We start from the raw sequence: 70,556 nt of genomic DNA, 5'->3' as shown, positions 1-70,556 counted from the left end.
TTTTTGAGCATCTACACAGTGAGTACTTTCTCCCTATGTTGTGAAGAAAATATTAATGAAGTCAATCTGTACTTCATATAGCATATTCGTAATCAAAAAGCATTTGCACAGAAGGCTTATGTGTGTTCGCATGCTTGCACGCGTGATCATGTCCACCTCTGTCACATTCATACCTACATGCATGTCAAGTAAATTCTGCGAGTTTACAGAGAATTCTCACATTATTTCCAGGAAAAAAGTGAAACGTTCGAGTTAGTTTTAAGCGGTAATATACCTGCTGGTATGCACAGTTTTGATAATATCGAATTTGTGTCTTGCAGTAAAAGAAGCAGAGCACTTGGACTGGGGAATGCGACTACGAATAGCCATGGGCATGGCATACTGTCTAGAGTACATGCACCAACTGAAACCACCTATAGTTCAGAAGAACTTGCAATCATCCTCTGTATACCTGACCGAAGACTACGCAGCCAAAATATCCGATTTTACCTTCTTGAGTGAAGTGACAACAGCGAAGATGGGATCCGTTGACAAGAAGCTTCGCGATTCCATGTCCACAGATCCAGAAAGCAATGTCTACAGCTTCGGGATAATATTGTTTGAAATGATCACCGGTAGGATTCCATACTCCGTGGAAAACGGTTCTCTTGAAGACTGGGCGTCACACTATCTGAAAGGAGATAAATCCTTGAGAGAAATAGTGGATCCTACCCTAAACTCTTTCCAAGAAGAAGAGCTAAGCGAACTGTTTCGAGTGATAAAAGACTGCGTCCATCCTGACCGGAAACAAAGACCGACAATGACAGAGATCGCAGGTAGGTTAAAGGAAATCACAGCCATGGGGCCTGACGGAGCCACACCGAAACTATCACCTCTTTGGTGGGCAGAACTTGAAATTATGTCAACAGAAGGAAACTGATCGTGAAACTATTTGATTTTCTTGTCTATTTGTTTATTATTTTGTGTGATATCTAAGTAAGTCAGAGGAATGGTGTTGTAGATAACTGTCAAAGTGAAAATTTTAAGCTTGTTGTATACACGAAAATATACGTCTGAAATCAATAAAGTTTGACTTTCCGAGTGCTGAAAGCCTCCGTTTAACGTTTTCCATGTTCAAGTTTCATCTTCGAGGTCTGAAAATTACGGCAAACCTTTCGAGGGCAACCATCGTTTGCAGATTCTCTGCATGATCTTGACGGCAAAATTAAACAGAAACAGAATAAAAGAAAACCTGAAATATGTTTCAAAAGTTGAGATGTATAGATGTCCTCACAGATTTGTTCATGTACAATGGGATTGTATAGGAGATCCGTTTTCTCATCGATTGGCATCAAACAATTCTCAAGGTAATATGATTGAGAATTTTAAAAATTATAATTTGAAGAAAAAAAAGTGGGAAAATGGAATGCTAATCTTCAGCCTGTGCCCCTATGTGATTCTTTCTTGCATAACCATCTCCAGCTAGAGTGGTCAACAAGGCTGCTTCCGGCTTGCAGTTCAAGTTTAATTGCAATCTATCGACAATGTCATAGACACAAAAGCATTCCGTTCATAGTCTATTTCCCTTGAACCGTACTTCTTATTGCCGGGTGGGTTTGCAGCTGAACAGTCTTCGAGATCATGGTTTCTGGGAGACATTTTCGAACAATGAAGCCCCTGTAATATTCTCTCTTCAACATTAAAGATGAAGTCTCCCACACATTGGACTCGTGAGCAGCATATATACATGCTAATTATCATCTCAATCCCTTGCTCGATTATACAAATCGATAGTGTCTGTGTGGTTGGGGTCCATGCAGAGAGCAGCTTGACAATCTTGGAGAGCAGAGCTTAAATCACCAATTGACTCGTGAAATGCAGCTCGAAGATGAAGCATTTGCAAGTCAGGCTTGAAAGATATGGCCCTCGAAAGCTCTTCTATAGCTTCGGTCTCTCTTTGTTCATCCATCAACACTGTTGTCATGGGACTCCATACATTAGCACAATGTTTTCAGTTTCACAAGTACAAAAACTCTTCCTACTAATCAGAGACTATTAGCAAGCCTAAAACAAAAGAAAAGTTCGTGTACTTGGCAATGCGAGTGCTAAATGAGTGGTAGATGTGTGTTTTACAATAAGAAATTGGATTCTCAACCACTTCTTTGACAACAAAGTGCAGAAAATTGGGGAAATGAGAAATAAAATTAAGGGGTCAGAATGGTTACCTGCTGCCCTGTATCTGTACGGGTATGTCCTCAATGGGTCCAATTGTGATGCCATATTGAGATCATTCTTTGTCATCTTGGGATCACCGTACTCTGAACGTTTCTCGTATGCTGATGCATTACTTTGTGCCTTCTCTATGAGTTTGGTCATCTCATCATATGCAGCTTTTCGTTGATTCTTAAGATGATAAACACGCGCCAACCCTTGATGAGCTCTTGTATGTTTGATGTCAAGAGCACTCACATAGCAGTCCGCAGCCTTGTCCAGCTTACCACAATCTACATATATACTCCCCAAGTTATTTAGTGCCTGAAAATTTTCAGAATAACTTGTCAAACAAGAATGTGAAGGTACAACGGTAAAGAATGCAAGCATAATAATTCTATCAGAATACTCTATTGAACAAGAATGTGAATGTACAATGATGAAGAATGTGAACATAACGAAACAATTCTCACTTGTCCTTTACGAAGACCATCTGAAGGACACTTGAGAGCTTCCTCCAGCAGTTGAATAACATGAGATGATGCTTCTGAGTCCAAGCTAGCGTCTGCCAGTACATACGCTTTAAGGAAAAAAGCTTCAAATGATCTCTGAATGTGAATGGACTTTTCCGCCTTTGTGAGAGCTTCTTCACGATTTCCGGTGTCATATAAAATCCACCCTTCATAGACCAGCCTCTCATGCTCAGAGCCAGAATTATTTCTTGCCAACCGCAAACTGCGCATTGCAGCCTTCTGACAATTTAACCTAATAAAGTTCATAAGTCAGGAAGCTTACATCGGTGAAGTCAAAGTTCTACATTGCCAGCACATTTCGCTTATTATTGAATATTGATAAATCAGCATATAAATTTCATTAATCCAACTACATTTTGATATGAAGTGATTCAAATGTGCGGTAGGTTTTATACTAAATAATAAGAAAAGCTGCTAATTCTACAAATATCGAACATTTCAATCAAATTAGGCTAAAAAATAATTCAGATATCATGACTATGTGATGACATTTTATAAGTAAAAGATAACAGGAAGTGTATTACACAAAGATTGTAGCTGGATAACACAGAAGACGATAGCTACGATCAGAAAAACAAACCGTAGAAGGAGTAAAGATTGCCGAAACTGCAGGACGCTCTTTCGAGGGGTATGTCCCAACATCTGATGTATGATAGCCAGAGATCCAATGTCATCAACAGACGACCATTGATCATATAGTTGCATCCAGCACTCAGCTTCACTCAATTGCTTAACCCGAAGGCTGAGAAGCCCCACCAAGTAATCCCCACTAACCTTTCCATGAAACATCATGTAATTGGGTTCCAAAGTTAATAAAACGCAAATGTCTCTGAGAGCACTTTCATAATCTTCAAGTGCAATGAAGAACCAAGCCCGCAATTCAATACAGTCGGGTGACAACTTAAACCTAACAGCTTTGTCAATCTCCAAAATGGCTGCTCTAATTTGCTTCTCCTCCAAATTTGCAACTGCTCTATATTTATATGGAAATGAAAGAGTGGGATCTAATTCAGTTGCAGTGCTCAAATCCAAAATCTTTTCCTTACCGATGTTGTAGAGGGCGCGTTCCTGGTACATCCACCCTGCTGGTTTATACTCATTGATAATAGAGCTCATCAACGTATATGCCGAATACTGTTGCCCCTGTTTGTACTTCGTCCTTGCAACACCAGCCACTGAATAGACATGACCTGCCTTAGCTGCAGCCAGAAAGCGAAAGTGGGCTTCCTTATACTCTCTTCTCTCAAGCAAAACACAACCCAATTGATGCAACACAAGCATCTTCTGCCACCTCTGCGTTACGCATTCTTCCAACCTCTCTAATAACATTACAGTTGTGTTTGACACCATACTTTCCTCCATTGCCACATGGCTTAAGAAATAATACAATAAGAAACCATACCCTGCCATGGCTAATCCCTCCCTAACCTTGGAGCTACAAAGAAATTTCATCGCCCTTGAATTATGCAGACAACTTGGGAGCTCTCTCAGCAGCACCTGCAAGCAGGCAGCTACAAGAAGATATGCCATATCCTCCAAACCGTATTCAATGAGAACCAATGCATCATCAATGTTGTCGACGGATGAAGCTAAATAAGCATCACAAGAAGACTTCATCTCCTCACAACAGAACCTATTCGCAAACGAAAGCAACTCGACAACAATCTCACGACTAAACAAGTCTAATCTCCTAGTCCTACTATACACTTCCACAGCTCTCATTCCCTTCACAGATATCCCATTTTCTGAAAAATCAATCCTACCCTTTTTCGATTCTTTAAAGGATCCATACAACATAGCTTCAAAAGGGCTAGAAAGCGACGCAATTTTACACCTTCTACAATTAATTTCTTCATCTCCTATACAGAATGAAACATCACTTTCCTCCTCATCTAAACCAACACACTCACTGCCCTTAAAAGCAGGCACACTAACAGCTTTAGCAGCGTCTTTCCCACATTGGCAATGACCCGAAACCAAATTCGGATCAACCCCATTCACCAAAGCAACCTTAGGACACTCCATAACTTGCCCGCCACAATCCATGGCCGCCATCCCCACAAACTCATCCTCCCTCCTCTCGAACCTAAACCACGCTGAGAGCACAACCTTATCGTTCACATCAGCAGCATTCTGTCGAGCAGCTCTCAGAGACCGTCGAAGCAGCTTGGGATCACCAAGACCACTCAACAGAGAGTACTGCTCAACGCACAACAATGACCTTTCAGATTGAGAGGAACACCCTTCCAACCGGCGATACAAGTCGGCCAAGTTTTCGACGAAATCAGAGGGCTTAAGGTGGGGGTCTATGGAGGGCTCAAGGAGGTCAGTTGCTGGGACTCCACAGGGAAGCAGAAGAGCTTCAGCCCCAGAGCCCGAGCTCAAAGTTTTGGGCTTTGAGTTCGACCCAAATGACTTAATCAGACGGGAATTAAACTTAGCTCTCGAAACGCCGCCATGGGTTTTGCCATTGGAGGGTTCGGTGGGATTTACAGCGTGGACTTGTGTGCTTGTGAATCGGTCTAAAAGCTTCAGACCTCGCATATCTAAATGGCAGTAAATCTTCTGCATATATATATATGAACAACAACAAACAAACAGAGAATAAGACTTGTAAAGTTCTGAGCTTTTGCAAAAGCACCACAAACACAGAATAATGTCTGAGTTTTGAGTTTTTACCTCCGGGAAGAGAGAGCTGGTGAAGCAGGCTATAGGCCAATGTGGTGTTTGTTTCCCGAGAAAATAAATGGAAGAAAATGGCTTCTGCTTCTGGGTTTTGCCTTTTCTTTCATGGGTTGTACTCTCTATGCTCTCTCTCTCCCCTCTCTCTCTAAGGACTCTGTCTTTCTCACTCTGCGCTCAAAGGGGTTTTGGTTAACCGGCAAGTTTATGTTGTTTTTTTTTTTTTTTTTTTTTTGGACGAGTGCAAGTTTTTGTTGCTTAGATGGCGAACTCCAAAGCAAAGGATTTTTTTTTTCTGTATATCGGAGTCAGTTCAGCAGCACCCACCGTTGTCAACCACTACAAGGATGCCACGTGGCGCTTCAAGTTGGGAAAATTAGCCTTTCCCAAGTGAAGTTGGTCAACTGGTTAATTTTCTATCTTAGCTTATCATAAGCTGGATTAATGATTAATTTACTACAAAATGTGGATTAAGGACAAATTGAATGTTAAGTAAAGGTCATTTGGCTCACCAAATAGATGATCGATCCTTATAATTAGGCAACTTTTATTTTCTTTTTAGGTAAGAGTAGGCAACTTTTTTTTTGCACTACCATATGAAGTAAATTAGTCATATTAGCTTTCTCAACTTCATTGCGTTATGTACCGTCGTTTTATCACTAGACATTCTTTTCTTTTTGATAAACTAGCTATGAAGATTCGAATTTTGAATCTCTTTCAATATTGCAACAAAAACCACGCTAACTGAAGAAGTAGTTGGTGCAGGAAAAGCATAGACGTTGATATTTGATATAAAAAGCCACATTATTATATTATAAACAATGCACTAATCTTGTGATTGCGTTCAATTAGTGGTTAAATGTCTACATCATGCTCATGCATGCTCCAACAAATTGGTTTTTAATGACCATACATTAGACACCACCCAAACAAATATCCCAACTCTAGATTTTGCATACGCTAATTTTGGATGCCAATTTTACAAGTAACATTTATCTGTATGAATATACATCATTTAGCAAAATAAGAAGCTAATTTTCAATTTTTTTTTTAAGAAAATTATCAATTAATTATCTTATTTCTTTTACAAACGATAACGTTAGTGGATAAATTGTTATTTTTCACATCAGATAACATAAACATAATTATTTTTTGCAACTACAGCAAATCGCCATCTAACTCAATTAATTATCATTTTTATTAAATAATGGGGAACTCAAAGATCAAATTAATAATGGGATTAAGAAGAGATTAGATCTAAAACAATGCGTGTTTCGGCTTTTGATAAATAATTTAAACTTAGGGTTACATCTATTGGTCTTTCTCCCGCCACCGCTTATGCCTTTAAATATTCAATTGCAAATAATTGGAAGTTGTCGAGCATCTCTGCCAACGACATCTCTACAACTTGCATGCTTATCTTAATAAAAATAACGAGGATAAATTATGATTTCTAAATCTAAACTCAATTGGAGTAAGAATTTTTTAACTAAAAATTTATAACCATTGGTTCCTTAACTCATCAAAACGTGCAATTATGCTTCTTTTCGTCAACTCTGTTAGAACTTCCACCAAAACAAGTCACGTGCCACGCACATGAGGTTAAATTAAGGAACAAATATGGAAAACCAAATGACAAAAATTGTAGCAATGGTCCCTTAACTTTAATCCAATTGGAGAAATAACCCCTCAATTTTAATCCAATTGGAGTAATGATCCCTCAACTTTAAACCCATTGAAGCAATAGTCATTCCAGCATGACTTATTTTGACCTAATTCTAATGAAATTGACGAAATAGGTCATAGCTGTACATTTTGATAAGTTAAAGGACCAATGATCATGAGTTTTTCGTTGATGGACCATTGCTCCAATTAAGTTAAAATTGTTGCTACAATTTTCTCAAATAACAAGGGAAGAGAAAATTAATAATATTATTATTACTAATTCACCTCAAAACAAAAATAGTAATAGACCAATCTAATCACGTGCGGATGAAGCTACGTACCTAAAAGACCACGTGTATGCTCTGTAGTCCTTTGTTTCTCAGAAGTTCTTGACGGAATTGGATCCTCTCCTGAGCAGGAGATCAGGATCCTCCTGACACACTAACATGGATCGTTGGATTTTGATCCAACGGCTATAATTATTATAATTTTTAGAGGGACCGTCTATTTGCAGCCGTTGGATCAAAATCCAACGGCCCGTGTTATTGAATCAGGAGGATCCTAATCTCCTGCTCAGAAGAGGATCCAATTCCGTTCTTGATAGAGCAGACTAAATGGCACCATCTTGTGCAAGTGATGCCAAGTGATCCTTTTGTCTGCTAAATAAGTATCTCCTACAATGCATCCAAACAAGCATGGATGCTTGCCCATATCAAATGAAACCGGTACAGTTCCACGCAACTCCTCTTTCAGTCTCTCTCATTGCCGGATAAGGAAGAGGTGCGTGAGCAACTAGCCCTATCACAACTCTTTTAGGAGAATGTTTGGGACATTCCTCATTGTTTGTGTGTAACACGAGAGAATTTTGAGTTTGACAGTCAAACTACATGGCCTATCCTACGACCTATTATTGACACGCCATTAACTATCGACATGTTATTTTTATTATTCACATAATCAATATTGTATCGTGTCAATATACTTCAGTGTAAGTCTAAAGAAGAAGTAAATGACGATGTAGCGACATCTTATTAGATGGCGGGACAAGATACGTAGTCAAGCCGCCTGACCTAATATTTTCCAGTGTAACACATCATCGGGTGACAGGACGATTATGAACAGAGATGTCCAGCCAGCTATACAGTTCCCGTATCAGTAGGCAGCAGCACCACAAAGCACATACAAAATTATCAACTTCATAATCCATCACATAATTTACACGTGAAGCAATATTGCACCCACTCAATAATTAGATTTCTTGCAATTTACTTAATATGATTAAAGTCAATAATTAGAGAGAGAAAAATAAAAGGGAAACAGTATAAAGCAACGCCAGCTCTAGTGAAAGAAAAAAAAAACTGAATTATGCATACATAGCCAAGATAAATGCTAAGCAAAACTCTCAAAAGCCGAACTCTTTGTTATCTCATGTTTTCAGCACAATGTTTTATAATATTGGCACAAAAATTGACATTAAACAATGACATGGTAGAAAGTCTTTAGAGTCCCACTTTGAGAGTCTCCTAAGCATCTTATATAGCCAATGCATTTTCTACTATTTAATTGCGACAAAAGAGACAGATTAATAAAGAAGAGGAGAAATGCTAACGTCAATTCCCATGTCAACATTGTAAAACATTGCCAAAAACACGAGGTGTCAAAGAGTCTATGAAGAGTTTCACTTTTGAGAGAGTCCCTTAGCGTTTATAAGGAAGCAAACCAACTATTCATGATTGATTCATGGTCTCTTTTAAATCCATTCATGATTCCCAAATGTCATCCTCGTCTGCACGAGAAAAACTTTGGTGCGGCGAGGAATAAATCCTCCTATATCTACTCACACTATGTCCCACAAATAGTGAAGTAGGGAGGGGGATATGTCTCGTTTACATGTAACCTAAGGTCATCTCTAACCGAAGGCTGGTCAGATGGCTCGTTTTAACCCTCAGGCTCTTTACGAAATTAATATTTTAATGAACAGTGCATGGCCATATTTCTTACCATGTCCCACCGAGGAGCCAGATGACCATAGGCCAAACATAGCCCTATGAAAAAAAACCATTTTCAACCGAGGGCCAAAAGGTTATAGGGCCAAACATAATTTATTATTTTAATTGAACTACTATGGTTACTTAAATTAAATTACCTCAATAATTTTATGTTATGGATTGTCAATAATTTTTATGTTGTTAAATGTTTTTAAAAATGTTGTTTAAGTTTCATGTTGTTAATTTTTTTTTATTTTGTTTAATGTTACTTAATGTTATTTAATATTGTTTAATGTTGTTTAATGTTACTTAATGTTATTTAATGACTTAGTAAGTTATAGAAGAAAAAAAATAGAAATTTTAAATTTTGTAAAAAAAAAAAAAAAAAAAATCAAATATGACAACACCATGTGGCCCGGCTCGGGCCGGCTGGCTACTTTGGGCCGGTCGGTTGGCACTTTGGCCCTTTTTTGTCCAGTAGGACCCACGAGCCTTTTGGCCTGGCCCTCGGTTGAAGACGGTTTTCAAGCTATTTTCGACCCTCTGACCCTCTAGACCCTTCGGTTGAAGATGGCTTAAGAATCCCACCCTACCCTTTTGTTGCATTAGATCATCTCCAAGTCAGTAGTAGTTCACACATCTTTCATTGTGTTAATAGTTTAGTGAGAACTTTGTGCCCTGGATAGCCACACAGATGCATGAACTACTATTGACTTGGTGATGATCTGATGATCTAATGCAACAAAAGGAATATAATTCTAACAGAAACATACTTTTCTTTTCTTCTATTTACTGGTATGCATCAATCCTAATTACAAAAGAAGTGTGAAACGCAGAGTCGATAACATAATTTCATGATGCAACTGTTAAGTCTGGGGCAGATATGCATGAGAAATATGAAAATTCTAAAAGCAGAACAAGTCAAGAAACCGGCAAAACATACCTGTAGTATTTATACGAAGATCACCAAGAGAACTTTTTGGACATCACAGTTAACCTGCCTCCATGATTCGGCCATGCCAAATTACGACCAAATCTCATACCCACCCATAACTATACAAAACTATCATGTAAAACGCACCAGGAATTAAAGTCCCGGTGCTACAAAATGTTCACAAACAAAACTATACTTGGATTCTCGTAACTTGTTGCCAATGTCCTTTAAAGAGTTTTTATGATCCATAGCTTATATTTCTTTATAAACAGATATAGAAGAGACGGCCCAATCAAATTGGCATCTGAGAGGCGCTTGCAAAGTTTAAGGTAAGTATCTGCACCGCCAGATTGTTGGATCCTTTTCTGTAGTCCCTGCAGCACAGCTGCCCTATCCAAAAACTCCGGGTGCAAACCCAAATCAAGCATTTTTATTACTGTTTCTGCAGCATCATCAAAATGTCCCCCTTTAATGTAACCTCTTAGCAACCACGATAAGCTTTTCTTTTTACCCAGAGAGCTGGAAACATCTGTTCTTGTAAGCAACCGTCTGATGGCATTGGCCTCCTTTTGGGAAGCACAGATGGCTAAAACTATGTCATAGAGGTCAGCATCCGCCTCTTTACCAACAAGTTTCATTTCCCACAACTGCCTCTCGGCCTCAAGGCCACATCCAGAGCAGATATACATAGCCAGGAGCCTCTCATGAACCACCCCATGGAGTGAAGAACTTCCCTCCTCAATCACCCAATTGGACAGTTGTACTCCATCAGCTATAAGATCTGACTGATAATTCTCAACAAGGCCAACATTTTCTGTATCAAATTCAGCTACCAGCCCGGCCCTCGCAAAACCTTTCAACTTCCGCAAAGCTTTCGCAAGTTCATTTAGTTCCTTGACCACAGCTGTCATTGCAATGAGGTAACTGTAGACCTCTGGCTTCAGCCCAGATTCTCTTAGATGAATCACCAACTTCACTGAATCCCTATAGTTACCCTCAACCTGCAGAAACACATTCAATAGTTTCATTCATAACCTTTGGAAACTCTTAAAAAATTTTGAACGTATACGTTACGACAAATGAATACAAACCCAACTAATGCTAACAGTTTTCCTTTCTACTGATTTATGTTATGCTAGCTAACCAGTCGTAACAATAATAATTAACAATTTGTGTAATGAATGGCAATCCCTTGGCTATAATTCACTGACATAACCACGGTTGGTCAATCTGCACATCATCATTTGATACGTATACTCATCATTTGATACGTAATAAAACTAGTTCTATGACGGGGAAAACCGCTAAATTCATCAAAAATGGACGCACCATCCTAATAATTCAGCATGGCAAGGTAAATTCAACTCAAAGACAAACCCACAATCCAAAAATCCTATCACTACCAATGGCATGTGGACAGTTCTAAATGAAATGCATATAAATTCACAAGTACATTTCACAATTGAATAGCATATTATTGAGGACAACAGTAAACAAACATTTACCATCATCTTCCAAGCAAGATAGCCAGTCGGCCCTCCTTTATGCCCATCTGTATCGTCTTCCGCCGAATAAACAATTTCGCGCTTCAACACCTCTTTCACAAAGAAAAACGCCTTTTCCTTCTCACCCATCTCCCAGTACAAAGATATCACCTTCTCCATCATGCTAAAACTCGGCTTCAAACCCACACAATCCGATTCCACAAGAAGGTCCACCACATCCCCAATGCCATGCTCCCCCTCAATCAACTTCTTGACCCAACTACACATTATCGAAACCATGAGCTCCATCGTCTCCTTATCGACCCGATTCTCCTTTCGGAGCCACTCAAACACCTCAAGGGCACACCATGAGTCCCTACCCTCCTGAGAAAAGTACACCAACACAAGCTGCAACTCTCTGGCCGATAACCGGTCGTTCATTTCCTCAAGAACATCGGACGGCTCTCTTGCCATCCGCTCCAATTCCTCAATTGCCTCAAAGAAACCTTCACCCATTTCGCCCTCGTCGTCGCTGGTCACGAACTGGTCCAATTGAACCGAATTGAAAACCCTAAAGTCTCGAACTTGGCTCGATTTCGCAATGACCAAGCTGGGGTTTGGTTGTTTGCAGAATATGGGAAAACCCCTAGCGCAAGATTGAGCCAAAGAACCCTGGAGACCGATAAAACGGTGCCGTTTAACCGCAAAACACAACCGGGTGAGCGAAGCAATCCCCTGAGCAGAGGCCATTTTCTTCAGCCGAATCCCAAAACTTCTCAACCGAGAAAACCCAGTTTCCACTCCGTTTGGTTGCCAAGAAAATCAAAGAAAGCGAAAAGGAAAATATAAGAAATTTTCTGTGAAGCACAACTCACGTCAACCGAGTCAAATATCCGCGAAGTAGAACGTACCCTTGTCTGGAATTGAAGTATGAAGAAAACCCAGAACGACGATTCGAAGTCGTCACCTTTCTTTCTCTCATTCCTAACTTTTCTCGGGAGCCAAACAGGATTTGGGATCTTCAGCTGGAAAAGCTAAATCCCAAGAGTGAATTCCCGAGGAATGTAAAGAAAATGAAAGACATGCGCTTGCCACCACAGTCCTCCGTGATAAAAATAAAAATTGGGAATTTAGGGAGGAGAGCGGGGTTTTGTTTGTGGATTGATTGTGATTTGTGAGGTGCTCCTGCAATGGCCGAGGCTTGCCACCACAGTCCTCCGTGACACTGACAGTGACAACCAAACCTCTGATTTTTCACCGTTGGGTCTGTTGATCACGTGTTCCAAGTCAGTCTACTCGCGGACTCTGGCGCGGAACTGTCACTTGTGAAATGAGAAAAACTAGGTTTTTTTTTTGTGGTATATTTCAATTTTTTTATTTTATTTTTTATTTTTTAATTATAAAACCTGGTTATATTATAAATTATTATGTAAAAATTATTTCTCAAAAAAAAAAAAATCAATTTAAACTCGAGTCTTCTAGTCAAGTAATTAGAGTAAACGAATTGTGATTTAGTTGTTACAGTTATTGACTAAACAATTTTAGTTTTAATTTATTTTTTGTAAAGATGATTCTCTCAAAATATAATAATTTGACCATTTTTAATCATAAACATAAAGTTTTGTGAATTGCTTACAAAGAATTTTTTTGGTTAAGGCCACGAAGTGTCTCCCACTTGAAGGGTGGTATTAATCTCAACTCGAGGTTCGGCTTGCCTCTGACCTCAAAGTGCTCACTTAGTACTACGGTCTAGTAATATTCCTTTTCACTTGTAAGTGAAAAGTCTTAAGTTCGATTCTCTCTAAAGACGAATGTCCATTATTGTTAGCCCATTGTGAGACTAATCCCGTCTCCTCTTAATGTAAATAATAACGTTTGTTAAAAAAACTGTCGCAATTGCTAATCGCCAAAATTTTAAGATACTTTATCAAATAATAAAAGGTTCTAGCCAGCCAGTTTGTTGACCATTTTAGTCGTTCAATTTTTTTTCTTTTGGAAATTTTCATCTTCGGCTTTTCGATTTTTATGCCCACTCATGCCAAATTTTAGTTAAGTTCGTCCAACTAAAAAATTTGTCATTAAACTTTCCAATTTACTCAATGGCCGAATATGTATGGTCCCCTTTTGTGAAGGATTCTTCAAATAATTTTATTTGAGGAATATATTTTAGTGTCCATTACATATCATTTTGTAACGGTTGAAATTATCTATTTTTTAGCACATCATCAATTGTTATTAATAGTTTCATGAAACTTTGAAAGTCTCCCGTCCAACCACGATAAGGTAAAAGAACTTCAAAATAAAATAAGTTATTTGTTACTTTCAACTTTTGGCATAAAAAATTAAACATGTTTATGAATCACGAAAATCTTTTTTCCTTATAAATCATAAAAATACTTACAAAACAAATTGACCATTTATTAAAAAGATATTGCTGTGTTTAATCTATCAAAAGTGTATTTCAACAAAATTACTTGTGGTTTCCAGTGCTTCCGAACGAATCACATAAAGCATTATTTTGAAAATTCAAAAATATGAAGACCACGTCCAACAAATTTTGTTGTTGTTGAGAAAACAAAGTATAAGCAATCAAACAACGTTGTTTGAAACAAAACCAACAAAGATAATTCTGATCGAATCGGTGTTCGTGTGTGGACAAATACGAATCAAATGCATATTGCATAAGCAGGCAATGGTAGCATCCAAGAAATTAATATGCGCGCGCACACATATATCTTAATTAACACAGAACAAAAGTTCCAATATTATTCCATCTAAAATAACCCAAAGTTTAAAGCTTTGGAGTCCAAAAGCAATACATAAAAAGACACCAGAAAAAAGGAGACACAACAAGCAAAACGAACATTTTACTTATTCAAGCCAATCAATAACCTAGATAATCAGTTTCATATGAAGAAATTCTCATGCTACTGTTTCTGCTCATTGAAGTTCATCACATCTTTCATCTCTTGATCCCCATCCTCTGAGTTCATCTTGTTTTTATCTTTCTGCTGCGGCACGGATTGGTCTGACCTCGCAGGTTCCTGCCCAGCCATCGTTGTCAGCCCAACTGGTTGGTTTTGGTTTTGTTGCTCCTCTTGTGCCACAGTGACCTGCTTCAGCTTATTGGCCTCGCTTGAGCTTTCTCCAACTTGTTATATATACAAAAAAGAGAAAGAAAAAGGGGAAAAGTTAATCTAAATGATTTGTCATCAACGGAGAGGGGCTTTTGAACTTAGAACCGCTTCTAATATTGAGAAGAGAATCAACTCTGGACTAAGTAGAGTTGGTACATAGCTAGCCGACTCTTAATTATATACGAAAAGAGAGTGAGTGTTGAAGTTAATTCTTTCATGCATGATTAAGTTGTGGTCTGAACTTTGAAGTGCACATGATATACATTCTGCTGTAAAGGAACGACTACATCCTGCATGTTTGTTTTTAATTTCTTTTAGAAAACCTCGACAGTATGGAGGGAGTTCTTCATATGTACTGCCTAGGTCTCTTCTGGAGCTATTTCCAAATATTATCAGGTAAAGGTTCGTGAATCTATGATGTGCCTATCTTAACTATTTCACTCCTTTCGTCTAAACAGTGATGTGTCCAATGAGTACAGATATCTCCACTCTCGCTACCTCAACTAAAAAAAGTGAACCCGTCAATCTAACGACACAAAAGTATTTACACTAAATGCGAGTCTAGAAAACAAAAAGAAACTGTTGCTACTAGTTTCACTCGGCCATCCTTAATGATAACAGACTAAAAACTGGAAATTATGCGAAGACGTCGTGTTTATGTGGGTACTTATGAACATAGTTTCTTTTATCTTGTCAAAGAAGACCCATCCTTGAAAGCATGGTATGTTTTTGCTTTGTGTATACCTCTTTTTTTTTGTCGAAAATGCCTTCGACGTTGATAATCTTTTGTAAATGCTATTATGTTTTTTCTTACTAAGCTTGTGAGGTTATTACTGTTTTTTTTAACAAACAAGTAAAATTATTCAAAAATTAAAACGTCAACAGCGAAAAAGGTTTAAAGATCAACCCTTACTTAGATATGTAGTCCCCCTAAACATGTAGTATCCTAAACCCCAAATATGTAGTATAGCATGAGTATAATTAGTTAATATATCCGTACTTAGATACCAATCGATAAGGTGATGCGTGTGACATATATTATTTATAACACATAATATGCTACCATATATATCTAGATATTATTCCAAGTTATTGAAATCTGTTAATGCCTGTAGTAGACCAAGGAAAATGTACAAAGAGGAGAGATTAATTACAAAAATTTCAGATGAAGGACATTTAACTTGCAGGTATCCGGCTAGCTAGCTACGTTATATATTACTTGATTTTCTTTTTTACCTTTTTCCGAGTTTGAAAAGCCCATCTTTCCAGGACCAGACTGATTGAAACCTGGAGTTGGCACCATCAACCCTGCATCTTTCTGATTCACCATCCTGCTGCTTGCATTTGCGCCGGCTTGTATGTTGGCCTTTTGGTCTAGCAGTTCCCTCAGTCTGGCAACCTCTTTTTTGGTCGCTTCAATTTCAGCTGCCAAATTAAAAACATACTTCTCATTGTCAAACATAAACTACATGCTATATATATAGCACTTCGAAGAGGCTCTATCGTCCCATTTTTGGTACAGTAGAACGGGATTCCGGCTAAGAAGGGGCACGTGTGTGTCTAGCTATATAATCAGTTTTACCATCTTTCTGTATCTTGTCGTTGGTGTAAGCAGTTATTTTTCCGTTCAAGGACTTCTGCTCCATTTGCAGAAATTGCTTTTGGTGCGTGTAGAACTCCACTTGAGGAGATAGAAAAGCAATTTGACTCTATGTACAGACAAGTAAAATATATCAAATATTAATTAGTTTTTTGGAAGTAAATTAAGTATAGCAAATATACACATTCTAAAGTCGAGTAAATAGCGAGTAAAATAACTAATCGCCCGACGGTTATTACCTCTAGAGTCTTCGCCTTCTTTTCCATTTCCATAACATATTGAACCTTTTTGAGTCTAGATTTCTGAGCGGAAGCCCGGTTTGATATGATCCTATAAGAAACCATCAAATATCGACGCAAAATGTTTTGATTATACATGATTATTATATTATTTATATATATAAACATTTAATAAAGATAATGCACACAAGAGTATGGTTACATAAACCACGTATCCTGACCACAAAAATTATATTCTTACCACACATTTGTATTATTTTTTGTACTGGTAGACTCTAACTCTATTAGAAAGATGATACAAATAATGAGTAGTCAATACCATATGAGTGCGTTTGTTGCACCGGACTATCTCTGGATTATCTTCAGGAACTAAACATGATTGACTTTGAATAAACTAAACTGGATTGACTTAGTGAAATAGTTGTTACAGTATCAGACTAAGAAATACGATAATTAAGAAACTCTAATATTATTTTATTTATTCCACAATTATTAATACTTTATTATTAATCCCCTTTTTTCTACATCTTTTTCTCACTTCTCCGTCCCTTTCTCTCGCTTTTTTTTTCCTCCCTTCTTCGTCCCACTCTCTCCCTCTTCCTCCCCATATCAAACCTCGCCGGATGGGCTCCCTAGAAAATTTTCCCGTCAACTCCCTCTTGATTCCTCTTTATATCTCTCTCCTTCCTTCCTCCCTCTCTCCTAGTTACGTGCTATTCGAACAAAACTTTCATGGCCAAACCTATTTTTTCAATGCGTTTTCCGACCAAATATCGTTGAATTGGACGAGGTTAGCAACACCAACAAACTCCTCACCATCCCTGGACCTAGATTCGAGCTTTGCATGCTCGAATTTGTCACAAATTCAAAGAAATCCAAACAAGCCGAGAATTTCAGACCATTTTCCAGCCACCTCCAACCACGTTTAGCCTCCTTCAGGTATAATCCCCCACTCCCAGCTTCAATTTGGGTTTTATGTGAAAAATGGTTGTAGAAGCAAATCTAAAATTGGTCGGTCTTAGCTAGTCCCATGGTTTTCAAGGGGGTGTCGCTAAGAACTGCTAGTCCTATAGTTAGTCGAGGTAAGTGGAAGTTAGTGTCATTAAACTCAATCCCTGCTGGTAGCAACATAGGACTGGACTAACCTTTAGTGCAACCCAATGCAGTGAGAGTTAGGGAGGGCAAACAAATGCCCCTATAAGCCATTAGTTAGCCTTGTCTCTCACCGATGGAGGACAAACTGTCCACACATATTCAACTCTTAACACGCCCCCGCGTGGGTGACGCGTGAGCACGTGTGGTCCTTTGGGCTTTCACACGAGGGACAACTTACTCTGATACTATGATGAAATTGGAGTTCCACCGTACAACCAATTGACAATATAAGGAATAGCCTAAGACTATATATGTCATTAGCTAGCCTTGTCCCTCACTAATGTGTGGGACAAACTGTCAACACATGTTCAACTCTCAACATCTTCCTCTCTTAAACTGGGACCCACATGAGCATAATATACACAAAGGTTTTTTTAGCCAAAATGGTATCTGAGATTGACATAACTCCTCACTTTAGTCACTGAGATTTGAAATCGATAGAAGTGATTATGAGTTTATCCACAGTCAATCATTTTAGTCATTCTGCTAAATAAGGACCAAAATGAGAAAAATACCCTCAGTATTTGTCAAATCATTTCAACCATTGTTTGTTAAATTCAAGATATTTTTGTCATTTTAATCCTTATTTAACAGAGATTTTTCACTGAGGACCAATAACTGATTTACAATGGACAAACTCAAGAACTAAAGTGAGGAGTTATGCCAATTTTAGAGATCATTCTCACTAAAATGCCTATATACACAAATAAAACTACTCTGTTAAAGAGACGGTCAGCAAAAAAAGGTGGTATAAACGACATTATTTTTCTGTGAGCAACATATTAATGCATACAACCAGTGTTACCGTTTGAGTTTTCTTGAATCGAAGGACTCAGCGTCCATGTTGCCACCCAGTCTGACCTGAACTCCATCCACAAGTAGAATTTTGCCTTTGTTAATATCCTTATCCTGATTTCCAGCATCAGCATGGTCGTCATCATCACTATCAGGGCCTGAGTTGTTGCGATTAGCATCCATCACAGCTACGACGGAAGCTGTGTTGGTCCTGTTGGCAACAGCGGGGTTATTTGATGAGGGCTGGAGAGGTGGCTTATTGGCATAAGCACAGCTGCTACTTGAACCACCAATACCAGAAGAATGGTTCATCAAGTAAAATTGGTTCCACACTTGAGATGAACCAGCTGGAGCTAAAGCAACATTGGATGGAACCATCTTTGAAAAGGGTTTTTGTTCAGGAAGGTTCGTTGGAGCCGTCATTGAAAAGGGTTTTTGTTCTATGGGGCTATTATTATTAGACCATGATCCTAATCCATCATAGAAGCTAATCCTTTTGTTTGGCTCCATCCTAATCCATAACTGTTACTCTCACTCTCTTTCTTTTCCTCTCTGAGCAACAAGAAATGCAAAAGAAGACGCGCACAAATAATGTCCTTATAAAGGGAAGAGGAGGACCTTATGTTAGAGAACAAAACACCAGAAATAAATGTGTACACTTAACCCGTACACATTTACAGACAAGCAGAAAACTGACCAAATATTACCATAAACACATATCTCAAATTTGGCAAGTTTGAAATATATCCGAGTAAATTACAAAACTAGCCCTTAAAGCCTTCAGAAATCATGTTGGATGGTTGGTGGATTGGGTAGTTTTGGTCAATCTGTACATCATCGTTTCCTAATTTATTAGAAATTTCTTGACCGGCGGCGATTATACACAACCTCCTCTCAAGTTTGAACTTTTTCACTATTTTTTTTAAGACACACCTAATTGATCCCTGATGCTAAATGCAGGAGAAGATATTGAGACGAAAGGTATATTGAACACTAATCAGTATAGGGTAGCAATACTGAGGGAGTCAGCCAAATCGTGCCACAAGGACTCGATCGATACATGGCATGCACTCTGAATAAATTTTAAACAGCAAGCAAGATCCTAATAAGTTACTCGATAGCTTTCAATCTTGAGGATTAAGAACAACAATAACAAAGTCTTTTTCCACTAAGTAAGTCGGCTATATAAATCCTAGAACGTACGCAATTGCGCTCGGTTGTATGAATTGTACAACAACAAAGCATTTTCCCATTGAGGATTAAGAAAAATTAATAAAAATTGTACTTAAAAGAAATAGCTTGATTGAAAAATGAAAATAAATTCGTAGTTAAGTAAAGCATCGACTCAAAGAGAACTCTTGTTCTTATAATTAAAGACTTATCAAGCTCTACATTCCTACACAAAAACTTGGTTTGAAGTGAAGCTTAAGAAGGAAACATGTACATTGAGAACAGAAAGCAAACAAAAGAAGATAAGTTTTTATCTACGAACGAATTAAGCACATAGATTAATAGAAAAGATCCAAAGAAAATCTTGTCACTTTTTTGTTGACAGAAAAAGCATTGATTGAAAATGTGTGTGTGCATATACGTAAATTAAGTTATTCCGGCCATGCCTGAGGGAAGATCGGATATAGTTTGAGAAAATAGATCTTGAAATCTAATATTGTTTGATTAATCAAGGAGTTACACTGTTTTCTTTAAAGAGTATTATATAGAGTTATATATCTATTAAAATATTCTATATAAAGAGTTATATATCTATTAAAATATTCTATATAAAGAGTTATAAACACCATATACATACGATGCTAATGAGTCTGATATATGAAAGTTACAATGGCCTAATGGGAAGCAATAGAGAACATGTAAAGTTACGAGAGAGAAATGACTGCGTAGAAATCATTATTAACTTAATTTTGTGTTTAAACTTGTTATGAAACATGTTCAAGGTTGGAAGGTTCTACTTTTCTAGTTCTCGTCTTTTCCTTAGGCAACCAGAGTTCCCTTTTGATAATAACGTATTTTTTTTTGAACAAACGATGTTATCTACACTAAGAAGGAGGGGGTGGACTTAGCCTCACAATGGACTAGCAATGTGGTTCAAACTCGATTTTGGCGAGAATCGAACCTAAGACCTCTCAATTACAAGTGAAGAAGAATACCATTAGACCGTAGTACTAAGGGGCAAATTTTTATGTGGTTCAAACTAGCCCATGTTGGGGCTCATGCTAGTTAGGTATACTAGCGAAGCCAGGAATGGTCTGAGAAAGGGGAGAAGCTTAAAGGGATAATAGGTTCCAGAAAAATATAGACAAGTAAATCCTAAACATCAAGCGAATCATCCTGATGACATATTTACAAATCCGTAACTGGGCTATACTGCAACTAGTACATCTCAAACACAAACAGAAATAATGTGACAACCCCTAACCAAAAGAACAAGACCATAAAAAACATCATATACAAAGAAACAACATAAGACTAAATTAATTAGACTAAGAAGGGTACCTGGAGACTAAAAGAATAGAGGGAATGCATATAAAATCAGGAGGTGAGTTTTCATGAAATGCTAAAATGCAGATCCAGCAGCCATTGACATGCCCTTGAAGCACTTGGAAAGCTGGAAATTTCAACAATTTGAGAAGCGGCTTAGGTGGCAGCACAATCACAGTCACAGGAATCCATGATAAGGGAGAGAAGGAGACCATGGGGTTATGGGGTAAAAAAAGTAGAAAACGGAACAGTTTCGTGCAGGTCAGAGGAACCAGAGAGGCGAATTCTCGCTCTTAGGGTCAAATTTCGACGACCGAAAGTGCAACCGCACTCCTTGCTCCTATACGGCTTCGCCACTGATTAGGTATATGGGGACGGGCCTCGAGCTAGTTAATTACTCGCATTTCGTTAAAATAATATGCCTAATAGGATAAAGGTTCGAACAACTTAATTAATTATGTTTTAATTTTTTATGAAGTACTCTTCAATTTGTTCAAGCTTTACTTATCAAATTGAGAAATGATAAACACACCATTTTTACCCTTTTATATACTTTTGTTAGTAGTTTTCATTTAATTTGTACAATTCGATGACCATATAACTCGTGGGTCAAGTATTATATCGATTACGAATCTCAGACCCCGCGTACTCCTATTTAGTCCAATTCTCTCCCTATCAATTTTGGATAAGGGAAAATTTAAGATGCTGAAATCTATCCGGAGCTTATAGGTTTCAACTTTGCTTGCCAAAGGCACTAGTCTCACCTTCGATTGTGAGGGATTTGAGGCCGATTTTCGATCCATGCTTGCCAAAGATATCTGTTCATATTAATTTAAAAAAAAAAAAAAAAATTAGGGGTTGATAACTTCCAACCTCCTAATATAAATAGTGAGCAACTACAAAACAATTATTAGACAACTCGTTAGATTTATGCGTATCGAATTGATCAGCTAACGAATTAAGAGTTTTAATTAACATAGATTTGAAGAACCTAGTGTTACAGGATCCTGGACTGTTGCGGATTATTTTCTTTTCATAATCTGCTAGCTAGTTAGTTTTCAAGTAGTAGTAATGGTTTGAAGGGTGAAGTGCCTTTAGTTGCTGAACTATCATTTCAGTGAAAATTAGGTTCTTGAATTATTTTTTCGGTAAAATAAGTCTCTAATTTCATTAAAAATTGCCAATTTCACCTGTATTATTATATTCAAAACTATTGTATCTAATTTTTCGTCAACTTAAGTTACTTGACACACTTTAAAATGTAATACTATTATTTTCTCGCCAATAAACCTTTAACATTTTATATAAGTTGCGACTCTATCGTCTAATTTACCCTCCAAAGTTAACTTGCACTATTCTTATGAAAACTACCAATTTACCCTCCAAAGTTAACTTCATACACTAATTCTTTATGAAAAACTACCAATCTACCCTTCAATGTGTATTACATGCAAGTAACGTGACTTAAATTGACAGAAAATTGAATATAGTAGCTTTGAATATAATATTAGGGATGTATTGGCAGATTTTTATAATTCAATGACTGATTTTTCTGAAAAAAATAGTTTACGGACCTAATTTTCACTGAGGTAATAATTCATGGACTAAATTGGTAGTTCACCCATGGTTTGAATATTCTCGTTCCAACGTAACTAGAAGAAAGAAGGAAAAAAAAAAAACAAATTAGTTGGGTTCAAATTTCATATTAGGAAATAGAAAAGAGAATTGTTATTGGCACTCTAAAAATCTCATTTGGCACTTCAAACTTTCTATAATTAGAAAGAGAAATACACTTAGGAGGAGTGAAAAATGAGATTTTTTAAGTGCTAATAACCCATAAAAAAATACACCATGAAAATTTATTAGGGTTCATGCACCTTCTCAAAAAGTCCAACCTAGGAATGTCTGGATTTGTACATATCCTTTACATGGAATCTTAATTAATTAGATATAGTATATGTCCTGGAGGAAGGAAGAAAAACCAGTCCTTATCCCGACGTCCCATCTTTCCTTTGGAGACGCCCTCCTCTAAAGGAAAGCACGAAGGAGGAAGACATCATAGGTATTTTAATTAAGAATTTACCTTGTATAAAAGAATTTAAGAACTTACACTGTATAAAAAAATTAAGAATTTACCAAATAAATCAAACAATGAATCTACCTGAAGAAATTAAGGTCCATTCATATTGACAGTCTGGTATAGTTACTTGGCAAATTAACTGTCAAGCATAAAAAGCATTTCTTTATTTATGCAGATTTCCTAATGTGATTAGCTGATACTATGTTTTGGGTCATCACCTAATCAGGTTATTTGTTTTGGTGCAAATGGAGCCAATCCAAGAAGGAAAGAATAAATTATTAAGAGGTTTACATATATAATACAAATGCCTAAAACAACTGTGGTAATTCTTGAAAAGTAAACTGAAAATGCGTAGGGTGAAACAAAATGATATCAAATGTAAAAAGAGGGGGAGGCAAAGTAGTGTTTGAAAATTACAAGTAAAGGACTAACATAGCCTTCATTAATCAGGTTTTTATCTCTCTTTTTCAGACTTTTTTCACATTACTACCAATTCATAATACAAAAAACTATTAATTGACGATAAAGTAACCTGAAAATTATACAAAATTATAATTAATTTTGTTTTGTCAATCGTACTTGAAGAGTAGACGTACCTAATGAACCAGTAGGGTTTTCACTAAAACATGCATAATGGACAAGTAAGGTTTAAGTAAAAGGGCGACGCTTATAAGGCTCTCCGCTTTGTGCACCGGGGGAGGGCGGAGGGGAGCGTCTACCATCCATAACCTTACTCTTGTTTATAAAGGGGTTGTTTCCATGATTCAAACCATGACATTCCGGTTGCAAGGGAGTAACTTTTTCGTTATGCCACGGTTCTCCCTCACAAGTAAGGTTTAACTAATTAAATAATTTAAATTCAGCCACTAGCAATGAGTGAACACATTAAAACGTCTAAAACAAAAAAAAAAAAAGCTGTCCATATTATTAATTTTTCTCTTTCAGACTACAAAAATGTGTTCACTGCTATAAGAAAAGAAGACTACGCAAATAAATTCCCGTGCACAAAGCATGGATGTGTATGTGTACACAAAATTAAACTACTACACCAAGCTAGCTAGCTAGAGGATCATGGAGTTTCACATGAACTTGTTGGCGGACCCATATGGGTTCTGCTGATCAGACTCATCAAAGTCATTGTTGATCATCTCTAGAGGATTCATATCCATATGATCATTCATGTCTATAATGTTGTTCATGCCATTGTTCTTCATGTTCATGTTGTACGTATCCGCATTGTTCATCATTTCCATATTTTTAATGTCCACAAAGGACTGTCCAGCAGCATGTCGGTTCAGATCATCAGTAGTTTGCTTCAGCACCACGGTGCCAATGGGGCCGGCCGGCTGGTTGAATTGATGAGCAACCCCAAGCCCAAGGCCAGGCTGGTTCAGACTCAAATTGGTCATTTGATAATTTGGAGGCCTGAAGGCCTCAGCTGCTCGTTGTTGTCGAGTTGCTTCGTAGAGCTGAAGCAACGAGTCCTTTTCTCCCTTCAATAAGTCATGTTCAGCTGCATATAACACCCAAGATTTAAGAACACACCTTTCTAATTGACTAATTCATATGTGATTCAAGAATAAAACTATTGGTCCAATTTCACGCGATCAATTAAGATAGTACAAATAGCTATATTACTCGTACGCTTTATGTGTGTGTGTGTGTGTGTGTGTGTGTGTGTGTGTGTGTGTGAGAGAGAGAGAGAGAGAGAGAGAGAGAGAGAGAGAGAGAGAGAGAGAGAGAGAGAGAGAGAGAGAGAGAGAGAGAGCGAGAAACCTCTTTTGTAAATGTATTCGCCAGATTTGACATCAACCATTTGCCTCATTGTATTGTTTTCGGCTCTGAGCAGCATATTACGCTGATCAGCGAATTTGACTCTTGGAGCCTTGATAGCTACTTCAGTCTGCACATGAATATGGACACATAAAAGCATGCATGTAACAATTATTATTTTTTTATATAAATTAAGTCATACACAAAAACTCATATATAATTAAGGAGCAAGTCGGGTTCGCATGTGATATTTACTTGAAGTGCCTTCAGTTCGTTTTCGAGTTGCTCAACATAGCTTGCCTGCTTCTGTCGATACCTTTGTGAGTACTGTCTGCTAGCCAAAAGTCTAGAGAAAACAGATCAAATAAATATGTAATTAATATATAAATAATTAAAAACAATACGAAAATGAAGGTTTCTAGGGTAGATCTTTACAATACAATGTTCTTTATGTTTAAGTACTTTTATGGAAAATTGCTAAATTTTTGGGGGGAGGGAAATTATTTGAGAGTGTAAATTCCTACATCGGAAATGTCAATGCTCTGCAACGCATCGTGAACCTGTACACTCATAACCAATTGTTTTTGGGCTAGATTCTTAGATTTCAACCAAATTAGCCGAAGTTCAAATTTCCAACAACCGATTTGATTTTCCAAAATATATAGGGAAAAGAGATCTAGAAGGTTAGATAATCAACCTTTTGAGCTTGTTCTGGTCCATGTCAGGTTCTTCAGGGGGTGGTGCAACTCCTTGAGCTTTGTCTAGGTCGCCATTGATCTGATGGGATGGTGGTGCCAATCGAATGCTGATAGAGTCGTCGTTTGAGCTCTGAAGCCCTAAATGTGATGATGGAAGGGTTGGGAGTGGTGGCATCATCATGTTTGTCTTCTCGTTGAATCCCTCCATTATTTGTATGTTTACCTAGAACAAAATCCAAGCAGTTGCCATAGAGTTAGTGAAGAAGAAGCTGCAAACTTAACCAATGAAACATAAAAAGTAAACAGATCCTATAAACACTAACCTCACAAAAGAAAGAAATGATCAGAGCAAGCGAGCAAGCGAGTATTATTAGGGTCTGGGAGATGTCTTGGATAGGATCGAGCTTGTTTCTCTATAGATATCACATTGAGCTTGTAATTTAATTAGAGCAACCACTTTGTCACAACCCAATTAGGTTTTCTCATCCGTAATACTTTCCTATTTTGCAAGAGGACAACTAAAGATGATGTGCGATAGAATAATAGAGTTCCCACTTACAAAACATGAAAATTAATTGTTACTACTATTACGCGGCTAAAATGAATGTATGATAAAGCACTTAATTATAAGTTAATGGCTTATTATATCTAACCGGAACATATAACAATTTTCTATACATGCAAAGCATTATACTTTGGATAAAACTTAGGTACTCCTAGTAAGTACTATATATACTCACTTTCTGATATAGCCTATATATTGTATATAGTAATATACACTCACTATCTGATTTAGCCTATTAAAAAAAAAACCACACGTTTCTTATTTTTTAAAGTAAAAAAAAAAATATATATGTCCATTATTTTTTAAAACAATAAAACATGTGCTAAAAAATCATTTAACAAAATCAAAAGGTAAGCATTCATCAATGAATATCCAAGTATTATCCTTATATTTCATTCTAGTTACGATCCACTCAGAATGTTCAATAAATTAGACTTCCTATGTATACTGATTCATGAACGGTTTATCTGGATGAAAAAAATCCAGATTCACTGTTTGTACAGACTTTGATACAAATTCATTGTTCGTACAGAGAACATCTCCCACCTAAAATTCGCTATATATGCAAAATAATTTTGACATCACAAACAGTGCAACGCTTCTAACAACATGGTTCTAAAAAATTAGATGTTAGTCGGGCAGCAGGCTGGAGCCTAGTGCCTAGACGGACTAACTGGATTTGTATTTTTTAACTAAATTTATTATATGATATATAAATAGGTGGATGTTTACACTAAAAAATTATACTCATTGAAAAAATAAATAAATATTTATTAAAGACCATAAGTTTTAGAGTTTTTTAAATAAATAAATATTTATTATAAATGCAATGTATTGTATAAATTTTAGAGTTTTTTTTAAAAGACCATAAGTTTTAAGCTCTTATTGGGCCTTATTTTTTTTTTTTTAATAAATTTGAAGTTGGGTTTGCTATAAATCTTTAAAAAAAAAATGCCACAAAACTTTAATTAAAAAAAATCTACTAACACTAGCAAACATTAGCCGCACCCACCCTATTTCTCTCTCAAATCTCATCTGTTGTCTCTCTTTTATCTCAATCCGTGCAGACTGCAGAGATCTCTCCCTCCATCCCTCTCTGGAGAGATCGTTCTCTACCTCCCTCCCTATCTCTTTCCCTCTCTCTCTTTCACTCAGATTTCGTCAGGAAATCTGAGGTCGGTGACTCGATGCGAGTGCGACCAGAGGTGTAAGACGACGGGGAAAACAATGACTGCAAGTGCGAGAGTATGAGAGAAAAACAAAAAAGGACCGCCTAACACCACCCCACTTTTGTCCACCAGTTAGCACTTAATCGGGACAGCACCTCACAGACCAGCTCCTAAGCGTCACCTAGGCCGGTTTTTAGAGCATTATTTAATATTGTGGATCACAATCATCGATTAGGTTCATTATTGTCTTATGATATGTTTGATTCAAATTCAGAGTATAGCATGAACATCTCATATTGTCACACCTCCATTCCCTAATGAACTGAGCTCCCTAAGTACCACCACCTTCATCTTCTCACAACCACGAACTCAAATTTGAGTTTTGCTTTGTGAGAAACCAAGTTAGAGGCCGATACAATACAACGAGCTCCGATGAGGTTCCAATTTCTCGTCAAGTTCTCGCCATGTTCCAACGAAGGTAAGGCTTCTAACGACTACCAATCTCTTTCTCGTGTTGAGTAGTGTAAGATTTGTGTTGAAAACGATGAGATTTTGATGCAAACCAAAGAAAGTTTTCTCCTTTGCAATTTCCGACGAGTTTTGCAGAACTTCGACGAGCTTTTCCGACTTAATCTCGTCGAGTTTGACAAGTTGGAGTGACCAATCAACCCACCATCATCCGTTGTTCAAAATTCAAGCATTTCATGCTCGGATCTGTACGGATTCGAAGAGATTCGAAACCTTTTCGGCCAGTTTCAAGCCATTTTCGGCCATCTTTTGGATTCCCAACAGGTATAATCTTATTCCTCTCATTTCAAGCTTCATTTTGACATAAAGATCGTGAAAAAAAGATGAATCTTTACCTTGTTATATCTCTGTGAAAAAAATTCGGAGAAACACCGGGCGACTGACGGAGGTCAGCGGCGGCTCTGGTAACTGGCGAAAGGAAGAAACGACCGAATATTATGTATTTTGTACGATGTCCGAAATCTTCTAGATTTGGGCCAACGACGACAATATTCTACCACCGACACGTGCGTGCGCATGACGGCTATCAGCCTACGTGTGGCGGTGTGTGGAGGCGCATAAGCCATGTTTTAAGCACTGTCAACTTCTTTTTTAGCAAACAAAGGGAATTTCAAGTCTTTTCTTGGTAATTACAAGTTTTGGGTAGTCTAATAATTAGTATAATGGTTTTCCATATGGTGGAGACTTATCTCGAGGATTTCAGAGGTGAAGCCAGGTAAAGCAGCTAGGACCCTATCATGTATCAACGAGTGGGCTTTGTTTTCAAGCATATATATATATATATATATATAAGACTTTGGATGCGGTCTCTAACTATGAAATTTTTTTGACTAAAACCTTGTTGGCTTTTCATTTTTTATCCAAGTCTCTGAAATTAATGTAATAATTTATTTCTATGTACGTTATTATATATTTTTTTTAAATTAAAAATTGAAATTTATAGTTGTTTATATTAATGAGATTTTAAATAAAAAACCATAATTTGTGGGATTAAAAATATTAAAATATAAATATACTAGTGTGTGTATAAACATGGGTACATTCATCAAAATTAACCAAAAAATTATTGACCCAAAATATGGGTACATTCTTCAAAATCACCAAAAAAAAAAATTAGGCTTAATAATATTAGTAAATTTCTTCGATTAAATTTAACATGGATACATTCTCAAATAAAAATAAATAAAAAAATAAAAAAATAAAAAAATAAAAAGAAGAAAGAAAGAATGTACCCATATAAGTTTAAAAATGGATTAGAAAAAAATTGAATAGATTTTATATAAAAAAAAATGGTACATTTTACCTATAACAAATTGGTATATTTAAGAATGAGTACATTTTAAGATTAAAAAATTTGAAAAAAATTACATGAATGGCACATATAATTAACATGGGTACATTTAACAAAATTAAAAATGGGTACAAATAAATAAAAAAATATGGGTACAAATACAAATAAAACTTTATAAAATATGGGCACAAAAAGAAATTAATATATGGGTACAAATTAAATGTGACATCCCACATCGCCCAGGGGGTGATCCTTAAATGTATATTCCAATCCCTACCTAGCACGAGGCCTTTTGGGAGCTCACTGGCTTCGGGTTCTGTAGGAACTCCGAAGTTAAGCGAGAAGGAGGCTAGAGCAATCCCATGATGGGTGACCCACTGGGAAGTTGCTCGTGAGTTCCCAAAAACAAAACCGTGAGGGAATGGTAAGCCCAAAGTGGACAATATCGTGCTACGGTGGTGGAGCGGGCCCGGGAAGTGATCCGCCCCGGGCCGGGATGTGACATTAAAACTGAAAAGAAAATTGGAAAAAAATTAAAAAAGGGTTGCAAATTAAAAATGGGTACAAAATAAAAATAAAAATATACGATAAAAAATTTAGCCATAAATATAAAAATACTAATTGTAACATTTTTAACATTAAATGAATATATTTAGAAATAAAAAATATTTTATTATTGAAATGATTAATGATGTTATTAATACCAAGGACCTTGATCAAAAAATGAAAATGAATAAAGTTTTAATCAAAGGAGTAGTAAAAGGAAGGATGAGAACCTAATTTCTCCTATATATATATATATATTTAGTTTTCACAATTGCTTCGGTAAGGTGTTTTTACATTCTGTCATGTTTTTACTTATGAATACAAGTATTATTGGATGATGTTAATATCTATGAAATTATGATGGCATGTTCATACATACTTTATTTGGTCATCATGTATGCTTGCACTGATGTTTATAGTACCCGTTTGTGCTAGGACCATGTTCATGTGTAGGTTCACATCGTATAGTTACACCCATAATGGATACATTGTAGGTGTTGGACTGCACTGTATATGTAGTACTAAAAAGTAGATTATTATATTAGTATGTTTACAAAGTTACTTTCTGCATGTGTTTGTGTGTCTGCATAATTTAGATGAGCATATTATATTAAGTTGTTGAGATATTTGTGATTTACCCGTACCCTTAGCATAATTGCTTTTATACAATTTATTTTGGTTTTCATATTTATACGTAATATGATTTTGGAAGCTATATGGGTTTTACAACGAGGAGTAACTATGTTACAAAAACCCAAGGTTTTAAATAAATCATTATTTTTGTCCCTCACACTTTATGTTCTCCGCCTCCACGACTTAAAAGCTGGATTATGTGGCGAGTGAGGGATCATTGGGTATTCTAACATCCACTTCTGACAATGTAGGTAACATCTCCTACATATAGATGTTGCTACATAAATTTTACATTAATAAGGAAACATAACTTAAACCTGAAATCCTTTAATTCGAGGTTTATTAATTTCTTAACCCTAAAAATTTCTGTACATATTTAGAAGGGAGTGGCCATGTTAAGGTTCACCCTACCTCCGCTGCTCAACCACTGACCAAAGCGCTACCATGCATGGACGATTTTGGTTTTGTTCGATTATTCTTAATAAAAATTGTGACAACCAAACGAGACCAGACTGACGGTTTCTAGAACGGGTTGTCAGTTCTAATGATTTTGGATGATCTAAGATGAGAAAGAATAGTATCGTGCGGCTGCGACTAACCAAACTATTTAGATCCGATCAGATCTAACTGAATTGGTATCATACTTGTTGATTCTATCGTATGAGAATTGAGAGAGACAAGAGATGGTTAAGGGATTGAGTAGCACCATTGGTGAAGGGAAAGGAAGATGGCACAAGAGAGAGAGAGATTGCAGAGCAAGAGAGAGAAGGAAAAGCGAACTTAGATTAGGAGGAACAAACAACTACTAGGTTCGTTACGAAGGAGCATATGTTCTTTTATATGGAGTGATTTATGATTTGTTTTGATGTGCTTTTAAAATGACTAAAAGCGTTTTTAGAAAAAATGTTATCGGGTTCCAAAAGCATTTAAAATGTTTTTTATAAGAAGCACTAGTTATGTGCTTCTTTCAGAAAACACTTTAAGTGTTTTTTCATAATTTATTAGCATATTTACTAAAGATTGTTTCCAAAAAAAAAAATTTCACCGAAAACGCTTTCAGTCATTTTAAAAGCACATTCAAACGAGCTCTTACTTCGGTTGGATCAGATTCAAAATTTTGAAAATCCCGAATCGATTTAGAATGGTAAGTTTTTGGTTGATAACAGACTTCTCTTCATAGTAGTACTGGTAGAGTGACACATATGTGAGTTAGTTTTTGAAGAGTTTATTTTGGGTCGGATGAGATGTTGAGAAATAAGAAGAGGGAGTAGTGGGGGAGAGAAATCTGATAGAATTCTTTTTTTTTTTTTTTTTAAATAACAATTGTTTATTGCTATTTTCTCTTATTAAAACAATAGTAAATAACTTCCTCGATGAAAAAAGGGAAATTTATATACATACTCCTTGGACTATACTAGGAGTGTGCGCAAACACTACTCAAGCTAAAAAATTTATCAATTTACCGCTTGAACTCCATTTCAATTTGGATGCACCACTTCCATTATTTTTTTGTCAGAAAAATTAGTCAAAGCATGTTATTTAGCAAGTAATGACAGAGTGATCAAAATTATCAATAGAAAATAAATACGTTAATCAACGTTTAAATAATAATCTAATTATCAACTACATTATTTGGTTTGTAAATTTGATTTAAAAAATTTAGTATGTCAGCTTTTCCTCTTTTGTAAACTAAATGATAAGGAGACCAAATTGATAAATTGAATTTTATAGACCAAATAATGTAAATTATGATATTTAGATTATTAAATATTATTTAACGAGTTTATTTCTTATTACGACATTATTTGGTTTCTTAAGAAAAATATTCATAGTCAAAGTGATAAAAAAAATAAAAACAAACTGTTTTATTAAAATAAAGCAAGTGCCGGTGAAGAGACGCAAGTTCGGAGCATTTCATTGGAGCAGAAATGCACTTCTGCCTTGCCTTTGTTCCAGTAGCCATAGACGCCATAACCAGGCCACGTTCCTTCCTTCCTCTTCCAGGTAGGCCGCCTTCCAAGATCTTCTTCTACCTCCAGACTCGGTCTTCTTCTTCTCGTTCCCAAATCAATTTCAGACACTTCCACCCTCTCTTGTCACTGGCTCACTCAGATTCCCACTCACCACAACAATCTCCAAGCGTCGGGCTCCCCGCAGCCAACTGACGTCAGCTCCCGCCACTATGCTTCCAGAAAACCCTGTGGTTGCTGACATTTGCGCCGCCTTAATTGCAGGCGGCGTTGCTCTTTTCTTCCTGCTGTTGTGGGAAGAAACCGCCAAGCGTGGGATCTTCGACCAGGTCAAAATCCCATCTTTAATCGTATAATGTGTATTTTGTACGTATTTTGTACTGTTTCTATTTGGGAACGCTATTTTTGGTCTTAGCCTTGGTGGGTTTTGTTGGATTTTGATTGATTTGTAGGAAAGTACTGATCTTTTTGCTGACAATTAAGAACTGTAACACAAATGGGTTAACAGTTGAAATTTGTAACACTTTTGAATTGGTGCACTAATTACTGATCACTTCCAATTTCCAAATGAGGCTGTTTGATATTTGAGTATCAAAGAAGTGTATTTGGTTGTTCCACTAAAGCCGCCATGGATGCGAAGAGTGGACCAAAAGCAAGCCTCAAGGCTGATGCCTCATGCAGCAAAAGTGAATGTAGTTGGTATAAGCAATAGCTAATGTTGAGAGTGTGAATCCCGCGTCCCAGAATTGTAGTCATGGATGATAGTTTAAATGCTCTTAAGCCTCTTTGCATATTGCCAATTGGTTTTGGGATGTTCTTCACATTCTAACAGTTAAGACTAAAGAATGACTTTGTTAAAACTTGATCAGTTAGTTTTTAGGGGTTCTGTATGGTAGTTATCCATGCTGAAAATGCTTTCAGATTTTCTTATCTATTACCATCTTTTGATAGCATGATTGCAATTAGATTTGTTATATCGTTTTTATGCTATGGATCATTATACCCCAAACAAGGGAGTGATCAGTTGAGAATGGATCAGTTGAGAATGGGATGTACTAGATGGTCTTACAATCCAGGAGTTGTATTGGGCCTTACAGTTTTGTCTAATGCAGTACGTCATTGATCAAATTCTCAGCTTTATTCGGGGCCTCTAAGCATAAATGTGCACATAATACTACATAGCAAGCAATGATTTCAAATTATTGTGTCAGAACCTGATTATGATACATTGGTCTTGTAAATTTATTACTTTAAGACTTTTGCTTGGCTTTTTGCCTTCTTCAGTTCAGATAGAGGAGAAGGGTATCTGATCCTAGCTTGGGTTCTGCTCCAATATATGTATTTTGATGGGCAAAATCTTGACATTGGATTCAACTTAATCGTTATAATGTTTTATTATAATTCAAGGTGGTCGATCATAACCTTCCCAACTAAACTTGTCTTGGAAGCCTGCCCATTTGAATTCAGTTACATTTTCTCATGTAGAATCTCAATAGAAAGCTTGTGCACGTGAGCATTGGCCTAGTTTTCATGCTTTGCTGGCCACTGTTCAGGTACTCTCTTGACTAAAAAAGTCGTAATACTTTTCTTCATGAATCTGCTCAATAATAGCTACTATGTACAATTGCAGTTCTGGCCTTCAAGGAGCATTTTTAGCATCTCTTACTCCAGGCCTCAATATCTTCCGAATGCTTCTATTGGGACTTGGAATATGGAAAGATGAAGCCACAGTGAAATCAATGAGCAGATACGGAGACTACAGGTAGTGGTTTTGAACGATCTGTTAATTCAACCATGTCAAGTGGAATATCTCTGCCATGATCCCAAATATGACTGACTTTGGTCCTTTGTAGAGAGTTCATTGCTAATTTGCTGTGAAGTAACCCAGCTACTTGACCCCAATCTTCTTATGGAAAACAAAATAATTTTTATTAACATAATATAAAAAACAAGGGCAAATGTAGCGGTAAGTTTCAATTCCCAACTTACCATATGACCTCTTTTCCCTTCACCAAAACATTCCAAAAGAAATGTCTCATTAGTTTTTCCGATATGTTTGTAACTTTGCGTAGAACTGTAAAGAGAGAGATGATAATCAACACAATGCCCGAACTCAAATCTGATAAAACTTATAGTCTACCATCCTTTCAATCTCTTCTCTACTTTCTTCACAACTGAATCCCATAATTTAACACAGAGATGACGGATGGAAGACCCAAGTATCTCATGCCACAATTCCTAAAAAACTTAGCTTGACCAGAGTAAAAATTGCTTCATCTCATTGGCCAACAGAAGGAATAGGTTTTGGTTATTTACTACTTCATTGGCCACCTAATTTGCAATACCTGCTAGCAGGAACCAAAATTTGTACAAAGCTATGTATGAGCAAAGGCAAAAAACAAATTTTGTTCGATGCAATGATTTTTTAATTAACCTTTACTTTATGCATCAGGGAACTTCTCAAGGGACCACTGTACTATGCCACGACAATAACTTTGGCTTGTCTAATCTATTGGAGAACTTCTCCTATTGCAATTGCTCTTATATGCAATTTGTGCGCTGGAGATGGTACATCTAATTGATTCAGTTTGTCCATTCTGTTCTCTTGGACTTCTTTTTTTTTAATAAAACACTAGATCTCACAGCAGAACTGCTCAGGACTTCTCTCAAATTTCTATTACTTGATTGCTTCAGGTTTAGCTGACATTGTTGGTAGGCGGTTTGGTACTCAGAAAATTCCATACAACAGAAACAAATCCATAGCTGGTAGTGTTGCAATGGCATCTGCTGGTTTTTTAACATCTATCGGGTAGCTTTTGCTGGTTTACTTTTCTGCTCTTTCAGACCTGGATTGAATATCAGAATCTAGCATGTTTCTTAACAATTGGTAATGCTGTGACAGGTACATGCACTATTTCTCCAGCTTCGGGTTTGTTCAGGAAAGTTGGGGCATGGTTTTGGGTTTCTTGGTTGTGTCTCTTGCCTCGGCACTGGTAGAATCCCTCCCCATAAGCACTGAGCTTGACGACAACCTAACAGTTTCACTTACTTCTGTGTTAGTTGGCAGTTTGGTTTTCTGATATGGGGAACCCTTGTAAATAGCAGCCAAATTAGGAAAATCGATGAAGGCAAGTTCGGGGAACAACCATCAGTTGCCGCTGGCCAACTTGATTGGGTGTTGTATTGTACGTGTACTCTAGCATTGTTTATTAGCTTTACTATGTGTAACAATAATACCGTATCAATAAACAATGAAACCGCGATTCTCTTTCGTGAAAATTCATGGCATTGCATATTATTTACCATTCCTGCATGAATAAGAAGACTCTGTTTCTTCTTGTAATCCGAAGCATTCAGCGTGCATCGATGCATTTTCTGTATGTGTTCTATGTAGTCTTAATTTAGCCCACAAATCAACGGAAAATGTTTGCTGCACAATCTTCCACTCTGGTTTAAGCATTTTTGAGTTCCAGAAAATGCTTAGATCACAGATACATGTAGCAGGAGCACAAAAAACCGAAACAAAGTTCTTCGATATGAAGAGCTGCTCTTTCTTCCTTGAGGCGAAGTTTTGAAAGAAGTTTTCGATATCAATCATTTTACTAACTCAAAGGAGGCAGATGAATTTAGCGAAATAATACCAGAAAACATGAATGAAAATAGAAAGATATTTAGGTGGGTGATTGTCAATTCAGACCATATAAATACACAGATATATAAGCCTACTTTAGACAAGCTGTAGGGGTTAAAGGGACATTTTACAGTGATACCGACATGGAAGGCTCTCATCAGAACCACATCCCCGATTACATGTTAGCCATACAAAGCCCAGACACCAAAGCTCCTACGCAAAGTTCTCCGAGTACAGCATGAATGATATCCGCACACCATTTTTCTCCTTTTGCACATTTTTGTTCATTTCTACACGCTTATTCTGGTTCGATATATTCAATCCAAAGGTTAGAAATAAACAAGCGCGTGCAACAGGAAAAAGAAAGGTGGGTTGAAACCGCAACGTTATGAACTAGGGTTTCTTATAACTTCACTACTACACCTCCTCAATGGCAACTCTGTTGAGCTTGCACCATGTTCATCTGCCCTCCTTTTCATAAACCATGATGAAAAACAACTACACGGCTTCCGAACGACGTTGGTGTCTTCATCGAGCGAAGATCGCGGATGACGATTCTTCGCTCGCCGGAGACGGGAAATCACGAGAAGGCAGAAAATGAAGGCAGCAAACAGAAGAATCACAACCACCATCATGACCTCTCCATGCAAGGCGTAGTGCCTGTCAAGCAAGGTGCGAATCCCGTCTTGGTCTTGTGGGGAAGAAAGCGTAGGAGCCATGGAAGGTGCCCAAGCTGCTGCTTCTGTCACCATCCTCATCTCTGAATTTCTAGTCTCTTTTGCTTGCTAAGTTATTGCGACTAGACAGTTGTATTGGTGGTTTATTTTTTATGCCTGTCAGTGACGAAATGATCTGGAGCCGTCACGTGGAAATTTTTTTTAGAGAATCGAGAACACGACTCGGTACATCAAATGTCATAATATAAAGACTTAAATGTTAAAACGATCAAGTGTTTTACTCTATCAGTCAATTTGATGCCCGTGTTTCTAATTTGGTCAAATTGGTCTTCGTGTTTATCTCCATTAGCCAATCATAGACAATCCGTTAAATAATCGTTAAAATTGAAACAAAAATGTGTTTCATTGTAAATCCATTAAATGCACTCGAGACCAAGAGACTTCAAAATATTTTTGCAACAGATAGGCTTGTAGACATCTATTTGCAGGCTTGCAAATCAGATGCACGAGAATTTTTAAGATTACAATTTTCTTAGAAAGTAAAGAAAGATTTTGAAAGATTAGCGAAGATGAAGTTGACGGGGTTCATGGCAATACATTTTTGGCCAAATTGAAAACACGAGGATCAAATTGACCGGATGTATGAAACACATGGACTATTCCTAATACAAATGGTTGGAAATTTTTTTTTTCAAATATCCAACCACTTGTATTATGATAATTGATGTACTGGACCGTGTTCCGAACACACTAAGAAATCTCTCCATCACGTGGTCATGTTGTGTATGCTACTTCCTTCGTTGTGTATGCTATTAATTCACATGTAATAAGAAAATGTTTGACAATGTTATGGTCACACAAGAATATTTTCTTCTTCTAAATACTATGATACATTACCCTAAAGGGTAAATTAAGACTCATAACAAATCAACTATAATAACCTTGTGTTGAATTCGTCCTATGCGAAAGTTAAACTCCTACTTAGTTCAGAAGAACATTATTAAACCGTAATAGAAAAATGTGAGTTATTTTTTTTGTGTGAGTTGTTTTTTTTGGTTGGAAGTGTGAAGTGTCTGACTACTCCATATAAGAACAAAATCGTCGAATGGCAAAAATGTCTCATTAACGTTTTTGAGGTGTGACAAGCGACAAGTGACAAACCATCCAAGGATGTTATGGGCCTGGTGGGCCAGGATTTCTTAATCCAAATCTTGTTTTTTGTGTTGGATTTTATGGGTTAGTGGGTCCATCATTCTCAGCCCAATATTTTTGAAAGCCTTTTAGTTGGCGTTTACTTTGGTGGACTCAATTGGCTAAGGATATCTCTTATCATGTCCTTACTGAGTATTTCAAAATAAGGAGGTGATTTTTCCATAAAAAAAAAAAAAAAAAAAAGGCGGTGATAGTAGAAATTGGTATTTATGAAATGATTGCGGTATGTATCGTGCTATTTACACATTTATTTGTACTTTATATATTTTTTTTGTTAATTTTTTGCAATTGATTTTCTTTTTAATTCATTTGATCATATGATCGAAATTGAGAGAAATGTGTCATAAATAAAAATAGGTGTGTAGATAGCACTATTCTTGTAGTATATAGCAAACGAGTATCCAATGTAATTATGAATCTTTTGATGTATTTACTTTATTATCGTGATATATCTATTGGATATCAGTTTGCCAACTTTTTTTTAGCAGAGCGATATCGTTAGTGTGTTATATAGTTAATTGTTAAGAAGAAAATCGTGGAGATCAAACTCGCACAAGAGTGAATATTTGCCAGGTTTTGAATGTGTAGGGAAATCGTAATTAGAAAAACCACCTTTTCTATTCCCATGTTTGGTTTTTCTTTGGACGAATTTAGTTAAGATTATTGATAGAAGCAATTCACACTCCAATCTAATTTTTCACCTTACCACTTAAAATTTAGACTTTAAAAAATCAAGCTACTCTTGTTTTGACCTACTAGGCCTCTATTAGTTGCCAATGTGACAGATGCAAGCTTACTTTTATTATTAGGCAATCAATTCACACTCTAGCCAATTTTTAGATTTCTCGACCAATTTTGATGCGACGCAAAGTTCAATGCACAAAACATGTTTAATTGAAAAACATATAACTCAAGTGGTTAAGAGTGACTTTTGGTATTTGAGATTTTATTTTTCATAGCTCACCTCCTTATTATCGCTTGGAACAAGAAAATTTCAATCCAAAAATTTAAATTAGGTAGACAGTAAAATTTGTGTCAACCCAAATAAAATGGCAGTTGGGGGAATAATTAAAATGGCTTGAATTTAGGAATTGCTGATGATTTTGGCTGACTCTATAGTTTTGAGGTTGTCTTAAATCTTTATGTCCTTTTGGGAAATATTTTGGCCTTAACTTCTGCCTTGGTTGGCTCGAGATGTAGGGGCAGAACGCTGACCGACGAACCAGGGTCTAATAGGATGCGATTGACCTGGAGATTGTGAGTAATTAAAAGGTCCTCTTATCTTCGAAGAGAGGTCAGGCATTAGATAGTAATTATTTGTCAACTTACGAACAACATCCGTTGTCGTCCAGCGGTTAGGATATCTGGCTTTCACCCAGGAGACCCGGGTTCGATTCCCGGCAACGGAACTTTTTGTATTTTCGGATTATTTTTTTCACTTTTGGCCAGATGGCATGCAACGATAGGTGAAATTTAGTGCTTCGGGACCAGATGGCATGCTATGATAGATTGAAGACAATAACAGAAACAAGCGCGTCCCAGTGTATCACCCTCCGTTCTCCTTCCCCAAAATCCCAATTCCATCGATTTGGCATCACTTCGCTCTCTACCTTCAGTCTCAGAGCAGCTTCCGATCACTTCCCTCTCTCCCTTCGAAACAATCAGTAAGTCCCTCTCTCTCTCTCTCTCTCTCTCTTAGTTCAATCAATTCAATTCCACGATCTGTATACTTATAAATTCTGAATTGATACACTTATAAATTTTTGATTTAATATCAAATTTGCTTTTCAAAAAACAATTTCTTCTTTTGTTTGGCGATGAATTCTAATAAATTTTCTGTATTTTGGGTAGGTTTATAAACCCATTTAGCTCCTTCATGTCGCTTCCAAATGAAGAAAATGATATGTCCTCTTCTCCCGATGCTCAGGTATTTCCCCTTTTACATTCAAAGCAACACCCTTTTGTTTCTTTTTGCATTTGGGTTTTGGCGGTATTGGACCCGGAAGAAGTTGAGGGATTTTGAACTTTTGGTTTGAATCTGTATGAAAAATGGGTTGGAAAATTTTTGTGTGTTTTGAGTTGTTATGTGTTCAAATGCATTGAGATGAAGATATTGTGCCTCCCCTTTGCAGCCTAGTTCGTATCCTCGTCCTCGTAAATTAGAGTAGTTTAGAGTAGTGTCTTGTCAATAGAAAAATGAAGATAAAAATAATGCAATGAGATGCATTTTGTCCATGTGTAGATGATTTCACAGTTATCCGTTCTTGACTTTTTGGAAGAACAAATTACTAGCTCTATTGATTCTAATGGCTAAGTGATTCTGTACTACTAAGTTGTAGATATCTTGCTTTGGTTTGGTGATCACATCTTTTCGAGAAAGAGAAAATGCCCATGATACAAGGGTTGTCTTCTACCGTTTACCAAATTCGTTGTCAAGATGAGCAAATTGATGGAACTAAAGATATGAGTTTGATTATCATAGTGGAAGAAACTGGTGGATTTCGTGTGTGCATGTAGAAATCGGTTGACAATATAATTTCCTAATTTGATGGCTTGTGGTTGCAGCTTTCGTCTCATGTTTTTGGGGACCTCCTTGATTCAATTATTGTTGATGTTGCATCTGAGTGTCATCGAATAGCAAAGTTGGGTCTTGATCGTAATTTTGAAGAAGAGGAAGAAGAACTAAGGCTTTCGGCCCAAGCACGGGTGAGGGTAGCTGATCCTAGTAATAGTAGTGAAGCAAATGGTAAGTACGTGGTTGACATATTTGGGCAGAATCATCCTTCTGTAGCCAGTGAAGTGTTTGAGTGCATGAATTGTGGTCGGTCTATCGTGGCTGGGAGGTTTGCTCCTCATCTGGAGAAGTGTATGGGAAAGGTAATTATCTGTCATCTTTTCATGTAGTAGACATTCCCCCAGTTTTTATTTGTGAAGTCCTTAAACGAGAGACTAATAGATATTGTGATATGTTGCTCCACCACAGGGTAGAAAGGCTCGCCTCAAGGTGACAAGAAGTAGCACGGCTGCACAGACTCGGAATTCACGGGGAAACCCTGCATCTACATACTCCGCATATTCAAATTCCAACAGCACAAACCGGTTATCAAATGGAGCATCCGCTGTTGCTGGTGAGGAGTACTCGAATGGCGCATTGGAAGAGCCATGAAACAGTTTAAGCACTGGTGAGCTCCCCAAGTTACTTGGATGCAATGGATCTTGCATACTTGCTTAGGTCGTGATGTTAGTTGAAAGTGAAGCCAAATTTTGAATAGCAGTCTGTTGGTTAGTCCACTGTGACATAATATAACTGCAGAAATTATGTGATGACATCCATTTTTCAGTACGAAGAAGAGCGCCTTGTATATAACATTCTTGATCATATCTTGAATGATAATTCTGAATCTGATAAAAGTTGATTTTGTTTCCAAATTCTAATTGTTTGCTGGACTTATGTTACACATACGAAAACCCAATCCAAGCTTTGTTAACTAAGCCTTGTTAATTATGATGGTTAAAGTCTGTTGTAGTCTTCGTAATGTGATTCAAAACATCAAATTTTGAAATTTCATGTATGAATTCAAAAGTCAGTTGACAATAAGTGTTTCATACTTCCGTTCCTTGCTGGCTTCTTGTTGCATCTTTCGGCTTCCATTGTTGTTGATGTTGCATCTGAGTGTCACCCAATGTCATATAGGTTGAAAATCAGAGTACATGACAAACAAACTAACAAGCGGATGAACAAAAAAAACATCAAATGAATTTAAGTTTATTAACCGAAAATAAAGAATGACGGCTACAAATCACAGTGGACTACATTTTAATTGACTTATTATTCTATAGAGCTACAAAGTATCGTGCATATATATAGAAAACTAACCTAATCCAAATAGGCAGGGAAACGAAACTTTGTTATTAGCGGGCAAGCCCTAAAAAACCAACCATTAAAATAAACCTAAATAATAATACCTTCCAACAATATACACCTATACATAAATCCTATCGAGATATCATTTTCAGAATATTGCTCACATTTTGTAAAACTTTGCTCATCATCATCCATTCATTTCGTTGATCTCAGAGAAGATTGTCACAGATATATATTGTTTGGTTTCATTGGTAGCACAACTTTGCTCGGTACTACTGGTTTTATTGCCGCTGTCATTGATAAGGGCAACCCCATTTTCACCCTTACTTCCAATGCTCTTTTGATGAAGCTGCAGTGCAAACTCAAGGCCCCTCACAACATCATTCATCGACGGTCGTTCGACTCCCTTATCATGTAAGCAACTTATAGCAATCTCAACGAACTTGTTCAAGCACTCGACTTCAATCTGACCCTTTACATTTGGGTCAATGATTTGGTCAAGTGTCTCGTCTCCATGACAACTCTTGGCCCACTCAGCGAGGCTAATTTGCCTAGTTTCCACCGTATGCAGCAAAGCTGGCCTCGCACACAATACCTCCCACAAAACCACTCCAAATGAGTACACATCAGACTTCTCAGTCAACTGTTGACGTTGGAAGTAATCTGGATCTAGATACCCGAAACTACCTTTCACCACGGTGCTGATGTGTGTTTTGGACGTATTGGTCGTGCCCATTTTTGACAACCCGAAATCTGAAACCTTGGCCATCATTTTCTCATCCAATAAAATATTTGTGCTCTTAACATCACGGTGAATAATGGAGCCCTTGGCACCACTGTGAAGGTAGTGCAACCCTCGTGCTGCGCCAATACAAATTTGGAGTCGTTGTTCCCAAGGAAGAGGTTTAAGGTTACCAGTGCGATACAGATGGTCACCGAGAGTGCCGCGTGCCATGTAATCATAAACCAAGATCATTTCGCCATTATCAGAGCAGTAACCAATGAGTGAAACCAAATGGCGGTGGCGGAGTTGGGAAAGCAGCTCGATTTCTGTCTTGAACTCATGGGCCCCCTGTGATGACTCCGGTCTCAGCCGTTTGATAGCAACAGGAGTGAGACCACTGTCAATCCACCCTTTGTACACATTGCCAAACCCGCCAACACCAATAACGAAATTATCGTTAAAGTTTTGGGTGGCGACTTTAATCTCAGCTAGTGGAAAGTAACGACACAGATACAGCGGTAAAGGTGATCCCGGGGTCTCTGTTGACTTTGTCTTCCCATGGTTGGAGTCAAAGGACTTGACTTTTCGTCGTGGTTGGAAAATCTCTAGGAGGAAAGCGAAAAAAAGTATGCTAGAAACTACACCAAGGATGAGGAGCACTATTCTTGACAGTGGCAATTCTGGGGAAGCACTGGATACGATGACGGCTAGCTTCATGCCTACCTGGCAATGATTGCTAAAACTACAGATGTAGTAGTGGTCGCCTGCGGAGGTGAGTGTGATGTTTGTTGGGCCAGTTGTGCGGGATGGGCCAATTTGTTCTTCTTCGTTGCATGAGTGGAATGATGCCTTCGTTACTTGGACAACGTTGTTTACACCGGTGATGAAGTTGAAAACTGGCATGGAGAGTTATTGAAATTTTGTGAGTACAAAATTATAGGGTTATTTAGCTATAAACCTAACACCCTATCACTAGGATATTAGACCACATGCGTCTACGAGAAATATAATGAGTAAATAGAGCACAAATACTTTTATATAATAATTGGTATCACAGCACAGAAGAGTTAATGACAAAAAATCACAATATAATATATATGTCATGTTCAAGAATTCTAAATTATAATACAAGTGAGCGACATATTTGTAACAGGAGAGGAAAATCTTACCGAGTGTATCACCAACCGTGAAGTTGTTTGTAGCAGCCCAATTTAAATATTCTTGTGCCCCAGATACTGGAATAGTCCAACCCATGTTATCTCCCACCACATGCACTTTCTGTGTTGCCACTCTTTGCACAAACATTGCCACAAATACACCAAAAATAACAAACATATTGCTCTCCATTTCTCTCTGTCGATGTTCAGTCTGTTTTATGATGCATGACTTTATCTCCTAATTTACCAAAGCGTATTGTTTATACGTCAATATATGGCAAGGATGCATGAATTGGAACGAGGCTTTCATCAAAAGTCAAGAGTGGAAAAGAGTGATGAAAGACTTGATAGGAGTCTTGAACACGGTAGCCTTGACCTGCATCTAGGACCGTTTGCTTATATGTTGGGCGATTGGTTATCTCAAACTTTGTTGAAGAAATTTTTCAATGTGCTCAGAATACCGGATGGTACATCATATGTCATTATACAAGTGAAGGAACACGTATAAAATCACACGTGGTATACTATCTCGTATTCCGGGCACACTGAATAATTTCTCAACTTTGTGTGCTTGCAATTTACATTCCCATGCCAATGGACGGGAGCCAGAGTGGAAAGTTTTGAACCTTCTAAAGTTAATTTTGAATCTCATTTTTAATAACGTTATTTAACGCAAAAATCCGACACACTTGATGATATATTTTTAATGTAGATGTCCCACTAATATGTGTGGTATTCGCCTATATATTAGAAGTATAAGAGCAAATATGTTAATTTTCTATGTCTACATAACATCACTCTTATGTTAGATATGAAAATAAAAATTCTTTAAGAACTTTGTAATACTGAATTAGTTTTTGGAAATATGCTAGTCACTTTTCATGTTTTAGTCCAACGTATATTGATTAAATTTGAAAATTCCACGATTTTGACACCTTTGAAAATTCCACGATTTTGACACCTTTGAAAATTCTATGATTTTAAAGCTCTCAGTCTACTCCTATGGGTATTTTACAGATATATATATATATATATATATATATATATATAATATTAGTAGAGCTATATTATTATTGGATCGGACAATTAGTTGTTAGGAAAAACGAAAGTTCATGAGAATCGAATCCACAAAAAAATACACATGCATGATTGTTTTTCATCACTGTTGTAAAATGACAACTGTAAAATAATTAAATTCCCACAACTAATTAGCAATTCTTTTGGTTGCCAAAAAAAAAAAAATGATAATAATCACATGGCAATATTCTTCAAAGATCCATCAAGACCAAAATGTTTTCGGTTTAATCTTCTTTGTGTGTGTGTGTGTGTGTATATATATTTTTTTTTTTTGAATTGAAACGATAACGATTTTAATATTATCAAGAAGATGACATACAATCATCCAAGAAGATACCCTGGGTTAAATCCAGAGGTTCCTCGAACCAATGAAAACTAGAAGGAAAATCTAAGGCCAACTTGGCCATTCTATGAGCCGCACCATTGGTGGAACGACTAATATGACAAATTTTGGAGGACCCAAAACCTCTTAGACTCTCCCGGACATCATCCAACAATAAATCCAAAGAGGAGGACCCTCACTTCAAACTTCCAACCCCCTGAACAACCTGCAAGGCATCACTCTCTAGAATAATGCATTGTAAATTCCGTTGCATAGCCTAGTAGAGACCCTTTCTCGCCGCTATCAATTCAAACCATAAAGAGATTATTGACATGCATTAGAGCATCTCCAGTGGAAACTCTAAATAAGGACAACCATTGTAATAAGGAGGCAGATTGTCTGCCCTCCTATTTGGGTTCTTTTCCCATTCCCTCCTATTTTGTGCGGTCATGGTTAAGTCACGTCAACATTTTATATTGATTTTTTTAATAGAGATAATAAGACAAAAAGTAATAAGAATATAAAATGTTAACATAGTTTAACCGTGACCGTACAAATAAGAATGGATGAGAATGACATTCAAATAAGAGGGTAGACAATCTGCCTTCTTATAATAAATAAGTACAAAAAACGACAAAATGAATATCTAATATCGAATCGGCTCCAGAATATATGTACCCATATAGCATAAGGACAACAATGAGTGGAAAATATGGCCCACCACCTTTTAAACGGAAGATGGGGTGATGGTATTTTATTATTTATATTTTACTTTTTAACGGATTCTAGGATAATGGGAGATTTTTTTTTTTTTTTTTTTTTCAAAAGATTCTAAGAATATGATAATGATATGGCCTTTAATTATATTTTTTTTATCCATTTCAACAAATTGGAGGAAGATGGTTATAACCTTTTAATATTTTTGTCGTGGTGATAACCTTCAATAATATAGTCATTTTAGTTACGCTTGTGAAAAAAAAAATTAGTATCTAAATTTGCATTTTTTTGCTGAAATGTTCACAAAAATATTTTAAGTCAACGTAATGTGAAGTTAATTTAAAAAAGTTAACATAAACAAAAAATTGCACTTAATCAAATTCTCACATAAAATTAGAATACGAGACGAACAAATTAACAAACGGATTATAAAACAAACATCAAATGAATATAAGTTTATTAACCGAAAATAAAGAATGACGGCTAAATCACATAAGATTACATTGTGATTGACTTACTATTCTATAAAGCTACAAAGTATCATATGCACCAATATTTTCCAACAATATACACATATACATAAATCCTATTGAGATACCATTTTCAGAATATTGCTCGTGTTTTGTAAAATGTTGCTCATCATCTTCTATTCGTTTTGTTGATCTCAGAGAAGATTGTCACAGATATATATTGTTTGGATTCATTGGTAGCACAACTTTGCTCGGTGCTACTGGTTTCTAGATCAAGACTTTACTAATAAAATAATGCTCACTTGCAACTACTCAAAAAAAGATTCGTTACGTTGATCTCAGAGAAGATTGTCACATATATATATTGTTGGATTCATTGGTAGCACAACTTTGCTCGGTACCACTGATTTTGTCACCGTTGTCGTTGATATAGGCAACATCATTGTCACCTTTACTTCCAATGCTTTTTTGATGAAGCTGCAATGCAAACTCAAGCTCCCTACAACATCATTCATCGACGGTCATTCGATTCCTTTATCATGTAAGCAACTTATAGCAATCTCAACGAACTTGTTCAAGCACTCGACGTCAATCTTACCCTTCACATTTGGGTCAATGATTTGGTCAAGTGTCCCGTCTTCATGACAACTCTTGGCCCACTCAACGAGGTTGGTTTGCCTAGTCTCAACCGTCTGCAGCAGAGCTGGCCTCGCATACAATATCTCCCACAAAACCATTCCAAATGAGTACACATCAGACTTCTTAGTTAGCTTTTAACGTAGGAAGTATTCCGGGTCTAGATACCCTTCACCACCCTTCACCACCGTGCTGATGTGTGTTTTGGACGTGTTGGTCATAACCATTTTTGACAACCCAAAATCCAAAGCCTTGGCCACCATTTTCTCATCCAATAACATGTTTGAGCTCTTAACATCACGGTGAATAATGGAGCCCTTGGCACCACTGTGAATAATGGAGCTCTTAACAACCATATTGCTCTCCATTTCTCTTTGTCAATGATCAGTCTGTTTTATGATGCATGACTTTATCTCCCAATTTACCAAAGCGTATTGTTTATACGTCAATATATGGCAAGGATGCATGAATTGGAATGAGGCTTTCATCAAAAGTCAAGAGTGGAAAAGAGTGATGAAAGACTTGATAGGAGTCTTGAACACGGTAGCCTTGACCTGCATTTAGGACCGTTTGCTTATATGTTGGGCGATTGGTTATCTTAACTTTGTTGAATAAATTTTTCAATGTGCTCGGTGCTTGGAATACCAGGTGGTACATCACATGTCATTATACAAGTGGAGGAACACGTATAAAATCACAAGTGCTATACTATCTCGTATTCCGGGCATACCGAATAATTTCCCAACTTTGTGTGCTTGCAATTTACATTCCCATGCCAATGAACGGGAGCCAGAGTGGAAAGTTTTGAACCTTCTAAAGTTAGTTTTGAATCTCGTTTTTAATAACGTTATTTAATGCAAAAATCTGACACATTTGATGATATATTTTTAATGTAGAGGAGTCCCACTAATGTATGTGGTATTCACCTATATATTACAAGTATAAGAGCAAATATGTTAATTTTTAATGTCTAAATAACATCACTCTTATGTTAGATATGAAAATAAAAATTCTTTAAGAACTTTATAATACTGAATTAGTTTTTGGAAATATGCTAGTCACTTTTCATGTTTTCGTCCAACAACGTATATTGATTAAATTTGAAAATTCCACGATTTTGACACCTTTGAAAATTCTACGATTTTAAAGCTCTCAGTCGACTCTTATGTGTATTTTACAGAGAGATATATATATATATATATATAATATTAGTAGAGCTAAATCGTTATTGGGTTGGACAATTAGTTGTTAGAGAAAACAAAAGCTGGTGAGAATTGAATCCACAAAAAAAAAAAAACAGGATTGTTTTTCATTAAGGGTGGGCACAGGCCGGGCTAGGCCCAAATTTGGAGGAACCGGACCGGATCCGTTTTAAAATGTAACGGGGCAAGGTGGGGTGGATAATGAAATTTCTAAACCTAGAACCAATCCTAACCCGGCTTGTTTTAAACGGGCCAGTTCGAACCAGGTTCGCGGATCTAATTGTAATTTTTATTTATTTATTTGTGTATAGAGGATGAAATAATGGAGAAGTATATGGAAAAATTAATCTTCTAGTCTAAACATGAATCTTTTATCCAAGCATCCAACACTAAAAAACAACAAACTTGAAATGAATCAGATGGAAAAATTAACACACACGGCTAAAGATTAATTCTTTAAATAGAAGTGTAAAACTAATAGAGAAGTAGCCTATTCTTATTTTGCATGTTGCAGTAATTGTGTTTTACTGGTGTAGCAGAGCAATGAAAACGTCAAACACAGATTTCCAGTGATAAAGCTCTTTGTCCTGTCTATTGGATCTAATACATAGTCTGCATACTTCTCTTTACATCTCCACCCATTTTCTTCTCCATAACTCTATCATATCTTCTCCAATAGCACAAAATCTAAATATTCAAAATTCATACACTAGCAGCAAACCAAATTCGAAACTCATACACAAGCAGCAAATCAAGAACCCAAAGTCCCAAAATCTAGAAAACCCTAATTTATTTTTCAATCCTAATCCCAAAAATTGAATACCTTTTGAGAGATAGACCGTTAGGTGGATGTTGGAGTTGAGAGGAGTTGGTGGTGGTGGTGGTTAGAGTCAACTTCAGAAGGGAGGGAGCTCAGATATCGAGATTCGAGAGGGATGAGAGTCAGTCAGTTTGAGAGAGAGAGAGATCGAGAAAGAGGAGAGTCACTGAGTCTCAGAATCAACGATTATATTCGAGAGGGAGGACTGAGCTGTGGAGATTCAGTCTAGGAGGGAGAGATTGAGAAATAGAAAAAGTGAACTGACATAACTGTGTGTGTGAATTGTATGTGTACGTGTCATGCCCCAGACCCAGGGTCAATAGGAAAAACTCAAACCCGAATCCGGCGTGCAAGCTAAAAAAATTAAATTAAATAAAAGGAAAGTGAAACTGGTTGAGAAAATATGAAATTCCTCTTATAACAAGAAATCGATAATTCTTTACAAGACTAAAATAATTTAAAGGAAATTGACACGGGTTGGAAAAATAAACTCCTCTTATTAAAATAACTCCATAATCCTTACAGGATGTACAAAAATAATAAATTATAATCCTTAAACTTCTCCTTAATCACATCCTTAGCTCTTCTAACACCTGTCTTGCCAAATAACACCTGTCTTGTCAAATAACTCATCTGTAAAATAATCGGTGAGGGGTGAGCAACAACCAACATCGCTCAGTAGGGACATAACCTTATCACAGTAATTGACAATATTAAATTAAGTGTCATGAAATCATATAGCCAAATATCAAATCATTATTGCTAATAATGCATGAATGCAATGCAACCTCTTCAATTACCCCCGTTAATTTATATAATAAAACACGCGGACCTGCACGTCCCATACCATGCATTTTACCTCTGCAGTGGTGGTTCAAATGTTCTAATATACAAATTAACCCCTTGTAACTCAATCATCCCGATTTCCCCATTTGTTAGTCATCTTGCCAAAACCCTTCGTCGCCAGTCCCAATTACCCTTAAACAATCTGTGCACTGTGGGCTCACCTGAGACCTGGTACCTGCTAAGAGTTTGGCTCAACTACACAAAAGATCCTTTCCAACTACCTTTATTTCCAATTCTTTCTCAACACTGAAACTCCAATCACATAACACATCATGGATGATGCACAATTAATCTCATTTCATATTCCACATATTATCACCAATGAAACACCACTCCAACAACAGTTCACAATTACAACTCTATGAACATTCGAATCAAGCAATGATACACATATAACTAATTATCATCCAACCTCAATCAATATTAACAATAATATAACACTTCACGAAATTTAATAAGATCAATCTCTGTAAAGGTTTGCCGTATTTCCCCTACCTGGATTTCAAAGCATTGCTTTGAGATAATAACACAAGAAACCACAACTGTTATAAGCTCCTATTCACAAGTATAAGAAAATTACCAAATGCCTTATATGAATTTTAATACTAATCAACATACTTAAAACTCATCAGTTCCATGCTACTCAATTCCAAAGTCATTTGGTTGACTATAACGTTGTACAAAATAGTTTCGTATATAGCAAACATGTATAGTGCTTATTCAAAAGTCTTTTGCCTTAAAAACCATTCAAGTAGTATGTATATATTAAATTGTACATAAAACCATTTACCAACATGCTTATTCATTTAACAATAGACACACATCCATACATATACATATATATGCAGTACATGCTTCGACTCTTCTCTTTGCAATAGAGCAGCATCCAAGTCTCCTAAAGTTCAGTGCCTTTCAAAGAGTAGGAATCAACATGGTATTGTTATGTAACATGCAAAATACAGAACATAAGAGGCTATCACTAAAGAACAACATGAATAGAAAGACTTTTCTATAAAACTAAATCAGCAGTATGAACGAATTCAAATACATATGCATAACGATGCCCAACAACCCCTTTTTAGTTTAGATACAAACATTTATAATTTATTAATAACATACAAAGATATGAGACAAATAACTAAGACGAAAACCTAGAAATGAAAACTTTTTAAACTTGAGAGAGAGTAGACCCCGATAAAAAACGTTTCACCTACCCGGCAAAGAAAACCGAAGCAATAACATTCTATTTATAGGAGAGGGAAGTCGGCACAGAGGAAGGTGAGATCAGACCAAGCAAACTTACGCCGCCTAAAAGCTATCGATAGGAATGATGTAAAAGCCCTTTAATTGGCTATGGTTTTGGTCCAATTAGACTTGAACAAACAGCTTAATAAAATAATGTAAAAGGAAAGAAAATGAATAATATGAATATATAGTTCAAATACTACCGTAATGGTGTACTAAACTTATTTGGTTCAAAATAATAGTAAATTAGAGTACAGAAAAATAAAATAAAGGAATTAACGATTAAATAAGAAGTAATACAAAATTTTTTGAAATTAATAAGTATATACAACACATAATTATATATAATTATTTTTGAAAATACAGGTCCTCACAGTACGTGTGTGAGAATTGTATGTGTGTGTGAGAATTGAACGGTGAAGAATTAATCTCCATTATTAGACAGTGGGTACGGTTCGGGTGGGGGCCTCATGTCCTCAGAAATTTGTACTTACCGCGCCCCGCCATTCATTCAGACCCAATCCGTCCCATCCCGTTTTTGTGTATAAAATATAGGGAACTTTAACGAAAAGTTCCCGGTACTGTTCACTTTAACGAAAAACCACATTTTTATACTAAAAAGTCAATCTTGGTACTATTCACTTTACCTTTTATTTTATCATTATCGTTAAAACTCAAAGTTGTCAAACCATTTTCATTAGTTTTCCTTAAAATATATGGAACTGCCTCGAACCCGGCTCGAACCGCTAGAACCCCCCGGGGTCCAAGATCCATTTGCCCACCCCTATTTTTCATCACTCTGATAAAATGACACAACTGCAAAATAATTAAATTCCCACAATTAATTAGCAATTCTTTTGGTTGCTAAAAAAAAAAAAAAACGCATGACAATATTCAAGACCAAAAAGTGTTCGGTTTAATCTTCTTTGTGTATTGTTGAGATTATGATATGTATTAGAACATCTTTACTAGAGTCTGTAAATAGGGCCAATCCCCATAATAAATAGGTATAAAATAAATATAGGGACTAAACAAATTTCTAATGAATCGAAAAGTGAATTCCTAAAGTATAAGAATTTACCAAATACATAATGTATGTACTCATATATAGGGACTGCATAGGAACACAATGAGTGGAAAATGTGGCCTTGCATCTACATACTCCACATTTTCAAATTCCAACAGCACAAACTGGTTATCAAATGGAGCATCCGCTATTGCTGGTGAGGAGTACTCGAATGGTGCATTGGAAGAGCCATGAAACAGTTTAAGCACTAGTGAGCTCCCCAAGTTACTTGGATGCAATGGATCTTGCATACTTGCTTAGATTGTGATGTTTGTGGAAATTGAAGCCAAATTTTGAATAGCAGTCTGTCGGTTTAGTTTACTTTCCACTGTGATATAATATGACAGGAGAAATTATGTGATGACATTTGTTTTCTAGTACGAAGAAGAGTGCCTTGTATATGACATTCTTGACCATATTTTCAATGATAATTCTGAATCTCATAAAAGTTGATTTTGTTTCCAAATTCTAATTGTTTGCTGAACTTATATTACATATATACGAAAACCCAATCCAAGCCTTGTTAATTACGATGGCTAAAGCCTGTTGCAGTTTTCATAATGTGATTCAAAATTTGAAACATTTCATATATGAATTCAAATGTCAGTTGACAATAATGTTTCATAGTTCCGTTCTCTGTTGGCTGCTTGCTGCATCTTTCGGCTTCCATTGTTGTTGATGTTGCATCTGAGTGTCACCCAATGTCATATAGGTCTGATGTTGCATCTGAGTATCACCCAATGTCATATAGGTTGAAAATCAGAGTACGTGACGAACAAACTAACCATATGAACAAACAGATGAACAAACGAATATCAAATGAATATAATTTTATTAACCGAAAATAAAGAATGAAGCCTACAAATCATAGAGGATTACATTTTGATTGACTTATTATTATATAGAGCAACAAAGTATCATACATATATATATATATATATATATATATATATATATATAGAAAACTAACCTAACCCTAATAGGCAAGGAAACAAAACTCTGTTAGTAGGGGCAATCCCCAAAAAACCAAACATTAAAATAAACCTAAATACTAATATTTTCCAACAATATACACATATACATAAATCCTATCGAGATATCATTTTCAAAATATTGCTCACATTTTGTAAAATTTTGCTCATCATCGTCCATTCGTGTCGTTGATCTCAGAGAAGATTGTCACAGATATATGTTGTTTGGATTCATTGGTAGAACAACTTTGCTCGGTACTACTGGTTTGGTCGCCGCGGTCATTAGTAAAGGCAACTCCATTGTCACCCTTACTTCCAATGCTCTTTTGATGAAGCTGCAGTGCAAACTCAAGGCCTCTCACAACATCATTCATCGACGGTCGTTCGATTCCTTTATCATGTAAGCAACTTATAGCAATCTCAACAAACTTGTTCAAGCACTCAACTTCAATTTGACCCTTCACATTTGGGTCAATGATTTGGTCAAGTGTCTCGTCTCTATGACAACTCTTGGCCCACTCAGCGAGGCTAATTTGCCTAGTCTCCACCGTATGTAGCAAAGCTGGCCTCCCACACAATACCTCCCACAAAACCACTCCAAATGAGTACACATCAGACTTCTCAGTCAGTTGTTGACGTCGGAAGTAATCTGGGTCTAGATACCCAAAACTACCTTTCACCACGGTGCTGATATGTGTTTTGGATGTGTTGGTCGTGCCCATTTTTGACAACCCGAAATCTGAAACCTTGGCGACCATTTTCTCATCCAATAAAATATTTGTGCTCTTAATATCACGATGAATAATGGAGCCATTGGCACCATTGTGAAGGTAATGCAATCCTCGCGCTGCGCCAATACAAATTTGGAGTCGTTGTTCCCAAGGAAGAGGTTTAAGGTTACCAGTACGATACAGATGGTCACCGAGAGTGCCGTGTGCCATGTAATCGTAAACCAAGATCATTTCGCCATTATCGGAGCAGTAACCAATGAGTGAAACCAAATGGCGGTGGCGGAGTTGAGAAAGCAGCTCGATTTCCGTCTTGAACTCATGGGCCCCCTGTGATGATTTCGGTTTCAGCCGTTTGATAGCAACAGGAGTGACACCACAATCAATGCACCCTTTGTACACATTGCCAAACCCGCCAACACCAATAACGAAAGTATCGTTGAAGTTTTGGGTGGCGACTTTAATCTCAGCCAATGAAAAGTAACGACACAGATAAGGCGATAAAGGTGATCCCAGGGTCTCTGTTGACTTTTTCTTCCCATGGTTGGAGCTAAAGGACTTGACTTTTCCTCGTGGATGGAAAATCTCTAGAAAAGGAGGCAAAACAATCTCTAAGAAGGGAGAGAGAACAAGTATGCCAGAAACTACACCAAAGATGAGGAGCACTATTCTTGACAGTGGCAATTCTCGAGAAGCATTGGATACGGTGACGGCTAGCTTCATGCCTGCCTGGCAGTGACTGCTAAAACTGCAGATGTAGTAGTAGTCGCCTGCAGAGGTGAGTGTGATGTTTGTTGGGCCAGTTGTGAGGGATGAGCCAATTCGTTCTTCTTCGTTGCATGAGTGGAATGATGCCTTTGTTACTCGAACAACGTTTTGTTGACCGGTGATGAAGTTGAAAACTGGCATAGAGAGTTATTGAAATTTTATGAGTACAAAAAAAATTAGGTTATTTAGCTTTAAACTTTACTAATATAATATGGCCATTTTTTACTTTTAACTTAATTAATGAGGTATAATTATTTGGGAAAATACTTGTCTCCTTCCTATTGAGAAATATACTTTCATCATACAAACATCATAGCTGAACTGATCATTGGCTTTATCACTTGTCTCTTCGCACACGCTTGCCTATATGACAATTAGCTTTTTTTTTATTGTTTTACATATTTTTTTATTTTACTTATTTGATATTATTTTAAAAAAAATACTTTTTAAATAAATATATATAGATAATCTAAAGAGCATCTTGCAAAAACTTTGGGTATTATGAAGTTTAAAGGGTACTTTTAATTTTATTTTAATTTTTTTTTTCTGTTTTATTTTCCTTTGCATCTAAAGTTGGTTAAGAATATTTAAACAACTCTTAGGGTTGTATGTTATTCAGTTTATCATATTTTTAGTCAGAAAATCGTGAGTTGCTTTCAAACTTCTAGAGTTCCATTATTCTTTCAAGAGAGACCGTTTGTAATCCCTTCTATCTACAACTTACGTTGTTTTCATTACATATGTAAGGAATTTTTGGGTAATGCTATGGACACTAAATTTGTAGACAAAATTTTGAAAACTAAAAGATATAGAAGTTGATGATCAATTTACTATTTAAACGTTGATAAGTGTGCTCATTTCTATTAGTGACACATCATTTAGTTTGTAAATTTTGTCTCCGGATTTAGTCTATCTAGCATTACCCGGATTTTTTTTATCCCTTCTATGTACAACTTCCGGATTTGAAACTATTAAAATAATTTAGGGGAGAGAGAGGTTTGTTTCAAACCCGGGATTGATAAGTAGAAACCCAACACCTTATTACTAGGATATTAGACCACAAGCGTCTACAAGGAATATAATGAGTAAATAGAGCAACGTGTTTATAGCATATAATGAGAAATCACAATATATAATGAGTAAATAGAGCAACGTGTTTATAGCATATAATGAGAAATCACAATATGATATATATTTTGTTCATGAATTCTAAATTATAATACGAGTGAACATCGTGTTTATAGGATGAGTGCAAAATCTTACTGAGTGTATCACCAACTGTGAAGTTGTTAGTAGCAGCCCAATTTACATATTCTTGTGCCCCAGATACTGGAATAGTCCAACCCATGTTATCTCCCACCACATGCACTTTTTGTGTTGCCACACTTTGCACAAACATTGCCACAAATACACCAAAAATAACAACCATATTGCTCTCCATTTCTCTCTGTCGATGATCTGTCTGTTTAATGATGAATGATTTGATCTCCTACTTTACCAAACTGTATTGTTTATACGTCAATATATGGCAAGGATGCATGAATTGGAACGAGGCTTTCATCAAAAGTCAAGAGTGGAAAAGAGTGATGAAAGACTTGATGGGAGACTTGAACGCGGTAGCCTTGACCTGCATCTAGGACCGTTTGCTTGTATGTTGGGCGATTGGTTATCTTAACTTTGTTGAATAAATTTTTCAATGTGTTCTGAATACCGGATAGTATATCATATATTATCATACAAATGGAAGAACACTTATAAAATCACATTTTGTTGAATATTTTAATATTATATTAATATATTTGTGTGGAAGAAGTTGGGTATTTGCCCAACAGTTACTCTTCATCAAATTAAAGCAATGTGACTTTTCAACTTTGCTAAAAGACATGTCTGACTAGTGCATATTTTACTAACAGACATAACCTTTGGTAATTGATGTTTTGCATCAGACATGCGTATTGGGCATATTACTGTAATATTAATTCAGTTGTATCTCATGGCGAGAAGCATACCCAAAATTAAAGGATGTATCCCATGCCGAGAAGGCATATACAAAACCAAAGGATATGTCTAATGGGCGCAATCTCTCCTGGTTGTGAAAGCATTAAAAATTAATATATAGTTCATTCCAAAATAATTAGTGCAAGATTGCTACGTTTAGAAAGATGAGTCTTATCTCTTAATGAGGTTATTTGTGTTATGTCTATAATAGCAGAGACATGAGAATGAACCAAGAGTTATGTTTTCTCTTATAAATGTTCATGAAACCAGGATGAAGCACAAGGTTATAATAGTGCTTAATTAGTTCAGAAATTTCTTTAAAGAAATAAGACATAGTCATGTGTGTAGTGATTCCGGTTTTAACATAAGAATAGTTGGTTTAAACTTAGGTCACCATCACATTAGTTATAACTTTAAATTACTTATACTAATTAAAGGTTTAATTCGAAGGACACATTTATTGTATGAATGACTATATTGGTATGCTTGTGATTAATTATAAGGAGAAAATTCTTATATGTCATTTATTATATATTTTTAAAATATGGGAGGACTGTTGAATATTGTAATAATATATTAATATATTCGTGTGGAAGAAGTTGGGTATTTGCCCAACGGTTACTCTTCATCAAATTAAAGCAATGTGACTTTTCAACTTTGCTAAAAGACATGTCTGACTAGTGCATAGTTTACTAACAGACATAACCTTTGGTAATTGATGTTTTACGTCAGACATGCGTATTGGGCATATTACTGTAATATTAATTCAGTTGTATCTCATGGCGAGAAGGCATACCCAAAATCAAAGGATGTATCCAAAGGATATGTCTAATGGGCGCAATCTCTTCTATATATTGGTAAATTGGTAGAAGAGAATTTCATTCAGAAATTTGTTGTATACACAATTTCTTTGCTCTTTCTCCTATCTCCATCACATTCATACAATTTCTTTCTAGTTATTTCTAAGGGAATACAATTCGGTTTTGCTAATCGAATATTCCATATTTTATTATATCCTAGAAGTGATTTGTCAAGAACTCTTTAACAAACTCATTCGAGTGAGGGCAAATAATACTTTAAGGAAACGATTCAAATCGTATCTCAAAGTCATCATTCAGATTATTCTCTATATTTCTACATTTACATTAACACATGTGGTATACTATCTTGTATTCTGGGCATACCGAATAATTTCTCAACTTTGTGTGCTTGCTATTTACATTCCCATGCCAATGGACAGGAGCCAGAGTGGAAAGTTTTGAACCTTCTAAAGTTAATTCTGAATCTCATTTTTAATAACGTTATTTAACACAAAAATCTAACGCATTTGATAATATATTTTTAATGTAGATGAGTCCCACTAATATATGTGGCATTCACCTATATATTAGAAGTATAAGAACAAATATGTTAATTTTCTATGTTTAAACAACATCACTCTTATGTTAGATATGAAAATAAAAATTCTTTAAGACCTTTATAATACCGAATTAGTTTTTGGAAATATGCTAGTGACTTTTCATGTTTTAGTCCAACAACGTATATTGATTAAATTTGAAAATTCCACGATTTTAACACCTTTGAAAATTCTACGATTTTAAGCTCTCAGTCTACTCTTATGGGTATTTTACAGATATATATATATATATATATATATATATATATATATTAGTAGAGCTATATTGTTATTGGGTTGAATAATTAGTTGTTAAAAAAAAACAGAAGCCAGTGAGAATCGAATCCACAAAAGAATACACATGCATGATTGTTTTTTTTTATCACTATGATAAAATGACAACTGCAAAATAATTAAATTCCCACAATTAATTAGCAATTCTTTTGGTTCCCAAAAAAAAAAAAAAAAAAAAAAGCACATGACAATATTCTTTGAAGATCAATCAAGACCAAGAAGTGTTCAGTTTAATCTTCGGCCTTGTTTGTCAGTTCGTATAAGGGATCGGATATAATAGTTAATACGGTTTTGGATGTTTAGTGCAAATTATGTACTAAATAGTACTCATATTACTTATACTGAGTCAACTCGGTTCGAAAGAAAATCAAGATGCTGTCATCTTCTTCTTCCTCTTTCACTCCACGGCCTTCGCCCTCCTCTTCAGTTCCTCATCGTGGTACCCGCACAGGTTCGCATGTCTTTTGTTCTGCGGTTTGTAGAATGCTTTGTTAAAGGGTTGGAGGAAATTGGTTGCAGAACTTTTGTTCTGCGATTTGTAATTTGGGGATTTTTTGTCGAAATAATTTGGGAAATTTACATTAGCATAGTTTTTGTTAACCATTTGATGCCATAATGCTTTGTTTTTCGATTTGTATTGTTGAGATTATGATATGTATTAGAGCATCTTTAGTGAAGTATGTAAATAAGGCCAATTATCATAATAAATAGGTATAAAGCAAATATAGGGACCAAACGAATCTCTAATGAATCGGAAAGGAAGTTCCTAAAGTATAAGAATTTACCGAATACATAATGTATGTACTCAGTACTCATATATAGGAATTGCATAAGGACAGAATAAGTGGAAAATGTGGTCCACCACCTTGAGTGCTGCTGTGCTGCTGGAAGGCTACTTGACTGACACGTTTATTGCTGGACTCACCAGACAATCCCAGCAAAATGATTTTTTTTTTCTCCACAGATTCAAGGAAGATGGGGTGATGGTATTTTATTATGGAAATTGTTATTGGTACTCTAACAAGCCCTGATTGAGCTGCCACGGATTCTAGTAAAATTCTTATTTTACATACTAAACTTTTTATATTTGAAAAGAAAAATATACTTGTGAAAAGTGTAAAATGAAATTTTTAGAGTGTCAATAACACTTCACTTTTATTATATATATGGTTAAATTACACTTTACCACTTCAGGTTTAGGGTCGATTCAATTCCTTACAACATCTTTAAAACATTTCACTTTCATACCTCAAGTACTATTTTATTTCAATATAATATATCCGTTACATTTTTCATCCGTTGATCCATTAAGAGCTAGCGTGACTGCCACATTTGTGCCACGTGTGTGATGACCCGTCCCAAATTATTATATAATTTTTCTCCCCGAGTGTGTAAAGTGACGAATATGCCCTCGTTGGCTTGCTGATGTGGATGCACATATGTAGTTTTAAATTATTTCCTCTCTGTTGTTATTAAATCATACTTGACATCACAAGCATGTCGACGCGAGTTAGGGTCAAATCGGATTTCTAACGAAAATGTTACGACGATTAAAGATCGAGATTGGGTAGAAATATAGTTTTGGGTTGCCTATTACTTACCAATCATTTTAGTTCCTATATTCTTAAGCCAATTAGATTTGGGTTGTTTTGTTTTCCTTGGGCCAACTAGAACCTAACTTTCTCTCTCTTCCTCACGGCAGCCCAATCAGGGCTTGTGATCATTTTCTTTTGACCAATTCTGTGTGCGCCCACACACACACACACACCAACACACGTAAGCATCATTCTTCTCTCCCTCACCTTCTCGAACTTTCCTCGTCCGTACACCATAGCACCCATACACCCAACCATCATCAATTCACACGGATCGAGCTTTTGAAGACCACCTTCGTGTTCCTTGCGAGCTTAGGAACCTAACCGTACCCTTAGTTTGAAGAACGGATTATGGGAACTCGAGAAACCATAACTTCCGGCGAGGTGAAGTTTGCTCTGTCATGATCCTAACATGATTTCAAGGTTTTAAGGCTTAGTAAGGTACCCACTCAACTTCTCTAACATATTGGAACAATTTTGGAGTGGTTTGGACGTCGGAATAGTCGAGTTCTTGAAGTTCTAATTTTGGTCGGTTTTTCCAAGGATAATTCTAATCGTTTTTCGTTAGATTTTGGACCTCTAATAGGTATGGTTGTGTTCTACTCTTCAAGACCTTCAAATCCATATAAGTTTCATGGATTTTGATTGAGAATTGAAGAGGATATTAAATTTTGAAATTTTTCCAAAAATAGCGAGTACAGACGGTGGCTGGCGGCGGATTCCAGCGAGTCATTGGAGAAGAAGAGGAATATTCCGTCAACTTTGACAGAATATACTGACAGCGTGGTTTAACGAAATATTCTACTATTTTAACGAAATATTCCCTAACGCCGTTAGGAATTCCATTAGTGTGTCAGGCACGTGCTTGCGCTTGAGGGGGCGTGTGACGTCCAAAAATTATTCTAAAAATATAGGGGTGTTCGTGTTGTCGAGTAGATCATTTTAGTATATTCAAACTCCCCATTTGAGCAACATATGAGAAGTTATTCCTTGGGTTTATGTATGTGCTTTAAAATTAATGAAAAATTAGTTATTTTGCATATAGGTGAAACGTACCTCGAGGACGAGCGTGGACAAGCGAGATTGGGGGGGTTACGATCCTGCTACTTATAAGTGAGTGGGCATTTGCTTTATATATATATATATATATATATGTATGTATGTATGTATATGTATGTATGTATATATACACATCATGGTTTCTAGAACATTTTTAAAATGATTTATGCTTTAAATGCCATGTTGAAAATGAGTTACATTTTAAGTATTGCATTATTATAAATCGTGAATTATATTATTTGATGCTGCAGAGGCTCAGGTAAGCTTCAGGTGAGTATATTGTGATGGTATTGGTTGCATTACACATTGTTATGCATAGATACATTTAGAGCTCATCATTGTTACACCCCGGTGTTAGTGCTCCCGCCCGAGGTTAAGGCACAGTCCTTCACGTGATGTTCACCTCCCGCACCGTACGCTCACCTTGGATCTAAGTTTGGTGCCAGCCTTGTCATACATACCACAATAGATGGTTTCTACTCATAGGTGACCCGCAATTATTTGCACAGCCTTCATGTGATCGTAGCACTTGAGCGTACGTATTTACACTCAGCCCTGTCATATAGACCACAATAGGTGGTTCCAACTCGTGTGCTAGCATATACTGATGAGCTATGGGTCTTGATGCAGGAGGCAGGCCTTGAAGAAAACAATTTGAAACCATTAATATGGTTTAGAATAACAAAGGTTTTGTATTTTAATTATTGGGAATTTGTTAAGTTATTTTGGAAGTTGTAAAGGTGTTGTAGAAACCTAAGGTCAATTAATTTGTAAACCCTTATAAATATTGTACTAGGAAGTCTTGAATGGAAGACTGGAATGAATTAACATATATTTTGCTTTGTGCAATTGAAGTGAGTGATTTCTCCTTCCGCAATCAAGCATTTGGCTTGGTCATGTGAGTGAATCCACGATTAGCGACGTGAGCAAGCTCCGTTGCCCCTGGTTGAACAAATCCCAGGTTATCTATTCCACTCTCCTCGATACCCTTGGTTCTGTCCTGCATCAGGTCTAGTCATACAGGTCACATTAGGTGACTCCGACTAGCATACTACTTTATATTGATTTCACCTGGCTTACATCTTTTAGTGCGGAAACGTTATGACATGGCATACTTCGGTTTTTATTTTCGGGCCTTATGCATTGGTATTCGTATGTATATACGTAGTATTATTTTCTGGAAACTATACGGGTTTTATAGTGAGGGGTTATTATGTTAAGAAAAGAACGAATAAATACTACAAGTGAAGACAAGCGAGCGCAAGAAGCTAAGGATAAACGAGTCCCTGATGCAGTTACTGCTGAAGCTGGACTTGATGCTTGGGGTAGACCCCGCAGTGAGGGAAGAGATGAGAAAGGTGAGTCGTCAGATCATGGGGCTGCAGGAGATCGTGGACCTTCCCCTTGGAGTCAGTCTTGTAGATGATCTCGAGGTAAAAGAGGAGGAGCTTCTGGACGGTGTGGTCCTCGGAGAGGACGACGTAGCGGATGATAGTGATGAAGAGGTGAGGGATGATGTTGCCGTTGAGGAGGAGCATGATGGCCGGTGATGAATAGGTGGGGGATGATCTTGGCAAATTTGAAACGGGGAAAGTTGAATATGAATCTGAGAAACCATCCCTCCTCAATAATATATAGTCATTTTAGTTATGTTTTTTTGTGAAGGAAAAAATTAGTATCTAAATATTTTAAGTCAACATAATATGAAATTAATTAAAAAAAATAAATATGAACAAAAAATTGTATCTAATCAAATTGTCACATAAAATCGTAAAAATCTCAAATTGAAGAATTAAACCATAAGGAGTAAGGACTCTCCTATTGAAAATAATATTATTTTAGAGATATAAAGATTTCCTTAGTGTGACATCCCACATCGCCCAGGGGAGTGGATCCTGTAAGCCTTATATGTATATTCTCATCTCTACCTAGCACGAGGCCTTTTGAGAGCTCACTGGCTTTGGATTCCATCAGAACTTTGAAGTTAAGCAAGTAGCGCGCGAGAGCAATCCCATGATGGGTGACCCACTGGGAAGTTCTCGTGTGAGTTCCCAGAAACAAAACCCTGAGGGTGTGGTCGGGGCCCAAAGCGGACAATATCGTGCTATGGTGGAGTCGAGCCCGGGATGTGGTGGGGGTTCGGGCTGGGATGTGACAATTTGATATCAGAGCCTAACCTTAGCTGCGTGTGTGCTGACGAGGACGTTGGGCCCTTAAGGGGGTTGGATTGTGACATCCCACGTGGATCCTATAAGCCATGTATGTATATTCATATTGTCTTGCTGCCATAGCTCACTAACTCTTTTTTTTACTTATGGCCTGGTTTTATGGCTTGAACTTTCAGTCACTCACTTAAAAGAGTTAATTACATTAATACCTTTTGAGGTTTTTTGAGTTTTTACAAAACTCCTTCAGGTTTGAAATATTACATAAACATTCATTCAGGTTTTAATTCACTTGCACAAATACCTATTTGGTCGAAAATCTGCCTATAAAAAGACAACCATACCCGTTAATTACTTAACAAAATAAAAAACTTTTATAAATCAATAAAAAAAGAATATCAAATTAAGAATTACACATAATATTAAAAATTAAATTACAAGTTTTGTGTAATTCAACCCTCTTGTCTCTTTCTTAACCCAATTCTCAGTTAGCTTTTTTTCTCTCCGTGGTGTGAGAGTGCTTGCTCCCTTGTGAGATCCGCCTCTGTGCGTGGGGATTTCAGGTTTGTCTTGATTGCGAGCTCTGCGTCTCTTGGTTTCTGCTTTTGTATGCCTATTTTGATGGTTGGTGGTTTACGGTGAGCCTGGAGATTTGACAGGTAGGGAGGGTAGAGTTAGGGCGACGGCAAGGGGGTGGGTTTTTGTCAAATCAGGGCGTTTTTCGTTTTGAGGGTTGTTGGGGTTGTTGGGTTGACCTGGTGGGGGTGATATTTTCGTCTAATTTGGGTTTGTGTGGGTAGGGTTAGGGTGGTGGGTCAAATTTGGGGTTTCTCAAAGCTGACTGTTTCTTGTCGAGGGTGAAGGAGGTATTGGTGAGAATCTGGTAGGGGGTATTAACTTCACTCTGTTAGATTGGGGGTGGGGTAAGTTGAGTCTGGAAGTAGTGTTTGGTGGGTGGGGAGTAATGGGGAAACTGCCAAGGGGTCGATTTGATCTTAATTGTGATATGGACTGGCTTATCGTAGCTGTGCAATTAGGGGGTCTTTTCCAACAAGGCTGGCACATCAGAGTTCATTATGGGCGACTGGTAACATTTATGAGGATTTTACTGAAGAGCTGCTATTTCGACCGAGTTGACAAAAGGTTTCAGAAGGCAAACCGAAAGGGATTTTTTTGCTTTCTGAGGAAGAGCGCATAACTTAAAGGGCACCCTGCGACTCAGACTGGGCAAGTTCGAAAGTGGGCTTCCAACCGAATGGCGAACAGGGGGGTGGAGGAACTAGTAGTTCAACTGAATCAGACGCTGGAGATATCGTCTATGGAGCAGAGAATCAAATTGGTTGGGAAAGTTCTCACGCAGAAACCAGTGAATAAATGGGGAGTCAGGAACATTCTCAGAGCAGCTTGGCAAGAATTGGGTGAGGTTGAAATAAAATGGGTAAGGGAGAATGTCTTTGTCATTTCGGCCAAAGATGAAAATGTAGCTTCCAAAATCATTGAGCAGGTACCATGGGCAGTGATGAAAAAGGTATTCTCTGTAGTGAAGTGGCCGCCGGAGCTCGCTCTAGATGAACTAGAACTGGATGCCGTTCCATTTTGGGTTCAAATCAGGGGAATTCCTCTGGGCTTAGCTTCTGTAGATAATATCTATCGATTAACCAAATAGGCTGGAAAGTTTATAGCCATGGAGGATCCCGGTCTTGCTCGGGGATTTCTGCGGGTTCGAATCCTAGTGGATACGGAGAAGCCGTTATTCAAGGGATGTTGGATTCGGAGGGATACTAACAGGGATACTTGGGTTGAATTTCGATATGAACGGCTCCAGGATTTCTACTACCGGTGTGGCCGGATAGGGCATAACAACACTGAGTGCACAGTTGAGGTGACTAGAGAAGGGGCAGTGGCGTATGAAGAGTGGTTAAAGGCGCCTCCGGTCAGGGATGTGGTTGCAGTTACGAGAGTGGAATGCGTGGGAAGGGGAGAACGCCGGCAGGCAGGCAGGTGCGCAGACCGGACAACGCGGTTATTCAGAATCTCAGCAGCATACGGAAGTCGATTGGGCAGGGACAGGAGAGTACACAAATAGTTGAGTCGGGGGGGGGGGACATCAACGATTCAGAGCACAGGTCCTAAGAAGTGGAGGAGAAGGAGGTGGACGGAGGGTGAGGACTCGTCGTCCAGTTCTAGTATGGAACGCACAAAACCAAGGGGGAAGGACATGCGGAAAATAATCAGGGGGTCAATGAAGTATTGTCGGCCCAGGGTGAAGACCCAATGTGGGGGATCAAAAGGGGTGTGGAATCGCAGGAGGTATTATTAACTTCAGTCTCACAGAAGAAACCCAGAGGCCCGGATATGGAGGAGAAATGTCAAGGCAGGGTGGAATGTGCGGTAAGTACTCCGGAAGCAAATAAGGAGGAAATAAGTGAGCATCAGGCGAGAAAGGAGTTATCGGCTGGGGGGTCGGATACTGCCAGTGGTAGGAGGGTGGCAAGGAAGGCGGGCATGACAACTCGGGGCGGTGGCGGCTGGCCTTCAACAGCCGCAAGCCAGCCATGAGCTACATCTTCTGGAACTGTCGTGGGCTAGGGTCGGACACGACAGTCAGGGCTCTTCATGGGCTAATTCGTAATAGGAGACCCTCTATGATTTTTTTATCTGAGACTAAGATGAAAGATCATAGAATTTGTGGGGTGAGAAGGCGTTTAGGCTACTCAAATGGTTTCGATGTTTCGCCAATTGGAAGATCTGGAGGTTTGAGTTTGTGGTGGGAGGACAACCTGGAGGTTAAGATTATATATTCGTCAAAGCATATTATTGATGCTGTTATGAAAGGGGAAGGGCAAACCCACTGGTGTCGGCTTACGGGGGTGTACGGAACCCCGTATAGAAATGAGAAATCGGTGTTCTGGGATTGGATGGGTAATCACTTTATCCCTACAGATATTCCGTGGATTTGTGGAGGAGATTTTATTGAATATATCTGGGACCATAAGAAGTCTGGAGGTGTTGTATAATAGGCCCAGGTTCTTAGAAGAATTCATGTCTTCATCTCAGTTGCTAGATTTGGGCTTTCATGGATCGGCCTTTACTTGGAGAGGTTTGAGAAGAGGGGAGTGGGTGGAGGAGCGCTTAGACCGGGTCCTTGCGAACGAGAGGTGGCAGGAGTGCTGGCCGAATTCTCATGTTGTGCACGGAATGGACTTAGCCTCGGATCATTGCCCAATTATCCTGAATTCGAGCTTCGAGGGGCCAAAAAGGAGGAATCTGTTCAGGTTTGAGGCTTACTGGGCGGTGGAGGAGGAGTGCAAGGAGCTGGTGAAAATTTGTTGGGAAGGTCGGCAGCATGGTAGTCCTGTGAATAGATGGGTGAGGAAAATTAATGATTGCCGTTCTCGACTAAGCAGGTGGAACCATTCGAAATTCAAGGGGCGGAGCTACAAAATCCAGGAGCTTCTTTCCTAGTTAGATACACTTTAGCGTGATTGGGGTCCGAATTATGCAGAGATAAGGGAGAAGTCCTGGCTGGTTGATGAGCTAAAGCTTCAAGAGGAGAGCTACTGGTGCCAGAGGTCAAGAGTAAAATGGCTGAGGGAGGGGGATGCCAACACTAAGTTCTTTCACTCTTCCACCCTTCAGAGGCGTCGGAGAAATAAGGTTGTGAAGCTAAGGAATAAGAATAGAAGCTGGGTAGATCGCCCGTCTCAAGTCCGCCAATTGGTGGAAAATCACTTCACCTCTGTTTTTTGTTCGGCCGGGGATCGTGATTGGGGAGCGCTGTTGGACTGTTTGACTCCCTCGGTTACTAGCGAGATGAATGCGGCATTAATTGCGCCTGTGACGGAGGAGGAAATTAAGGAGGCAGCTATGCAAATAGGCGGTTTAAAGGCTCCGGGGCCTGATGGTTTCCAGGGAATTTTTTATCATACGTACTGGGAGATTGTGAGGGAGGATATTTTTGCTCTGGTCAGGGATTTGCTTCAGGAGTCAGCGGGTACGGGGCATTTAAATCAGACTCATATTGTGTTGATTCCCAAAGTTCCAAACCCGGAGTATGTGTCGCAATTTAGGCCTATCAGCTTGTGCAACTATTCGTACAAAATTCTCTCTAAGATTCTCGCCAACCGGTTGAAGGTATTATTACCAACGATTATCTCTCCGTCTCAGAATGCTTTTGTGGCGGGCAGACAAATTCAGGACAGTATTGGTATCGCCCATGAGATGTTTCATTTTTTGAAGGAGAGGAAAGCGAGGAACAAGTTTGAGATGGGTATTAAGCTGGATATGCAGAAGGTTTATGACCGGGTGGAATGGGATTTTTTGGATGCAGTTATGGAAAGAATGGGTTTCTGTAATAAATGGAGATCGCTAATAAGTGGATGTTTATCGTCTGTACAATTTGCGGTTCTCCTAAATGGGCAGGCCGGGGCGCCCTTTGTTCCCTCACGGGGTATCCGTCAGGGGGATCCTTTGTCTCCTTACTTATTTATTCTTGTGGGGGAGGTTTTGTCAAAAATGATTCAAGGTGCGGTTGATCAGGGTCGGTTGGAGGGGGTCAAGATGGGCGGCTCGGGTCCTGTGATTTCTCACCTTTTCTTTGCTGATGATACTCTCTTGTTTCTGCGTGCTGATCAGAAAAACTGCCGTAATATGAGACATTTGATTGAGAGCTTATGTGTTGCTTCTGGGCAGAAGGTGAATTTAATGAAGTCTAGTGTTTTCTTTGGGGTAAATGTGCCAATGGGGATCGCTGATCAGTTGGGGAGGTCTTTTGGCATGGTTGTGGTTAATAATCCGGGGACCTATTTGGGGGTTCCTGCTATTTGGGGTCGATCGAAGCAGCGTGGTCTTGCTTATGTGAAGGGAAGAATTATGGAAAAATTACAAGGGTGGAAACAAAGCTCGCTATCCCGGGCCAGTAAAGAGGTTTTAATCAAGGCAGTAATCCAAGCTATTCCGGCGTATCCTATGAGTATCTTCAAATTCCCCAAAGTTGTTTGTAATGAGTTGGATGCGTTGGTGGCTGGATTTTGGTGGGGATGCAAGGAGGGAGCCCATAAGATTCATTGGGTTTCAAAGGAGGTTTTGGGTATTCATAAAGAATTGGGAGGCTTAGGTTTCAGAAACTTTCAGGAATTTAATGATGCTTTGCTTGCAAAGCAGTGCTGGAGATTAATCACTGAACCTGAATCGTTATGGGCTCAGGTTATCAAGGCTCGGTATTTTCCCCATTGCTCGATATGGGACGCGAAGAAGGGTGGTCGGGCGTCTTGGGCGTGGAGTAGCCTTCTTTGTGGTAGGGACTTGATCAGGGAGGGTTCTCACTGGTAGATTATGGGGGGTCAGGAGGTTCGGGTGTGGCAGGACAGATGGCTGCCATCCTTGCCCCTTGGACATCCGGTGCCGTTTGGCCCGGTTGCGGTCACTCCCGGCTTACGTGTGAGTGATCTTATTTGCCCGGAGTCGGGGCGGTGGAACCTTGGTTTTTTGCAACCTATCATTTCGGGGGAGGATATGCAGGCTATTGAGGAGACGCCTCTGGGGGATTTAAGTCGTAAAGATCGCCTTGTCTAGGAGTTTAATAAGAACGGGTGTTACTCGGTCAAGTCGGGATATAGATGGCTGCAAGATAGATCGCTAGAGTTGAGAGATACTCGTCGGCCTTCTGTTCGTGGGGTCCCCAGGAGTTTATGGAAAGGTATTTGGAAGTTGGAGGTGCCTCCCAAGCTGCGGCATTTTTTGTGGCTTACTGTGCATGGTTGTCTTCCTACTCGGGATGCTTTATTCCGCCGGAGATCCTCTCAGACCTCCACTTGTCCTATATGTTGTTGCCACGATGAGACCACGGAGCATATGTTCCTCTCCTGTTCTTGGGTGGAACCCATATGGTTTGGTGGGGCGTTGGGTTACAAAGTGGATCGGCTTTCTCTCCCAGATTGGGTGGACTGGTTTCAGGTGGTCTTCTCTCCGAACATGTGCACCACGGGCGATACGAAATGGCAGCGATCTTACATTGTGTTTACGTGTTGGTGTATTTGGAAGGCCCGCTGTGATTTTGTGTTCAATGGGGTGCCCTTATGTCATCCAAAAGTGTTGGCTGCGATCACTATGGCGGTGAGTTCTTTCTTTGGTGCTAAGGCAGTGGCAGGGTGTAGAAATGTGGGCGACGGGAGGAAGGAAAATCAGGTCGTGCGGTGGTGTGCTCCGGTTAATCCTTTTGTGAAGATTAATGTGGATGCTAGCTGGTCCAAGGCCTCAAAATTGGGTTTTGCCGGAGTGATTGCGCGGGGACAGGACAGAAGGATGGTGGCAGCCGCGAGGTACGCTATCAGGGCTCATTCGGCGGCTGCTGCGGAGGCCACAACGTTGATGCATGGATGCCAATTAGGAGCGGCTTTGGGATTAAGGTATGTCATCTTGGAATCTGACTCCCTGGAAGCTATAAAATGTCTATCTAGCTCGCTGTCTGTGGGTAGTTGGGAGGCCTTTCCCATGTTGGCTCGGGTTAAGCAAATGGGGAGGGATTTTCTTGACTGCCGTTGGTCATGGGTGCCCAGATTAGCTAATTGTGTGGCGCATGAGTTAGCGTCGGTTGATTTTCCGGAGATGTGTGATGTTGTATGGGTCGAAAGGCCTCCATCTTCGTTGGTCTTTGTATTGAACAATGATGGACTTCCTTGTCCTCACTAATTTGGGTGTGGTGGTGATGGGAATGACGCCTCTACTTGGTGGGGGGGTCTTGTGGTATCTCCATTATCACTGTTTGGTATTGTTTTGCTGCTTGCCTCTTGTAGGCTTCTATATATTCATTTAGTTGGGTTCAAAAAAAAAACCCAATTCTCTGCCATTAACAAAGAGTGAGAGTTTAGTTCAATGGACCCAAAAGACAAGAGCCACCCGAAGTCTCCACCAACTTCGGCTAAATTTGACCTGAAACTAATTGGGTTATCGGCATTTCGACCAAAAATGTCGGAACCGTTGCTGGGTTCTCAGCCGATTCCTTCGTTCACTTCTCCTCTAATAGATTTCAAAGCCTTCTCTTCTGTAAACCCATTGGGTGCTTTTGACTTCGTTGAAAAGGTTTCAATTCCAACGTCATCTATGGGTTGCGGCGATGCCAACATGGTTGTTCCGCCGCAGCCTTTGGAATGTCTGTAGGGCATTCCGTTTCCTCCGTTTCTGTCCAAGACTTTCAATTTGGTAGAGGACCCATCGCTCAATTCGATCATATCGTGGTTCACATGCTAGTTTTATTTTATTTTATTTTTTATTGTTTTGTTTAATTCTTAATTTAATTTTCTGTTTTAATTGATTTATAAAAGTTTTTTATTTTTTTAAAGTAATTAATTAAAAGGGTATGATTGTCTTTTTAATAGGCAGATTTTTAACCAAATGGGTATTTGTAAAGGTGAATTAAAACGTGAATGGGTGTTTGTACAACGTTTCAAATCTGATGGAGTTTTGTGAAAACTCAAAAAACATCAGAGGATATTAGTATAATTAACCGCTCACTTAAATAAAGGCCACGGATTTTCTGTTCCTTTTTGTCTTCTTTGTAATTTTTTGACATACGTCTTTTAACTTAACTTTTTTATAAGATAAAATCAAAATTAAAAATTGAAGAGAAAAACAACGACAAGAGAGATCGTCTCATGTCGGCTGCGACTCCTTTCCTCACGGCCAACTAAGCTCTTTTCTCCATTCTCTAGTGAAGCCGCATCGATCTATCTGATGTTTGAATTGTTTCTTCACGACGATTCAGAT

General features: G+C 37.7%; 7 protein-coding genes, 1 long non-coding RNA gene, 1 other non-coding gene and 1 pseudogene across 13 annotated transcripts in view; 6 read left to right on the top strand and 4 right to left on the bottom strand.

Annotated features, from left to right (window-relative positions):
- LOC137714970 (putative inactive receptor-like protein kinase At3g56050) overlaps positions 1-1,101 on the top strand; it is a 4,813-nt gene extending 3,712 nt beyond the window's left edge. The window contains exons 9-10 of the mRNA XM_068454156.2: positions 1-18; positions 321-1,101. The exon at positions 1-18 is cut by the window's left edge and continues 115 nt beyond it. Of these exons, the coding sequence (XP_068310257.2) occupies positions 1-18; positions 321-919 (617 nt within the window). The 3' untranslated portion in view covers positions 920-1,101. The remainder of the gene's footprint in view (positions 19-320) is intronic.
- A 138-nt stretch (positions 1,102-1,239) lies between these two features.
- Positions 1,240-5,706, bottom strand: LOC137716056 (ethylene-overproduction protein 1). Of its 3 annotated transcripts, none has more exons than XM_068455450.2 (5): positions 5,403-5,706; positions 3,304-5,288; positions 2,664-2,955; positions 2,205-2,514; positions 1,240-1,953 (listed from the first exon to the last, which is right to left on the bottom strand). In XM_068455450.2, the coding sequence occupies exons 2-5, from the start codon at positions 5,265-5,267 to the stop codon at positions 1,742-1,744; spliced, it is 2,778 nt and encodes a 925-aa protein (XP_068311551.2). In that variant the 5' UTR covers positions 5,268-5,288; positions 5,403-5,706; the 3' UTR covers positions 1,240-1,741. The 3 variants fall into 3 exon arrangements, with proteins under 3 accessions (XP_068311551.2, XP_088547642.1, XP_068311550.2); XM_088691516.1 differs by having other exon boundaries at positions 3,304-5,285; positions 5,403-5,578; XM_068455449.2 differs by lacking the exon at positions 5,403-5,706 and having other exon boundaries at positions 3,304-5,294.
- A 4,279-nt stretch (positions 5,707-9,985) lies between these two features.
- Positions 9,986-12,783, bottom strand: LOC137714971 (pentatricopeptide repeat-containing protein At2g30100, chloroplastic-like). Its single transcript, XM_068454158.2, has 2 exons — positions 11,498-12,783; positions 9,986-10,993 (listed from the first exon to the last, which is right to left on the bottom strand). Exons 1-2 carry the CDS (start codon positions 12,224-12,226, stop codon positions 10,220-10,222), a joined length of 1,503 nt encoding a protein of 500 aa, XP_068310259.2. The 5' UTR covers positions 12,227-12,783; the 3' UTR covers positions 9,986-10,219.
- Positions 12,784-27,011: 14,228 nt separating this feature from the next.
- Positions 27,012-28,532, top strand: LOC148698234 (uncharacterized). Its single transcript, XR_015960361.1, has 2 exons — positions 27,012-27,661; positions 27,790-28,532. It is a non-coding gene; the product is annotated as an uncharacterized LOC148698234 (long non-coding RNA).
- Positions 28,533-32,155: 3,623 nt separating this feature from the next.
- Positions 32,156-35,430, top strand: LOC137715378 (putative phytol kinase 3, chloroplastic; annotated as a pseudogene). The gene is made up of 6 exons (XR_015960398.1): positions 32,156-32,480; positions 33,637-33,704; positions 33,782-33,913; positions 34,604-34,719; positions 34,846-34,960; positions 35,054-35,430. The product of XR_015960398.1 is annotated as a putative phytol kinase 3, chloroplastic (transcript).
- Positions 35,431-39,008: 3,578 nt separating this feature from the next.
- TRNAE-UUC (transfer RNA glutamic acid (anticodon UUC)) lies at positions 39,009-39,080 on the top strand. Its single transcript has one exon. It is a non-coding gene; the product is annotated as a tRNA-Glu (tRNA).
- Positions 39,081-39,190: 110 nt separating this feature from the next.
- On the top strand, positions 39,191-41,100 carry LOC137715883 (SAGA-associated factor 11). Its single transcript, XM_068455244.2, has 4 exons — positions 39,191-39,335; positions 39,523-39,598; positions 40,237-40,548; positions 40,655-41,100. The coding sequence occupies exons 2-4, from the start codon at positions 39,548-39,550 to the stop codon at positions 40,835-40,837; spliced, it is 546 nt and encodes a 181-aa protein (XP_068311345.2). The 5' UTR covers positions 39,191-39,335; positions 39,523-39,547; the 3' UTR covers positions 40,838-41,100.
- A 314-nt stretch (positions 41,101-41,414) lies between these two features.
- Positions 41,415-43,641, bottom strand: LOC137715882 (receptor-like protein kinase FERONIA). The gene is made up of 2 exons (XM_068455239.2): positions 43,430-43,641; positions 41,415-43,156 (listed from the first exon to the last, which is right to left on the bottom strand). Exons 1-2 carry the CDS (start codon positions 43,605-43,607, stop codon positions 41,724-41,726), a joined length of 1,611 nt encoding a protein of 536 aa, XP_068311340.2. The 5' UTR covers positions 43,608-43,641; the 3' UTR covers positions 41,415-41,723.
- Positions 43,642-52,293: 8,652 nt separating this feature from the next.
- Positions 52,294-55,780, bottom strand: LOC137715529 (receptor-like protein kinase FERONIA). 2 transcript variants are annotated; one of them, XM_088691513.1, is made up of 3 exons: positions 55,549-55,780; positions 52,940-54,419; positions 52,294-52,598 (listed from the first exon to the last, which is right to left on the bottom strand). In XM_088691513.1, the coding sequence occupies exons 1-2, from the start codon at positions 55,724-55,726 to the stop codon at positions 52,960-52,962; spliced, it is 1,638 nt and encodes a 545-aa protein (XP_088547639.1). In that variant the 5' UTR covers positions 55,727-55,780; the 3' UTR covers positions 52,294-52,598; positions 52,940-52,959. The 2 variants fall into 2 exon arrangements, with proteins under 2 accessions (XP_088547639.1, XP_088547640.1); XM_088691514.1 differs by lacking the exon at positions 52,294-52,598 and having other exon boundaries at positions 52,824-54,419.
- Positions 55,781-68,900: 13,120 nt separating this feature from the next.
- LOC148698233 (uncharacterized) lies at positions 68,901-69,482 on the top strand. The gene has a single exon (XM_088690407.1). It carries the CDS (start codon positions 68,901-68,903, stop codon positions 69,480-69,482), a length of 582 nt encoding a protein of 193 aa, XP_088546533.1.
- The last annotated feature ends 1,074 nt before the right edge of the window (positions 69,483-70,556 follow it).

The sequence above is a fragment of the Pyrus communis genome, chromosome 3 (assembly GCF_041283825.1).
Source record: "Pyrus communis isolate YQ-2024b chromosome 3, ASM4128382v1, whole genome shotgun sequence".
Lineage (NCBI taxonomy): Eukaryota > Viridiplantae > Streptophyta > Magnoliopsida > Rosales > Rosaceae > Pyrus > Pyrus communis.
The sequence above is the reverse complement of the archived record's forward strand: the minus strand, read 5'-3'. Positions and strand labels throughout refer to the sequence as shown.

Bases quoted from the DNA above. Each gene is read 5' to 3' on its own strand.
- LOC137716056 (XM_068455449.2), bottom strand. From the start codon at position 5,294: ATGCAGAAGATTTACTGCCATTTAGATATGCGAGGTCTGAAGCTTTTA. The intron at 2,956-3,303 runs GTTTGTTTTTCT...GAACTTTATTAG, and splicing joins CAATCTTTACTCCTTCTACG to GTTAAATTGTCAGAAGGCTG. The intron at 1,954-2,204 runs GTAACCATTCTG...CCATGACAACAG, and splicing joins GTACAGATACAGGGCAGCAG to TGTTGATGGATGAACAAAGA.
- LOC137714971 (XM_068454158.2), bottom strand. From the start codon at position 12,226: ATGGCCTCTGCTCAGGGGATTGCTTCGCTCACCCGGTTGTGTTTTGCG. The intron at 10,994-11,497 runs GTAAATGTTTGT...GTGTTTCTGCAG, and splicing joins ATCTTGCTTGGAAGATGATG to GTTGAGGGTAACTATAGGGA.
- LOC137715883 (XM_068455244.2), top strand. From the start codon at position 39,548: ATGTCGCTTCCAAATGAAGAAAATGATATGTCCTCTTCTCCCGATGCT. The intron at 39,599-40,236 runs GTATTTCCCCTT...TTGTGGTTGCAG, and splicing joins CCTCTTCTCCCGATGCTCAG to CTTTCGTCTCATGTTTTTGG. The intron at 40,549-40,654 runs GTAATTATCTGT...GCTCCACCACAG, and splicing joins TGGAGAAGTGTATGGGAAAG to GGTAGAAAGGCTCGCCTCAA.
- LOC137715882 (XM_068455239.2), bottom strand. From the start codon at position 43,607: ATGGAGAGCAATATGTTTGTTATTTTTGGTGTATTTGTGGCAATGTTT. The intron at 43,157-43,429 runs GTAAGATTTTCC...TCTCCATGCCAG, and splicing joins CACGGTTGGTGATACACTCG to TTTTCAACTTCATCACCGGT.
- LOC137715529 (XM_088691513.1), bottom strand. From the start codon at position 55,726: ATGGAGAGCAATATGGTTGTTATTTTTGGTGTATTTGTGGCAATGTTT. The intron at 54,420-55,548 runs GTAAGATTTTGC...TCTCTATGCCAG, and splicing joins CACAGTTGGTGATACACTCA to TTTTCAACTTCATCACCGGT.
- LOC148698233 (XM_088690407.1), top strand. From the start codon at position 68,901: ATGGCGGTGAGTTCTTTCTTTGGTGCTAAGGCAGTGGCAGGGTGTAGA.